The sequence below is a fragment of the Coregonus lavaretus genome, assembly GCF_964263955.1.
Source record: "Coregonus lavaretus genome assembly, chromosome: 9".
Taxonomy (NCBI): domain Eukaryota; kingdom Metazoa; phylum Chordata; class Actinopteri; order Salmoniformes; family Salmonidae; genus Coregonus; species Coregonus lavaretus.
In genome coordinates, this window is record NC_139996.1 from 39,030,628 (window position 1) to 39,101,578 (window position 70,951).

The 70,951-nt window shown below is 40.8% G+C and overlaps 3 protein-coding genes and 1 pseudogene across 4 annotated transcripts in view; 1 reads left to right on the forward strand and 3 right to left on the reverse strand.

Moving 5' to 3' along the window:
- Window positions 1-735: 735 nt before the first annotated feature.
- LOC311135347 (sperm-specific sodium:proton exchanger-like) lies at window positions 736-27,574 on the reverse strand (the record flags this gene model as incomplete). The annotated part of the gene is made up of 26 exons (XM_084169294.1): window positions 736-785; window positions 1,015-1,144; window positions 1,382-1,570; window positions 1,813-1,950; window positions 2,364-2,516; window positions 8,308-8,406; window positions 8,531-8,656; window positions 8,796-8,944; window positions 13,748-13,799; window positions 14,012-14,161; window positions 14,854-15,048; window positions 15,171-15,366; window positions 15,491-15,610; window positions 21,987-22,084; window positions 22,544-22,684; window positions 22,879-23,060; window positions 23,357-23,438; window positions 23,562-23,733; window positions 25,492-25,632; window positions 25,719-25,818; window positions 26,002-26,163; window positions 26,260-26,376; window positions 26,462-26,627; window positions 26,786-26,914; window positions 27,137-27,237; window positions 27,472-27,574. 26 exons carry the CDS (start codon window positions 27,572-27,574, stop codon window positions 736-738), a joined length of 3,441 nt encoding a protein of 1,146 aa, XP_084025420.1.
- Window positions 27,575-36,507: 8,933 nt separating this feature from the next.
- LOC311134524 (galanin peptides-like) lies at window positions 36,508-39,307 on the forward strand (the record flags this gene model as incomplete). Its single annotated transcript, XM_084168226.1, has 6 exons — window positions 36,508-36,588; window positions 37,000-37,054; window positions 37,650-37,721; window positions 38,620-38,706; window positions 38,868-38,939; window positions 39,246-39,307. The coding sequence occupies 6 exons, from the start codon at window positions 36,508-36,510 to the stop codon at window positions 39,305-39,307; spliced, it is 429 nt and encodes a 142-aa protein (XP_084024352.1).
- A 1,987-nt stretch (window positions 39,308-41,294) lies between these two features.
- Window positions 41,295-43,081, reverse strand: LOC311134603 (C-signal-like; annotated as a pseudogene). Its single transcript has 6 exons — window positions 42,935-43,081; window positions 42,738-42,789; window positions 42,165-42,350; window positions 41,823-41,978; window positions 41,540-41,649; window positions 41,295-41,408 (listed from the first exon to the last, which is right to left on the reverse strand). The product of its transcript is annotated as a C-signal-like (transcript).
- Window positions 43,082-66,898: 23,817 nt separating this feature from the next.
- Window positions 66,899-70,951, reverse strand: part of LOC311135348 (A disintegrin and metalloproteinase with thrombospondin motifs 20-like) — a 119,256-nt gene continuing 115,203 nt past the window's right edge. The window contains exons 36-38 of the mRNA XM_084169295.1: window positions 70,608-70,699; window positions 70,094-70,198; window positions 66,899-69,900 (exon numbers count right to left, since the gene is read on the reverse strand). Coding sequence (XP_084025421.1) covers window positions 69,811-69,900; window positions 70,094-70,198; window positions 70,608-70,699 — 287 coding nt within the window. The 3' untranslated portion in view covers window positions 66,899-69,810. The remainder of the gene's footprint in view (window positions 69,901-70,093; window positions 70,199-70,607; window positions 70,700-70,951) is intronic.

A 70,951-nucleotide genomic window follows, 5' to 3' on the forward strand; every position in this document is an offset into this window, starting at 1 on the left:
TGTGCCAGCAATGGAAAGGGGATAAACTATTTATATAAGCACTATTCTACCCTATTTTCTCAGATATTTCATTTCACGTATTGTATTAATCTCAAGATAATTACTCCTAACATGACATAGATTCAGGGCACTGTTTGATTAATCTCTTGTTTTACTGTAAGTACTCTTTGTGACTGGTGTCTCAACTTATTGCTTCCAACGTTATTCAATGGTAAATTCAAGAGTTTGACAACTGTCTTTAGGGAATCATTCCAAACAAACCTGGGGGCCTTTGCTGTTCAATTAATGTAGGTATTCAAATGCTCATGTGCTTTGGTAGTGCAGTGTTTATTTTCCTAAAGTAGATTTTGGATTAGTCAAACGGCAGTTAGCATAGCTACTGCACAATAGTTGTGCCTTGAACAACTTGGATGACAAGTAGGTTTGAGCTTAAAACAGTAACACACACATGCTATATGCATTTTTTTTTTAAATAAATCAGTACTGTAAATGTTTAAAACATATTTGCTTATATAAGTTTGACAGATTCAGGTTGCCTGGTCGGTTGTGTCGGCCTGTCTGGGCAGCAGCTGCACTGTCATATCCCATCATCATGTGGCCTTCTTAAGTGATGAACGACTTCTCTTTTAAGGACCCTCCTCAGACATCACCTTCACAAAGAAAGACGGATGTTTCTCTCTTGGGCCACTTTCACTTCATTAATGTGTTAAACATGATAAGATACAGTTCATTACATTAACTTATGCTTACTGTTCTCAGCAGCCCTGAACTATCATCTCTAGATGCTACCGGGAGAGAAAAAGGAGAGTCTGATGTCAATTCACTTGCAATACTTGTAAAGCTAGAGGTGTTGGTCGTTGTACTTAATTGATATTCTATCTAAAGCCCATTTGAAATAATCCTACTGAAGGGCTTGGTCATAATGTTAGTTTGGCATTCTGCCGATCTTACAAAGACGTGCATCATTCTAGGTTCATAAGAGAGCTGTGAGGATGTCTGTAAGCCCTCATTCACCTCTCCTCTGAGCTGCATGTCTCAGACAGGGAACACTGTCCAGTCTTGAAAGCTCCGAGACGGTCCGCTTCATTTCAGAATGTGCACTTGGCACAATCAACAGTTTGGTTGTGTTTGCTGTACCCAGTACCTATACCGAGTTGAGTTAAAACAAAATATGTTAACACTTTATCTGAATAAAGAGGTAAAAACAATAGAAAGACATTCAATAGAGCAACTTATCTGAGGATGTTGACCATTTTTAACATGACATTGTTGCACTGGCAATGTTTCCAGCAGGTGGCACTATTTCCCAGTCAGTGAATGTCAAGTTGACTAGTGTAGCCACTGTCTGAGAAGGTGACAGCTGACTGAGTTCTATAGTAACCTGGTGAGTTGTCCTGCTGATGAGTGCTGGGGCGTTGTAGGAGCACTGGGACGCAAGGTCATCACAACTCCCATAGATCACCACCACATCCTCCATGGTGCCGTCATACACGTCAAACTTCCTGTTCACCTCCACGTCTACCAGATAGGCCCGGGCCAGATGAGAACAAATCCTGTGGTAACTCCAGCCCTGGGGGTGAGGAGGATTTTGTTCAAATTAATTTGGAACTGTCTAACATACTGTCTGTCGTCCGCTGGTTCTACAGAATGCTAACTCACACTCTCAATCTGTGCTGTGATTATGGCAATTTTCTTTGTTTAACTTTATGGGCATGCTACAGTGGATGTGTAACTTGCAGAGTGTGAAACCTGGGCGTAAGCAGTTTGGCTCTTTACTACATGTTGCACCATAGAGTGCTAAGATGGTAGTACCTGATAGATAATGTGCTCCATGAAGGTGCTGGTGCTGATTTCCACTGCCAGGGAGCGCCAGATCATATACTCTAGAGACGGGAACTCAGGGAAAACATCAAACGCCTCAAACAGGGATTCGATAGCAATGAAGCAGGTCTGGAGAAAAACCATGGACAAACAATCAGGGATATTATATACAGGGAAACAATGGCGGATAAGGTTTTCCTAACAATTGTGTCTCCATGGTTATGTGGAACAGTTGTAGACGAGCCCTTATGGCTGGTTTATCAACCTCACAGTGACGTTTTTGCACTCAATTATCTATCTATGTTGTGAAAGATCATACCCTTGTCTGACCCAGCTATTATCAGACAGTGGAGTGGATATTCAGTTACTTGGGCTTTCTCCAAAAACTGCATCAGATACTGACCACTTTGTCCATTCTATTCTCATTACATTTGTACTGATCTGACCTTTGAGATTGGATAAGGTTCTCAAACACTTGTCTTCACTGACATACTTAGGCCATTTCATGTGAACAAAGTTTAGTAAATGAACAGTAGAGAGACCTGAGTGGCTGTCTCACAGGTGACTGTCATCTTCATAGGCTGCTGGGTGAGACAGTTGAGTTCTCCCATGATGGCCCCACAGCTCCTGTAGTCTGTCAGTCTGGTCTTCTCCTTGGGGCTCTTGCCTCCAAGGTTTGGGCTTCCTCCAGTCATCTGGGATACAGTACAGTATAGAGATTCACATCCATACAGTATAAGGTTATGATCACAGAGCGTCAATCAAGTGTTTTTGGGTTTGTTTGATGATTAGGGGAGCTTACGATACAAGACCAGCATTGGGTATAAATTACCTTATAAATAATAAAAATATCATCGACATAACAGAGATACAGTGGCGTGCGAAAGTTTTCAACCCTTTGGCATTTTTCCTATTTTGTTACCTTACAACCTGGAATTAAAATTGATTTTTTGGGTTGTATCATTTGATTTACATAACATGCCTACCACTTTGAAGATGCAACATATTTTTTTGTGTGAAACAAACAAGATATAACACAAAAAAACAGAACTTGAGCGTGCATAACTATTCACCCCCCCAAAGTCAATACTTTGTAGAGCCACCTTTTGCAGCAATTACAGCTGCAAATCTCTTGGGGTATGTCTCTATAAGCTTGGCACATCTAGCCACTGGGATTTTTGCCCATTCTTCAAGGCAAAACTGCTCCAGCTCCTTCAAGTTGGATGGGTTCCGCTGGTGTACAGCAATTTTTAAGTCATACCACAGATTCTCAATTGGATTGAGGTCTGGGCTTTGACTAGGCCATTCCAAGACATTGAAATGTTTCCCCTTAAACCACTCGAGTGTTGCTTTAGCAGTATGCTTAGGGTTATTGTCCTGCTGGAAGGTGAACCTCCATCCCAGTCTCAAATCTCTGGAAGACTGAAACAGGTTTCCCTCAAGAATTTCCCTGTATTTAGCGCCATCCATCACTCCTTCAATTCTGACCAGTTTCCCAGTCCCATGCCCACAGCATGATGCTGCCACCACCATGCTTCACTGTGGGGATGTTGTTCTCGGTGTGATGAGAGGTGTTGGGTTTGCGCCAGACATAGCGTTTTCCTTGATGGCCAAAAAGCTCAATTTTAGTCTCATCTGACCAGAGTACCTTCTTCCATATGTTTGGGGAGTCTCCCACATGCCTATTGGCGAACACCAAACGTGTTTGCTTATTTTTTCTTTAAGCAATGGCTTTTTTCTGGCCACTCTTCCGTAAAGTCCAGGGGCCTCATGTATCAATCTTGCGTACGCACGAAAACACGGCGTACGCCAGCTTTCACGTTCACGGTCAGATGTACTAACAGTGAAATTAACGTAAGAATGTGCGTTCTTCCACGTAAACTTCAGGCCTGGCGTACGTACATTTTTGTGATGTTTGTCCGTTGGCGACTCATAGAGGCAATAAAGTGAAGTGGCAAACATTACACTACGAACTGTTCTATCGCACCTGCCAGATATTGCTTATAATTTGTAATTGATAAATGATTTGCCATATTATTGTCACACGAGTCTTATTAGAATATTCTATTAATTATGCAATTAAGTAAGACCATATATAAAGGATGTGAAAATTGATACAACCCGTCTAGCAATGGCAGCTTTGGCTTTATTAGAAGACATTTTCAATGGACAAATCCGGAGAGAACGAGTTTTTAGGGACCACGGTGATTTTCTGGCCCACGACGATGACTGGCTCATCAGCCGTTTCAGATTTCCAAGGGCTATACTCTTGGAGCTCTGCGCTGAGTTGGGTCCGAATTTGGAAAGAGAGACAGTGAGGAGCCACGCATTACCCGTTCCTTTACAGGTGCTTACTACACTTGGTTTCCTAGCAACCGGTTCTTTCCAAAGAGAACTGGCAGACCGCTCAGGAATAAGCCAGTCGTGTTTGAGCCGTGCAATGCCACCTGTATGGGACGGCATCATCCGCTTGTCTACCAGGTATATAACGTTCCCATACGATGCAGGTGACCAGCCAAACATCAAAGCGCAATTTGCAGCGATAGCCGGTTTTCCTAATGTAATCGGAGCGATCGACTGCACACATATTGCTATAAAGGCGCCATCTGAAGACGAATTTGCATATGTGAATCGGAAACATTTCCATTCAATAAATGTGCAGATTATATGTGATGCACAAATGCGCCTAACAAATATTGTGGCAAGGTGGCCTGGGTCAACCCATGATTCATATATCCTTACAAACAGCATGGTTGGGATGAGACTCCAAGCTGGCAGGGTGCGCGATGGGTGGCTACTTGGTAAGTTATGCATTTAAATGTATGGTTCTATCTAAAAGTAAAATGTTTGTGTCTGTAATTATTATTACTGCCCATCAGGAGACAGTGGTTATCCACTAAAGACGTGGCTGTTAACCCCCCTCACCAACCCACAAACTGACCGAGAGCGCAGATACAATGATGCCCATTCCCGCACTCGGTCAGTTGTGGAGCGGGCGATTGGGCAGCTGAAATGTCGGTGGCGCTGCCTTGACAGGACCGGGGGGATGCTGTTATACCGCCCTGACAAGGTTTGCCGCATCATACTGGCCTGTGGAGTGCTGCACAATGTCGCGCACAGGCATGGCATACCCCTTGGTGAGGTGGGGGCACCGCCAGATGACCCTGACCCAGGACCAGTATATGTGCAGCACAATCAACAAGCCATTCAGGCCCGTCAACGTGTAATTGCGACAATATAAATGGTACTCAGACACAAAGTTCATTTTTTGACCAATTCTTTTAATGAATGGCTTATTTCTGTGAGTGCGTCAGTGACATTTTTAAGGTGACTGTTCATTTCTTCAATGGCCCTAACAATTTGTTGTTGTGACTCCAGAACAGCATGCGTCAAGACACGGCCAGATGGACGGGCTTCAGCACTGGGGGGAACATTAGAGACACGGGAGACGCTGGACTGAATGGGCTCTGGCTGCTCAGGTGGTGCGGACTCTGAGTGCGTGCCAGTGGACGTTCCTGCGGTTCCTAAGTCCAATTAAACACAGGCACATCTTAACAGTAATTTGAGTCTGTTCCTTATTAATGGGTACACGCATTTGCAATAAAAGCAGTGGATACGTGAAATCTCTGGTGTACCTTTTGCTATATTGCATGCATTTTAAAATTAAACGGTGGCTGGCTATGTATATCAAAGTTAAGGAAATAAATCTGAGTCACCTTGCTGGCAGTCCTGTAGTATATCCGAGTCTCCTACATCAGCGGATACGATTCCAGAGATTAACGTGTCTCCTACAATAGAGGCAACTCTCTGATCAAAGGGTGCAAGTTCATCGGTCCCTGTACCACCGCCTGTTCTGCCCACACTTTGTCGGTGCGCAGCAGTTCTCCGCTTAACTTCCACCTTTATGTCTGACCATTTCTTCTTCAGTTCATTTACGGTGCGACTCTCAGATCCCACCGCGTTGACGGCATCAGACAAACTCGCCCACTCTTTTTTCTTTCTTTTGTTATTAATTCCAGAGGACAGATTTCCAAATAAAATATTTTTTCTTGTTTCTACCTCTGATAGTAGCACCTCTAATTCGTTTTCAGTGAAATTTCGTTTCTTGCTTGCTTTAGCCATGTTCTTGCAGGTTTCTTTTGCCAAATTGGACTAATTACCATATTTAAATTGATTTAATTGAGGGAGGAGACAGGGTGTGGTGTGGTGCTCGTGCATGTGCGCTCAATTTCGCGTTGATTGGGATGTACAAAGAGAATGTATGTGGAATGCTGCGTACGCAGAGATTCATACATCAGATTTTTTTGGTGCGTACGCACATTTATGGCTTTGTCCGTACGCAATGTTTTAGTATGAATTCAACGCAAGTCTTTGTACATGAGGCCCCAGCTCTGTGGAGTGTACGGCTTAAAGTGGTCCTATGGACAGATACACCACTCTCTGCTGTGGAGTTTTGCAGCTCCTTCAGGGTTATCTTTGGTCTCTTTGTTGCCTCTCTGATTAATGCCCTCCTTGCCTGGTCCGTGAGTTTTGGTGGGCGGCCCTCTCTTGGTAGGTTTGTTGTGGTGCCATATTCTTTCCATTTTTTATTAATGGCGCTCCGTGGGATGTTCAAAGTTTCTGATATTTTTAAATAACCCAACCCTGATCTGTACTTCTCCACAACTTTGTCCCTGACCTGTTTGGAGAGCTCCTTGGTCTTCATGGTGCCGCTTGCTTGGTGATGCCCCTTGCTTAGTGGTGTTGCAGACTCTGGGGCCTTTCAGAACAGGTGTATATATACTGAGATCATGTGACACTTAAATTGCACCCAGGTGGACTTTATTGAACTAATTATGTGACTTCTGAAGGTAATTGGTTGCACCAGATCTTATTTAGGGGCTTCATAGCAAAGGGGGTGAATACATATGCACGCACCACTTTTCCGTTATTTATTTTCTTGAATTTTGAAATCCAAATAAAAATCAATTTAAATTACAGGTTGTAATGCAACAAAATAGGAAAAACGCCAAGGGGGATGAATATTTTTGCAAGGCACTGTATTTCAAGGTACAGCTTCCATTTCAACAACCGGAAACCCTTCCATGTAAAGTATAATGTAAAAACGTAAGTTGGGGATGTGTACATTTAATTACGCCTCTTGAAGAGGATGTATCAACCAGCGTCATCAATGTAACCCAGGGAATAAGGATGGGAGCTCTGAGAAGAGGATACTGCAGTTGAAGTGTGACAGCTGGTCTACATCATAGGTAACAAAAAATGTGCTTTTATGCCCATCTTGCTGCTCCATGACTCACAAAGAGTCATAGCGCTTATTACACACTCAGTCTTCATACAATGTGAAAATGACCTGTGACGTTGTAAAGTTTAAACCATTCTAGGATAAGGGGATGAAACTAAAAACCGCAGCAAAAGGCAATTTCTACAGCGTGATTGAGACTGCATTCACGGTCACCGCTGCATGTCGTCTCAATCAGAAATGTTGTTTAAATTTCTATCGCGGAATCTGTAGCGCTTCAGTGTTACAGATTGAATAGAGCCCTAAGTAACAAAGGGTTGTTTGTGCTTTGACAATTTTATGACCTTGATATTTACACAATTAAAAAAATTATAAAATACTGTACTACAATACAGCCCTCCTTCTACTCCTTAGAGATTGTTGTTGCACTTAACATTTCTATTTGAGACTTCCTTTTCTAGATTATTTTCTACTATCCTTAATAAAGCTTCAACAACAAATTGTCCCTGAGGGTCCTTTGGCTTACTGTATCTTCCAAATGAGAAATTCTATATAAAGAAAATGTAGGAAACGTGTTCATCAATGTTTCTGAACATTGTTTAATATCATGTCCTGAAACCAATGCCTTATACTGCTTTAAAAGCATGAACGTGACAATGATTCTTTAATGATGTAATAAAAAGTCCAGTTTTGTATTCAGAGGCAAAGGAACAAGAATTGGTATAGAAAATGAGCTGATATTGAAGTGTAAGATCACAAGCTAAGTAAAGGTGTCTGTACAAAGAGAAGGCTATTATCCCCTGCCTTTCAAAATGACCCATAATTGCAGTGTCACACTGTAATGTGTTGAAATAGCTTACATTGTGTTCCATTTTAAGGTGACCAAAATGACAAGTGATTATGTGTAATTTCCACATATTAATAGCATTGACTGTATACTTGATGCTGTGTTCTACAATATGATGGAGAGAGGTAATTAGCTCACGGAGAAGACTGGGAAAGAAACTACTGGTGAGTAGTAGGCTATTTAATATCAGCCAGTCATTATTTTGTTTGCTATGAAAATAATGTGTCATGCCAATGACATTCATTCCCAACTATCACGTTCAGCAGCTATGTTTCAAGTTTGTGGTTTTTGTGTCTGATCATATTACAAATTTAAAACCGCTTGATACAAAAATGGGAATGCATTTTCAGAACATTAACCATTGATTAATATTCCTTTTACTATTACCGCATATCAGTACCTTAACCATGCCAGAGACAATCAAGTGTATTCCTTGAGGGTCCTCATTTTCTTGTATGATGGTGTCTCCAAAGTCAAAGAAAAGAAGCTTGGCCACTGTCTGAAATAACACAATAAATAGATTGTTTATATTATTTTTTTTACATGAAAGAAACATTGGTATAATACAGAAAATAAAAAAGCTTGTCATTCTAAGGCAAGGATATGGGAGATGTGTGCTCTACCTTGATGAACTGAATCTGGGTGCTGTCTTTGTTTAGCCATGGCAGATTCTGCAGAAGCTCCTCTGCTGTTGCTGCTGGGATTGTTGGTGGAAATTTGATCAATTTCTTCATTTTTATTTCAATCATCTGCCAAAGGGAAAAATGTAACATTCATTAATTTAATGTGTCAATAATAAAACTACCTTTCTGAATAGTCAGAGGTAACAAAGTATATATATTTATTGGAGGTATTGTAAATGGCAGAAGAGGAGCAAACTGAAAGCACCTTCTCCAGCTTTGATGCCTCTATGTCATCTAAGAGCCCCCCGGACACGAGTGTATGGATAGCGTCTCTCTCACTGTTCAGCACGGCTCGTATGGCCTGTCTGGTCTTCACCGAGATGGCAATCTCAGGATGGTCTCTCTGCAGCAAGCCTGAGAAAAGATCCCACAGAGTCATGTCCTCAGTCACTCTCCTGTCAGTTGTAAACTTAGCACATTGTGTGTAAGCTTGCCATCAAATAACAAAAAGAACCTGAGATGCACTGAGGGCTACATAATTCTATTTCACAAATAAAAAATCAAGCTCTTTTACATATACTTGTAGTGTGTAATCCTGCTTTGTGTCTGTGAAGACTCCCTAAGGTCACCACAGATCTGGTCTTTCTAAATGCTAATGAAAGTTTTCAGAAATACGCATCAATCTCTTCCAGCAGGAGAGCATGCTGGGAATCTGAGAAAATGGCTCCATGAGGCCTTATTACCACAGTATCCTACTGAGCCCTTGTGTTCTCCCAGAACACATTTAGGTCCCCTACTTTGAGGAGTCACCTATGTCCTTTTTCTGTCTTTGATGGGGTACAATGGACTGGTAGTTACATCCCATACCTTTTCTCCAAAGCCCTGCTAGCTTCCAGATACCACGGGCCCAATCATTAGTATTTCATGATGTGTTCCATTTCCTTTGATGGTTGTATCTAAGAAGATAGTTGCTCTAAAAGTACACAGACTTGATCCCCCAGCCTGCTCCCTCTTTCTCTCTCTCAAGTAAGTTTGGTCAGAACTTAGGTCCGTACCAGGTACAACCCTAAATCCGTAAACATGGGCACCCTCATAGATATCATCCTGACTAATTTACCCTCTAAATACACCCCCGCTGTCTTCAACCAGGATCTCAGCAATCACTGCCTCATTGCCTGCGTCCGTAATGGGGTCCGCGGTCAAACGACCACCCCTCATCACTGTCAAACGCTCCCTAAAACACTTCAGCGAGCAGGCCTTTCTAATTGACCTGGCCCGGGTATCCTGGATGGATATGGACCTCATTCCGTCAGTAGAGGATGCCTGGTTGTTCTTTAAAAGTGCTTTCCTCTCAATCTTAAATAAGCATGCCCCATTCAAAAAATGCAGAACTAAGAACAGATATAGCCCCTGGTTCACCCCAGACTTGACGGCCCTTGACCAGCACAAAAACATCCTGTGGCGTACTGCATTAGCATCGAACAGCCCCCGCAATATGCAACTTTTCAGGGAAGTCAGGAACCAATATACACAATCAGTTAGGAAAGCAAAGGCTAGCTTTTTCAAACAGAAATGTGCATCCTGTAGCACTAACTCCAAAAAGTTTTGGGACACTGTAAAGTCCATGGAGAATAAGAGCACCTCCTCCCAGCTGCCCACTGCACTGAGGCTAGGAAACACTGTCACTACAGATAAATCTACGATAATCGAGAATTTCAATAAGCATTTTGCTACGGCTGGCCATGCTTTCCACCTGGCTACCCCTACCCCGGCCACTAGCTCTGCACCCTCCGCTGCAACTTGCCCATGCCCCCCCCCGCTTCTCCTTCACCCAAATTCAGATGGCTGATGTTCTGAAAGAGCTGCAAAACCTGGACTCCTACAAATCAGCTGGGCTAGACAATCTGGACCCTTTCTTTCTAAAATTAGCCGCCGAAATTGTAGCAACCCCTATTACTAGCCTGTTCAACCTCTCTTTCGTATCATCTGAGATCCCCAGAGATTAGAAAGCTGCTGCGGTCATCCCCCTCTTCAAAGGGGGTGACACTCTAGATCCAAACTGTTACAGACCTATATCTATCCTGCCCTGCCTTTCGAAAGTATTTGAAAGCCACGTTCACAAACAGATCACCGACCATTTCGAATCATACCGTACCTTCTCCGCTATGCAATCTGGTTTCCGAGCTGGTCATGGGTGCACCTCAGCCACGCTCAAGGTCCTAAACTATATTTTAACCGCAATCGATGAAAGACAGTACTGTGCAGCCGTCTTCATCGACCTGGCCAAGGCTTTCGACTCCGTCAATCACCACATTCTTATTGGCAGACTAAATAGCCTTGGTTTCTCAAATGACTGCCTCGCCTGGTTCACCAACTACTTCTCAGATAGAGTTCAATGTGTCAAATCGGAGGGCCTGTTGTCTGGACCTCTGGCAGTCTCTATGGGGGTGCCACAGGGTTCAATTCTCGGGCCGACTCTATTCTCTGTGTATATCAATGATGTCGCTCTTGCTGCTGGTGACTCTCAGATCCACCTCTATGCAGACGACACCATTTTGTATACATCTGGCCCTTCATTGGACACTGTGTTAACAAACCTCCAAACGAGCTTCAATGCCATACAACACTCCTTCCGTAGCCTCCAACTGCTCTTAAACGCTAGTAAAACTAAATGCATGCTCTTCAATCGAACGCTGCTTGCACCCGCCCAACTAGAATCACTACTCTCGGCAGGTCTGACTTAGAGTATGTGGACAACTACAAATACCTAGGTGTCTGGTTAGACCGTAAACTCTCCTTCCAGACTCACATTAAGCATCTCCAATCCAAAGTTAAATCTAGAATCGGCTTCCTATTTCGCAACAAAGCCTCCTTCACTCATGCTGCCAAACATGCCCTCGTAAAACTGACTATCCTACCGATCCTTGACTTCGGCGATGTCATTTACAAAATAGCCTCCAACACTCTACTCAGCAAATTGGATGTAGTCTATCACAGTGCCATCCGTTTTGTCACCAAAGCCCCATATACTACCCACCATTGTGACCTGTACGCTCTCGTTGGCTGGCCCTCACTACATATTTGTCGCCAAACCCACTGGCTCCAGGTCATCTATAAATCAGTGCTAGGCAAATCCCTGCCTTATCTTAGCTCATTGGTCACCATAGCAACACCCACCCGTAGTATGCGCTCCAGCAAGTATATCTCACTGGTCATCCCCAAAGCCAACACCTCCTTTGGCCGCCATTCCTTCCAGTTCTCTGCTGCTAATGACTGGAACGAACTGCAAAAATCTCTGAAGCTGGAGACTCTTATCTCCCTCACTAACTTTAAGCATCAGTTGTCAGAGCAGCTTACCGATCACTGCACCTGTACACAGCCCATCTGTAAATAGCCCACCCAACTACCTCATCCCCATATTGTTATTTATTTTGCTCATTTGCACCCCAGTATCTCTATTTGCACATCATCTTCTGCACATCTATCACTCCAGTGTTAATACTAAATTTTTATTATTTTGCACTATGGCCTATTTATTGCCTTACCTCCATAACTTACTAAATTTGCACACACTGTATATAGATTTTCTATTGTGTTATTGACTGTATGTTTTGTTTATCCCATGTGTAACTCTGTGTTGTTGTTTTTATCGCACTGCTTTGCTTTATCTTGGCTAGGTCGCAGTTGTAAATGAGAACTTGTTCTCAACTGGCCTACCTGGTTAAATAAAGGTGAACAAATAAAATCATAAAAATAATAAAACAAGCATGACTAGAACAACTTAAACTATACAGAAGTTAAAATGATGGTACATCTTTAAAGCATGATTGGCTAGCAGTGCATTTTCCTCCATTAACCAAGGTACACACTTAGAATATCACACATTATACCACAGATAGAACAATGAGACAGATATTTCACCGGATGTATAAATGTGAAGCATTCTGCTTAGCGTTTCCACTCACTACCAAATATGGTAGTGAGAGGAAGCCCACTGGCCGGCAGTGGGAGAAGATGGGTGAAGATGGAACGAGATGGATTTTGGCTGACATTCTGCACATTTTCTCATCGATGAAACATTTAATCTCAATACAGTTTTCATTTCCCAAAACTAAAACCTGGACTAAGTTTTGTAGACTTTCCCCTTTGCAAAGGTTTTAAAAAATCGCGTTGTTTAGAAGGAAAGCATATGCGAATTGATTTATTGCACACCCGCACTTCACAGAGGAGTTCCTAAACGGACATACGCAAATGTATGCTAGAACGCGCCAATAGGATCTCGCTAGCTCTTGCTTGGCTCTGCCCACCTCCTTGTTTGTTCTGCCCCACTATGACTAATTTGTTCCCATTGGAAACGATAGGCTGTGGTCTATCTTGGTTTAGTTATAAAAATATTTGATTATACCACGGTACTGTTGAATACTGTTTTCTGATTGGCTTGAAAGGCATTCTAGAGCGTGCATTATTTCCTATAACGCAAGGTATATTTGCACTGTAGAATTCAATGGCTATAGTTCATTCATGTTTGAGCTGCTTTTGAAAACAAAAGTCGAATTGAAAACATTATTGGCATTGTTGAATTAGATTTTCATTATAGCAAGCTAGGACTGATGGTTTGGTTAGCTAAACTAGCAAGTCTGTTTGGTTGGTTACCACCTCAACTACTTTAGCTATCTAGTAAACTTGCTAGCTACTTCAGTGGATGTTGTACACATTTATACCTGCAAATGAACACAATTATATCGGCAAATGTGTTAAATTATAGCCATGGTATAAAGGGGATAACAAACTCAGAGCTCTATGTGTTCTCTGGAAAATAATGTAACTCGGTGGAAGGTCAGTTCCACTCTGCTAGTGCATCGTGGAACACGTCTTCCATGTTGTTCATTAGCCCCTCGTTGATTATCCCTTACTTATACCGGCCCCTCCAGAGCATCAACATCAGTCCATTGAAGGATTCTGTCATTGTTTCATTGAATTATTTTTTCATCTATATCAATTTAGTGGAGATTCAATGTAGGATAGTTGACATGTAAATAGGACTGAAGGATTGTTGCTGTGAAAGATGTTGGTTAGTTAAAGCCAACTATACTATATTTGTAATCCCACAGTGATCCTAGTTAAAGTGATGGCCTTTATTTAGCATGACTGATATACTGTAGATACAGACAGTGTACATGCAGTAACATTGCTTGTCTGTCTCCCCTACTCTCTTACCAATCTCCCTGACAGCCTGCTGGCAGTTTCTCTCCAGTATACTTCTCAATTTCTGCAACACAAGATGAAGTGTGATGTACAAGATCCCAACACATTATAGGGCTATGGAGTAATTATTCGTTGGCTAGATACATCTCTGTGTTGCAAAAAAAAAGGTAGGTACCCAAGATTTCTTTACTATGAGAGGTCTAAACATGATATCATGTTGTGAAAAGATCAACAGCTGTTGTTGTATACTATACTGTAAATGTAATTTCAAAACACCTTAGATATGCTTTTGTCATCAGAGATATGGTCAATGATCTTGCTTATGTGCTCCTCTCCGATGACATAGCCTTTCCCGATGTCATACCCAAAGCTGAGCTGCTTATGGATCTGACGGTTTATGATTTCTATGAGCTTGGGAATGATGATCTGAAACACATACATTCAACAATAGATTATTTAGATTCACAGCATTTCTGAAAGTAACTGGATAACCCTAGAAAAATGAACTGTAAAGCTATTTCGAATCTACACTGAGTGTACAAAACATTAGGAACACCTGCTCTTTCCATGACATAAATTGACCAGGTGAATCCAGTGAAAGCTATGATCCCTTATTGATGTAACCTGTTAAATACACTTCAATCAGTGTAGATGAAGGGGAGGAGACAGGTTAAAGAAGGATTTCTAAGCCTTGAGACATTTGAGACATGGGTGTGTATGTGTGCCTTTCAGTGGGTGAATGGGAAAGACAGAATATTTAAGTGCCTTTGAACGGGGGTAGTAGGTGCCAGGCGCACCGATTTGAGTGTGTCAAGAACTGCAACGCTGCTGGGTTTTTCATGCTCAATAGTTTCCTGTGTGTATCAAGAATGGTCCACCACCCAAAGGCCATCCAGCAAACTTGAGACAACTGTGGGACGCATTGGAGTCAACATGGGCCAGCATCCCTGTGGAACGCTTTCGACACCTTGTAGAGTCCATGCCCTGCCAAATTGAGGCTGTTCTGAGGGCAAAAGGGGGTGCAACTCAATACTAGGAAGGTGTTACTAATATGTTTTTTTACACTCAGTGTATATCACTGGTCATAGATTTGATGGTCCCATCAAGCCATAGCATACCTTCACCAAACGAAGTGCCCTGGTAAGGCGGATCATTTTAGACACCTTCACAATTTTTATCATGTGAATATTGACAACATATGCTGTGGTTTCAAAATAATGGTCCAGGAATATGTCAACACAAGCCAAGATGATAATGAAGAGGTCGAACTGGTTCCAGTGATTGAAGATATAGGCCTTCCTCATGGCCAAAGCCTGTAGAACAAGAGGAAATGTGTCACAGAGGGTCTTCAAATCAAATGTCTGACATCATGTGAATGTATTGTATATTAGATGTTCTTTAGTTGACATGTATTTAGTGTAGGCCTTTTTCCTGCCTTCAGTATAGCCTCCACAAGATAGCCGCTGAAGAAGATGTAGTTGATAACACTGAGTTCTATGTTATGTTTGTCACTGATCGCTGGGATGAACTCCAGGATGATGGGGAAGATGTTGAGGACAATCAATGCATAGATGAAATACTCAAAGGGGAGGCTGAAGACAACCTGGTAGCACCACTTGAGCATCGCATTCCTGAAATACAACATACCGTTGTGTAAATTATGTGTCATTAGAGCAGTTATACAATACTGTTATTTCACTGAGTAACCTGGTGGTCTAAATTCATTTACAGTAAATCTCAGCTGTGCTTCATTACCTTGATGGTTTAAGTTTATCAAGCTTGACATCGTACAGCCAGTCCTCTAGTCTCCTCCGAAGAGACACAAAAACACCTTTCAGCTCCCAGTATTTCTTGACATCCAGAACACTCATGAACCTAAACAAAGACAGAAACATATGCATTGCTCTCCCAATTTTTGCAATCCTTTCTTCGCCCATATTTAAACAGTCCTCAATATATACAATGCATTCGGAAAGTATTCAGACCCCTTGACTTCTTTCACATTTTGTGAATTCTAAAATTGATTAAATTGTTTTTTTCCCTCATCACTCTACACACAAAACCCCATAATGACAAAGCAAAAACAGGTTTTTAGAAATGTTTGTAAATGTATAAAAAAAAAAAAAAATGAAATATTACATTTACATAAGTATTTAGACCTTTTACTCAGTACTTTGTTGATGCACCTTTGGCAGCAATTACAGCCTTGAGTCTTCTTGGGTATGACGCTACAAGCTTGGCACACCTGTATTCGGGGAGTTTCTCCCATTCTTCTCTGCAGATCCTCTCAAGCTCTGTCAGGTTGGATGGGGAGCGTATCTGCACAGCTATTTTCAGGTCTCTCCAGAGATGTTTGATCGGGTTCAAGTCCGGGCTCTGTCCCGAAGCCACTCCTGCGTTGTCTTGGCTGTATGCTTAGCTTCATTGCCCTGTTGGAAGGTGAGCCTTCGCCTCAGTCTGAGGTCCATAGCACTCTGGAGCAGGTTTTCATCAAGGATCTCTCTGTACTTTGCTCCGTTAATCTTTCCCTTGATACTGACTAGTCTCCCAGTCCCTGCCGCTGAAAAACATCCCCACAGCATGATGCTGCCACCACCATCCTTCACCGTAGGGATGATGCCAGGTTTCCTCCAGACGTGACGCTTGGCATTCAGACCAAAGAGTTCAATCTTGGTTTCATCATACCAATCTTGGTTTCATCATATGTTTCTCATGGTCTGAGAGTCCTTTAGCTGCCTTTCGGCAAACTCGAAGCGGGCTGTCATGTGCCTTTTACTGAGGAGTGGCTTCCGTCTGGTGGAGTGCTGCAGAGATGGTTGTCCTTCTGGAAGGTTCTCCCATCTCCACAGAGGAACTTTGTCACCTCCCTGACCAAGGCCCTGTCTCAGATTGGGTTTTGCTTTCTAAATTAATGTAAAAATTAACCATACATCATAGCTACAAGTGCATTCGGAAAGTATTCAGACCCGTTCACTTTTTCCACATTTTGTTACGTTACAGCCTTATTCTAAAATTGATCAAATAAAAATTTTTCCTCATCAATCTACACACAATACCCCATAATGACAAAGTGAAAACAGGTTTTTAGAAATGTTTGCAAATTGATTAAAAATAAAAAACAGAAATACCTCATTTTAATAAGTTTTCAAACCCTTTGCTATGAGACTCGAAATTGAGATGTTTCTACAACTTGATTGGAGTCCACCTGTGATAAATTCTACAACTTGATTGGAGTCCACCTGTGGTAAATTCAATTGATTGGACATAATTTGGAAAGGCACACACCTTAGATAAGGTTCCACAGTTGACAGTGCATGTCAGAGCAAAAACCAAGCCATGAGGTAGAAGGAATTGTCCGTAGAGATCCGAGACAGGATTGTGTCGAGGCACAGATCTGGGGAAGGGTACCAAAACATTTCTGCAGCATTAAAGGTCCCCAAGAACACAGTGGCCTCCATCATTCTTAAATTGAAGATGTTTGGAACCACCAAGACTCTTCCTAGAGCTGGCCCCCGGGCCAAACTGAGCAATCGGGGGAGAAGGGCCTTGGTCAGGAAGGTGACCAAGAACCCGATGGACACTCTGACAGAGCTCCAGTATTCCTCTGTGGAGATGGGAGAACCTTCCAGAAGGACAACCATCTCTGCAGCACTCCACCAATCAGGCCTTTATGGTAGAGTGGCCAGACGGAAGCCACTCCTCAGTAAATGGCACATGACAGCCCGCTTGGAGTTTGCCAAAAGACACCTAAAGGACTCTCAGACCATGAGAAACAAGATTCTCTGGTCTGATGAAACCAAGATTGAATTCTTCGGCCTGAATGTCAAGCGTCACATCTGGATGAAACCAGGCACCATCCCTACTGTAAAGCATGGAGGAGGCAGCATCATGCTGTGGGGATGTTTTTCAGCGGCAGGGACTGGGAGACTAGTCAGGATCGAGGTAAAGATGAATGGAGCAAAGTACAGAGAGATCCTTGATGAAAACTTTCTCCAGAGCGCTCAGGACCTCAGACTGGGGTGAAGATTCACCTTCCAACAGGACAATGACCCTAAGCACACAGCCAAGTCAACGCAGGAGTGGCTTCGGGACAAGTCTCTGAATGTCCTTGAGTGGCCAGCCAGAGCCCTTACTTGAACCCGATCGAACATCTCTGGAAAGACCTGAAAATAGCTGTGCAGCGACGCTCCCCATCCAACCTGACAGAGCTTGAGAGGATCTGCAGAGAAGAATGGGAGAAACTCCCCAAATACAGGTGTGCCAAGCTTGTAGCGTCATACCCAAGAAGACTTGAGGCTGTAATCTCTGCCAAAGGTGCTTCAACAAAGTACTGAGTAAAGGGTCTGAATACTTATGTAAATGTGATATTTCCGTTTTTATTGTGTGTAGTTTGATGAGAGAGAGAAAAACAATTTAATCCATTTTAGAATAAGGCTGTAACGTAACAAAATGTGAAAGAAGTCAAGGGTCTGAATACTTTCCGAATACACTGTATACTCAAACTTAATGGTTATATATATTTGCTTTGTTTAAGTAAATATATATATACAGTTTAAGTTTACATACACCTTAGCCAAATACATTTAAATTTTCACAATTCCTGACATTTAATCCTAGTAAAAATCCCTGTCTTAGGTCAGTTAGGATCACCACTTTATTTTAAGAATGTGAAATGTCAGAATAATAGTAGAGAAAATTATTTATTTCAGTTTTTTTTTTTTTTCATCACATTCCCAGTGGGTCAGAAGTTTACATACACTCAATTAGTATTTGGTAGCATTGCCTTTAAATTGTTTAACTTGGGTCAAACGTTTCGGGTAGCCTTCCACAAGCTTCCCACAATAAGTTGGGTGAATGTTGGCCCATTCCTCCTGACAGAGCTGGTGTAACTGAGTCTTGCTTGTAGGCCTCCTTGCTTGCACACGCTTTTTCAGTTCTGCCCACAAATGTCTATAGGATTGAGGTCAGGGCTTTGTGATGGCCACTCCAATACCTTGACTTTGTTGTCCTCAAGCCATTTTGCCACAACTTTGGAAGTATGCTTGGGGTCATTGTCCATTTGGAAGACCTATTTGCGACCAAGCTTTAACTTCCTGACTGATGTCTTGAGATGTTGCTTCAATATATCCACATAATTTTCCTTCCTCATGATGCCATCTATTTTGTGAAGTGCACCAGTCCATCCTGCAGCAAAGCATCCCCACAGCATGATGCTGCCACCCCCGTGCTTCACGTTTGGGATGGTGTTCTTCGGCTTGCAAGCATCCCCCTTTTTCCTCCAAACATAATGATGGTCATTATGGCCCAACAGTTCTATTTTTGTTTCATCAGACCAGAGTACATTTCTCAAAAAAGTGCAATCTTTGTCCCCATGTGCTGTTGCAAACTGTAGTCTGGCTTTTTTATGGCGGTTTTGGAGCAGTGGTTTCTTCCTTGCTGAGCGGCCTTTCAGGTTATGTCGATATAGGACTCGTTTTACTGTGGATATAGATACTTTTGTACCTGTTTCCTCCAGCATCTTCACAAGGTCCTTTGCTGTTGTTCTGGGATTGATTTGCACTTTTCGCACCAAAGTACGTTCATCTCTAGGAGACAGAACGCGTCTCCTTCCTGAGCGGTATGACGGCTGCGTGGTCCCATGGTGTTTATAGAGGCACTGAGTTTGAAGGTAGGACTTGGAGAAATGTCCTCTGGTCTGATGAAACAAAAATAGAACTGTTTGGCCATAATGACCACCGTTATGATTGGAGGGAAAAGGGGGCAGCTTGCAAGCCGAAGAACACCATCCCAACCGTGAAGCACGGGGGTGGCAGCATCATGCTGTGGGGGTGCTAGGATTAAATGTCAGGAATTGTGAAAAACTGAGTTTAAATGTATTTGGCTAAGGTGTATATAAACTTCCGACTTCAACTTTGTTTGTGTGTGTATATATATATATATATATATATATATACAGTACCAGTCAAACGTTTGGACACGTACTCATTTCAGGTTTTTCTTTATTTTTACTATTTTCTACATTGTAGAATAAGAGTGAAGACATTAAAACTAAGAAATAACACATATGGAATCATGTAGTAACCAAAAAAGTGTTAAACAAATCAAAATATATTTTATGTTTGAGATTCTTCAAAGTAGCCTCCTTATGCATTGATGACAGCTTTGTACACTCTTGGCATTCTCTCAACCAGCTTCATGAGGTAGTCACCTGGAATGCATTTCAATTAATAGGTGTGCCTTGTTAAAAGTAAATTTGTGAAATTTCTTTCCTTCTTAACACTTTTGAGCCAATCAGTTGTGTTGTGACAAGGTAGGGTTGGTATACAGAAGATAGCCCTATTTGCAAAAACCATCAAGCGGTTTGATGAAACTGGCTCTCATGAGGACCGCCACAGGAAAGGAAGACCCAGAGTTACCTCTGCTGCAGAGGATAAGTTCATTAGAGTTACCAGCCTCAGAAATCGGCATTTAACTGCACCTCAGATTGCAGCTCAAATAAATAACACATCTCAACATCAACTGTTCAGAGGAGACTGTGTGAATCAGGCCTTTATGGTCGAATTGCTGCAAAGAAACCACTACTAAAGGACACCAATAAGAAGAAGAGACTTGGTTGGAACAAGAAACACGAGCAATGGACATTAGACCGGTGGAAATCTGTGCTTTGGTCTGATGAGTCCAAATTTGAGATTTTTGGTTCCAACCGCAGTGTCTTTGTGAGACGCAGAGTAGGTGAACGGATGATCTCCGCCTGTGTGGTTCCCACCGTCTAGCATGGAGGAGGAGGTATGATGGTGTGGGGGTGCTTTGCTGGTGACACTGTCTGTGATTTATTTTGAATTCAAAGCACACTTAACCAGCATGGCTACCACAGCATGCTGCAGCGATACGCCATCCCATCTGGTTTGCGCTTATTGGGACTATCATTTGTTTTTCAACAGGACAATGACCCAAAACACACCTCCAGGCTGCTTAAGGGCTATTTGACCAAGGAGAGTGATGCAGTGCTGCATCAGATGACCTGGCCTCCACAATCACCCAACCTCAACCCAATTGAGATGGTTTGGGATGAGTTGGACCGCAGAGTGAAGGAAAAGCAACCAACAAGTGCTCAGCATATGTGGGAACTCCTTCAAGACTGTTGGAAAAGCATTCCTCATGAAGCTGGTTGAGAGAATGCCAAGAGTGTGCAAAACTGTCATCAAGGCAAAGGGTGGCTACTTTGAAGAAACTAAAATATTAAATATATTATGATTTGTTTACGTTACCTATATTTTTCTTAATGGTAGCTTTAGTGCAGTCAAAGAGTATCTATTATATTGGCAAGATAGTCCAGTGACCACTCTAACAATAGAAATTCATGTCCTCAAAGATGGAAGGCAGGCGAGAGGAGGCGAGATCAGGTGGGAGCATTCTAGCCAATGAAAAGGCAGATACGCGTGTGAACAACAGGCACAACTAAGTCATTTTTCTCAAAGTTGCAGGAATGCCACGTGCATCCACTTATAGCAGTACATTATTTGTAACAGCATAAATATTACGAAACTTCTATTTGATCAAATAAGCCTCATGTTATTCGACACTCTCTCATAGACCTCCATACAAAAAAATCCCCACTTGGTCTGCTTATCTAAAGCGAACAGATTTAGGCCGTTTTTAGTTTCTTCTTTTTGTTTTAATTCTAAAAACCTGTTTTTGCTTTCTCGTTATGGGGTATTGCGTGTAGATTGATGAGGGGAAAAAACGATTTAATCCATTTTAGAATAAGGATGTAACGTAATACAATTTGGAAAAGTCAAGGGGTCTGAATACTTTCCGAATTACTTGGCCTATTAACATTGCCATAGGCCTATGGACCTCTAGGACTATGACATGAAAAATAATAGAATCATGACCCAGAGATGTCAAATATTTAAGGGGTGCTTAATCTAAGTACATAATAAGGTGCAATTACTGAGGTTAGATTCTTCCAAGTGGTGCCTGACACTTACACAATGACTATTAAAAAAATGGAAGATGCTCGTCAACCATAGCCTCCATTAATTCTAGCCAAATGTCCTTGTTGTAAGCAGTATAGCTAGATCAGCTCATTCAAAAAAAGAATATTATGTAACAGATCAGTATTACTCACAGGTAATCATGTAATCAGCTGCTGTCTTAGCTCAACGTATACGATTATAAACACACAAACCCGGACTGAACCAAGTGGTCCTATATCTTTTTGAGTGAGGGCAATGAGAGCAGCACTTACTTTCCCTTGTGGTCTGTCATGTTCTCAGCTGTATTGATCAGGGTCCTGGCTGCCTCTCGGTTCAGCATTCCAGCGCTGTACTGCTTCCAGTAGCTTGTCTGGTAGGAAACCAACATCAGTTTCCAGTTCAGACACCATTCATACTGGACTCTTAATGATTCATCTGTCAACTTCATGCTAAACCCATTACATTCACCAAAGTCAATAGTTCCTTCCCTGTGGGCTAAAAAGTTCATCATAATCTTATGGGTCATCCTAACCAAATTGTAGAAGTGTATCGACAAGGCTACAACTAAGTGAGGAAAAGCAGAGGTACAGGTTGTGATTAAAGAAACAAAAACAACTTCTAACTTAATATCCTATCGAACACATTGATTGTATACATTTGAAAAGAACAGAACGTTCGACGTCATGCTCTTTTTATGTGAGCAATGCTTTCCTTCCACGTGTTGTACATTGAACAGGCTGAACGAGCAATTAGGCCCATCTCTTTACATAAGGTCAGGGTGACTATGATGAACATTGTGGTCAGTAGGATCCAGTGGGGTGAACCAGACCTTCTGAGCCTTCAGGATGCGCATGCGAGCCTCCTCCATCATGTCCTCCAGCTCCTGTGGTGATGGTGCATAGGGAATGTCCCTGTCACAGTCTGGGCACTTAGTCATCCTGGCTGTGGGGGAGAACTCTTCAATGCTAACCTGGAAGAAAGGGCACAGGCAAAGACATATATTTTCACTCATATGTGAAAGTAGGAGTAAAATATTGATATAATGATATGGGTGTTTATACTGTAACACAGTGCCAAATGACTACAGATTATATGTATGATATCTTGTTTCAAATCGGATACTTCTTCATGTCAAAGAGAGAGACATTAGTTAGCACAGAATACCTTTTCATTGGGTGTTTTATAGGGGTCCTCTATGAGGACTCTCTGCTCTGCCATTTCCCAGTTAGCATCTGCTAAAAACCTGTCAATCTTCAACAAGCTGAAAGTGTTCTGCGAGCTCTCCCGCACCCGCTGCACCGCACTATACATGGCCATGCGCCTGGGCACAGACACATCATATAGGCCTGGGAACACAAGATACATTGTCAGAGAGAGACAACCTCTTTCTGTCTAAGTGCTCCTAAGTGCAGTTTGGTTGGCTTCGCACACATAGAGAGCAATAGTAATGGCATCTTTTTGTAGGCACTAACTCCGCCATGGTTCGTTGGACAAAGCCTATGAAGAAAATTAATGGTGTTTTTACAGGGTTTTTGGCCGAAACAGAGGTAACTTGTTTCCGGATTTTAGGACTACAAGCTGGCGAGCTCTATTGTGAACAACCTGTCAAAGACGAGATACTACTTGACACAGTACACCTCACCTAATAGTCTAAGGAACCAGGTCATTGATGTTGCATTGATAAGAAGTGTTAGGACCACCATTCCAGAAGACAGGACCAAAATCTGTAACAGAGATGATCTTCAACTGTCAAGATTGCAATTACATTAACCGATGCCATAAGACACTGCTATCATCATGGTAGCCTGCTAAAGCGGTAGAAAGTAGCAAATACAAAAAATCCCCACCTTTTCTCTCACTTGCTCTTCGTCCAAATCATCTGACTGAAAAGCCATGAGTGTAAGACTTAGACAAAAGGCCCCTTTGGTCCCTCCCCAGACACAGACTGCTGCCCACCGCCAGCTGAAGCCATAGCCAGTGCGTACCAGGAAGGGTGACAGTGCAATAACAGTCACAAGTCTGTAATAGAGAAAGAAGAGTCCCAAACTGATACCTCCTCATATTTCCTTGCCAATGATCACAAGAACAATACTGATACAGTGGGGAAAAAAGTATTTAGTCAGCCACCAATTGTGCAAGTTCTCCCACTTAAAAAAGATGAGAGAGGCCTGTCATTTTCATCATAGGTACACTTCAACTATGACAGACAAAATGAGAAAAAAAAATCCTGAAAATCACATTGTAGGATTTTTAATGAATTTATTTGCAAATTATGGTGGAAAATAAGTATTTGGTCAATAACAAAAGTTTCTCAATACTTTGTTATATACCCTTTGTTGGCAATGACACAGGTCAAACGTTTTCTGTAAGTCTTCACAAGGTTTTCACACACTGTTGCTGGTATTTTGGCCCATTCCACCATGCAGATCTCCTCTAGAGCAGTGATGTTTTGGGGCTGTCGCTGGGCAACACGGACTTTCAACTCCCTCCAAAGATTTTCTCTGGGGTTGAGATCTGGAGACTGGCTAGGCCACTCCAGGACCTTGAAATGCTTCTTACGAAGCCACTCCTTCGTTGCCCGGGCGGTGTGTTTGGGATCATTGTCATGCTGAAAGACCCAGCCACGTTTCATCTTCAATGCCCTTGCTGATGGAAGGAGGTTTTCACTCAAAATCTCACAATACATGGCCCCATTCATTCTTTCCTTTACACGGATCAGTCGTCCTGGTCCCTTTGCAGAAAAACAGCCCCAAAGCATGATGTTTCCACCCCCATGCTTCACAGTAGGTATGGTGTTCTTTGGATGCAACTCAGCATTCTTTGTCCTCCAAACATGACGAGTTGAGTTTTTACCAAAAAGTTATATTTTGGTTTCATCTGACCATATGACATTCTCCCAATCCTCTTCTGGATCATCAAAATGCACTCTAGCAAACTTCAGACGGGCCTGGAAATGTACTGGCTTAAGCAGGGGGACACGTCTGGCACTGCAGGATTTGAGTCCCTGGCGGCTTAGTGTGTTACTGATGGTAGGCTTTGTTACTTTGGTCCCAGCTCTCTGCAGGTCATTCACTAGGTCCCCCCGTGTGGTTCTGGGATTTTTGCTCACCGTTCTTGTGATCATTTTGACCCCACAGGGTGAGATCTTGCGTGGAGCCCCAGATCGAGGGAGATTATCAGTGGTCTTGTATGTCTTCCATTTCCTAATAATTGCTCCCACAGTTGATTTCTTCAAACCAAGCTGCTTACCTATTGCAGATTCAGTCTTCCCAGGCTGGTGCAGGTCTACAATTTTGTTTCTGGTGTCCTTTGACAGCTATTTGGTCTTGGCCATAGTGGAGTTTGGAGTGTGACTGTTTGAGGTTGTGGACAGGTGTCTTTTATACTGATAACAAGTTCAAACAGGTGCCATTAATACAGGTAACGAGTGGAGGACAGAGGATCCTCTTAAAGAAGAAGTTACAGGTCTGTGAGAGCCAGAAATCTTGCTTGTTTGTAGGTGACCAAATACTTATTTTCCACCATAATTTGCAAATAAATTCATTAAAAATCCTACAATGTGATTTTCTGGAGAAAAAAAATCTCAATTTGTCTGTCATAGTTGACGTGTACCTATGATGAAAATTACAGGCCTCTCTCATCTTTTTAAGTGGGAGAACTTGCACAATTGGTGGCTGACTAAATACTTTTTTCCCCCACTGTACATAACATTAGTACATGGTAGAAAAACTGGTTAAATGCCTGATGTAAACTCATTAAAACAGTGATGTTCTTTACCTTATGATGTACATAGCAAAGTAGAGCACTACAATGTTGAAGAAATCGTTGACGCCCACATGTTGAAATGCTCTAGCTACCACAATACCAACAATGAAGAAAATTAAGGTGTTGGCCAAATAAGTCAGCATCTCCCAGAACCTATGGAAAAGTAGGAATGTTGTCTTTAGAAACCATTTTAAGTTCAGAAAACACTACAGAAAATGGATTTTATTATCTAGACTCACCGTAAAAGAAACACTTCAATTTCTGGGCTGAAGTTGACTGTGTCCAAGAGAAGCCCCATAATGAGGACAGCTATGACCCCAGACATTCCTAGCCATTCAGCTAAATGACATGAAAATGTTACATAAACATTAATTAAACAAATTATATTTATTTAAGATACAATAACCATACATTTCTTGCTATTTAGCCATCTGCTAAATGGCATATTATTATTTATTATATTATTTATTGAACAAACCAAATTACGTCATTTCTAAAAGGACATGACAAAAACTCCCTTACCGAAGTAAAATGTGATGTACGTCATTGCCAGGCTGATGGTTATTTCAATCAGTCCATCATTGAAGATGTATGACAGCCAAAACATAATGATCTTAGACATGATAAACCCTAAAAGAGGGCTCCCGAAGATTTTCAATATCAGCTTGATGGTGAAAGTTGTTGCTGTGGGATGAAAACATTCACATGATTTCAGAATATTCCTTCTTTCTACCCCAAAAATGGATCCAACTGTAATTTGACAGATACCGTACATTGTACCTTCAAAATGACTAAGATCAGTGGCAAGGTCTTTGAATGCATCAAATGTAATGATAGAGGCGCCATCACTGAACAATGACTCTCCCTCTATCAGAAGTATGAGGGGTTTCGCTGTTCCTGTAGAGAGGGACATAGTGAGTTCCTACCAGTACAGCTGATATCATTCAATTGCATTATTTTGCAGAAAGATGTGTATTCTTACCGAGACTGCGTAACAAAGCTGTTGATATGAAAGGGTCAATGGTGCTTACAATGGCTCCAAACATCATGCCAACATACCAGTCCCAGTTGTAAGCGTACACTTTCACAACTAGTAACGCAATCATAGAAGAACTGAGCAAAAATCCAGGTATTGCCAGCAGTAGTACCTGTTTTAACACAAAGTTGAAATAATATTTGTATGTTATTTCTTTAGTAATTTCTAGTGACTTATTTTAGGTGTTTCTTTTAACCACCATAAGGCTATTCACAAAATGAATTGTATTGCAACCTGTTCATAATAACAAAAGTGCAGGGAAGACCTCACCTGTATTAAAGATTTCCAAAAGATGTGGGATTCGATTTCGAAGGCACTACTGAATATCAACACTGGCATAAACGTGTGAATCAACAGTTTGGGGCTGATGTGTGCAATCTCCTTTGTGTAATAACTGACCTGGACAACAATAACAATCAATATCAGCAAAGGTATTATAATTCTGATAATCATATGGCCTATGTTTAACATCAGAATGTGGTGATGTAGCCAGTCCATAGAGGAAGGACCATATAGGGGCCTTATAGCGGAACATAGAAAATAATAAAACACAACTTTTCTCAACAGTATATTTTAGACTTTTAGATATTAGATAATTGGATACATCTGTTATGTCCATACCTCTGGATACTGGAAACTGAGTGTTCCTAGTAACATCCCACAAAGGGCTAATAGTACAGTATATGGCAGCTTCAGAGTCTGCAAGAGAGTTCTGACAACAGCTATAGAAACGAGAGAAAAAAACATCTTAATGTTTGTGAGGCAAGGGATTTCTGAGAATCTGGGCTACATAGTCACACAGGGGTAATTGTAGGGGGAGTGTATAATTGTACGGCACTGATATGGTTTGCAATTATATATTGCATTTAGTTTTGGGTTGTGCACTAGTAGTGACTAGTGTAGCCGGTCAAATTATACACTACAAGCTATCTAGCTAGCTAGTTAGCTAACTTTACCTCCAAAGAGACATGCTCCAAACACAGTGAGTATGATCCCTGGTTGACTCTGGTCACTTAAAAGAATCCAGGACATGAGGTTGGTGTCATTATCAGATGTCATATTGCTGATTTCTGAATGGGTGTGTAGGAAAGCCATTTTTGCATGCAGATAGGCTGGGAGGGAGGGACAGGAAAAAGGTTATTACACCCATCGGTGACAACGGGTGGGCATTGTCAGCGGGCTCGGATGGGTTGCAAATCACACTAGCTAACGTTAAAGATACACAGCCAGGTCAAACTGTTCGAAAGACATCAGGCTTCGGATATCTGGTGAATAGACAAAATAGGTCTGGCTAGCAGTGTTGGGGAAGCAACTCTGAAAATAGGCCTATAGTTTACCAAGCTACCAGGTACTTCACAATGAAAGAAGTTAAGCTACCGTCAAGAAAAATATACCTTACTTAACTGAAGTTACTTTGAAAAAGTAGTTGAATACATCCAAATTACTTCCTGAAAAATTATCATATCTACAGCATAAATCTGAAATGCAAGAACATATAATTTTGGGGTTGTGTAATTTAGCCTATTAAACACTTCCCTCATATTTATTTATTTATTTTTAACAAAAAAAAGTAGCATGTAGTACAGTAGTTAGTTCAACTACCCACAGTGTTGGGGAGTAGTGAACTACATGTAGCTAATTCAACTAGCTAGTAATTTAACTACATTTTGCAGCGGCTTGGTGGTAGTTCAACTAGCTAAATTCAAATATTGGTAGCTAACTTACTTTCTTGCCATGTAGCGGTGTAGCTAGTTAGCTAACTAGAACTGGAACTACGTAGCTACCCACTGGGAACAGACGTCAATTCAACGTCTATTCCACGTTGGTTCAACGTAATATCATTTAAATGATGTGGAAAAAACAATGATTCAACCAGTGTGTGCCAAGTGGGTAAACACTACTTTTTTTGCAAAAATAAAATAAAATATGGGTGAAGTAGGCGGAAAGTATTCAGACCCCTTGACTTTTTCCAAATTTTGTTAGGTTACAGCCTTATTCTAAAATTTAGTAACTTGTTTTTTTCCACTCATCAATCTCCTCATCAATTTACACACAATATCCCATAATGACAAAGCAAAAACAGGTTTTTAGACATTTTTGCTGAAATATCACATTTACATAAGTATTCAGAGCCTTTACTCAGTACTTTGTTGACGCACCTTTGGCAGCGATTACAGCCTCAAGTCTTCTTGGGTATGACGCTACAAGCTTGGCACACCTGTATTTGGGGAGTTTCTCCCATTCTTCTCTGCAGATCCTCTCAAGCTCTGTCAGGTTGGATGGGGAGCGTTGCTGCACAGCTATTTTCAGGTCTCTCCAGAAATGTTAGATTGGGTTCAAGTCCAGGCTCTGGCAGGGCCACTCAAGGACATTCAGAGACTTGTCCCCAAGCCACTCCTGCGTTGTCTTGGCTGTGTGCGTAGAGTCGGTTTTCATCAAGGATCTCTCTGTACTTTGCTCCGTTCATCTTTGCCTCGATCCTGACTAGTCTCCCAGTCCCTGCCGCTGAAAAACATCCCCACAGCATGATACTGCCACCACCATGCTTCACCTTAGGGATGGTGCCAAGTTTCCTCCAGATGTGAAAATCTTGTTTCTCATGGTCTGAGAGTCTTTAGGTGCCTTTTGGCAAACTACAAGCAGGCTGTCATGTGCCTTTTACTGAGGAGTGGCTTCTGATTGGTGGAGTGCTGCAGAGATGGTTGTCCTTCTGGAAGGTTCTCCCATCTCCACAGAGGAACTCTAGAGCTCTGTCAGAGTGACCATTGGGTTCTTGGTCACCTCCCTGACCAAGGCCCTTCTCCCCCGATTGCTCAGTTTGGCCGGGCGGCTAGCTCTAGGAAGAGTCTTGGTGGTTCCAAACTTCTTCCATTTAAGAATGATGGAGGCCACTGTGTTCTTCGGGACCTTTTAATGCTGCATAAATGTTTTGGGACCCTTCCCCAGATCTGTGCCTCAACACAATCCTGTCTCGGAGCTCTATGGACAATTCCTTCGACCTCATGGCTTGGTTTTTGCTCTGACTTGCACTGTCAACTGTGGGACCTTATTTAGACAGGTGTGTGCCTTTCCAAATCATGTCAAATTAATTGAATTTACCACAGGTGGACTCCAAGTTGTAGAAACATCTCAAGGATGATCAATAGAAACAGGATGCACCTGAGCTCAATTTTGAGTCTCATAGCAAAGGGTCTGAATACTTATGTAAATAAAGTAATTCTGTTTTTTTATTTTAATAAATTTGCTAAAATGTCTAAAAACCTGTTTTCGCTTTGTCATTATGGGGTATTGTGTGTAGATTGCTGAGGATTTGTATTTATTTAATCAATTTTAGAATAAGGCTGTAATGTAACAAAATGTGGAAAAAGTCAAGGGGTCTGAATACTTTCCAAAGGCACTGTAGCCATAGGCAGATACGGATATATAATCAAACTTAATGGTTATATATATTTGCATTGTTTAAGTAAATATATACACTACCAGTCAAAAGTTTGGACACACCTACTCATTCAACGGTTTTTCTTTATTTTCACAATTTTTTACAATGTAGAATAATAGTGAAGACATCAAAACTATGAAATAACACACATGGAATCATGTAGTAACCAAAAAAGTGTTAAACAAATCAAAATATATTTGAGATTTGAGATTCTTCAAATAGCCACCCTTTGCCTTGATGACAGCGTTGCACACTCTTGGCATTCTCTCAACCAGCTTCATGAGGTAGTCACCTGGAATGCATTTCAATTAACAGGTGTGCCTTCTTAAAAGTTAATTTGTGGAATTTATTTCCTTCTTAATGCATTTGAGCCAATCAGTTGTGTTGTGACAAGGTAGGGGGGCATACTGAAGATAGCCCTATTTGGTAAAAGACCAAGTCCATATTATGGCAAGAACAGCTCAAATAAGCAAAGAGAAACGACAGTCCATCATTACTTTAAGACATGAAGGTCAGGCAATACGGAACATTTCAAGAACTTTGAAAGTTTCTTCAAGTGCAGTCGCAAAAAACATAAAGTGCTATGAAACTGGCTCTCACGAGGACTGTCACAGGAATGGAAGACCCAGAGTTACCTCTGCTGCAGAGGATAAGTTCATTAGAGTTACCAGCCTCAGAAACTGCAGCCCAAATAAATGCATCACAGAGTTCAAGTAACAGACACATCTCAAAATCAACTGTTCAGAGGGGACTGTGTGAATCAGGCCATGGTCGAATTGCTGCAAAGAAACCACTACTAAAGGACACCAATAAGAAGAAGAGACCTGCATGGGCCAAGAAACACAAGCAATGGACATTAGACCGGTGGAAATCTGTCCTTTGGTCTGGAGTCCAAATTTGAGATTTTTGGTTCAAACTGCCGTGTCTTTGTGAGACGCGATGTGGGTGAACGGATGATCTCCGCATGTTTAGTTCCCACCGTAAAGCATGGAGGAGGAGGTGTTATGGTGTGGGGGTGCTTTGTTGGTGACACTGTCTGTGATTTATTTAGAATTCAAGGCACACTTAACCAGCATGGCTACCACAGCATTCTGCAGGGATACGCCATCCCATCTGGTTTGGGCTTAGTGGGACTATCATTTGTTTTTCAACAGGACAATGACCCAACACACCTCCAGGCTGTGTAAGGGCTATTTTACCAAGAAGGAGAGTGATGGAGTGCTGCATCAGATGACCTTGCCTCCAAAATCCCCCGACCTCAACCCAATTGAGATGGTTTGGGATGAGTCGGACGGCAGAGTGAAGGAAAAGCAGCCATCAAGTGCTCAGCATATGTTGGAAGACTGTTGGAAAAGCATTCCAGGTGAAGCTGGTTGAGAGAATGGCAAGAGTGTGCAAAGCTGTCATCAAGGCAAAGGTTGGATATTTGAAGAATCTCAAATATAAAATATATTTTGATTTGTTTAACACTTTTTTGGTTACTACATTATTCCATATCTGCTATTTCATAGTTTTGATGTCTTCACTATTATTCTACAATGTAAAAATTTGTAAAAATTAAGAAAAACCCTTGAATGAGTAGGTGCGTCCAAACTTTTGACTGGTACTGTGTGTGTATATATATATATATATATATATATATATATATATATATATATATATATATATATATATATATATATATATATACTTTTATTTTATGCACTTTGAGATTATTGTATAATGAAAATCGCTTTACAAATGTAAATATTATTATTATATGTCCTTTCTTTTTCAGCATCAGACCTGCCTAATTCTCACTTGAAACTGTTTTTGTGTTTAATAAACTAAATTACACATTCTGTTAACATCTGACTCCAGAGTGATCTGTACTTGCAATTTCTAACGTTAGTCTAGCTAGCTAACATTTCAGATTTAGAGATGATAATTTATCAAAAAGTAGTTTGGAAGTAACTAACATTAGTAAGTTAGTGAACTAGCTGGCTACTTTTTCAAAGTAACTTTAGTTAGCTCGCTAGCTAAGTAAACTAACGTTACCTATATTTACCTTAATGGTAGCTTTAGTGCAGTCAAAGATTATCTATTATCAAGATAGTCGAGTGACCGCTCTAACAATGGAAATTAATGTCCTCAAAGATGGAAGACAGGCAAGAGGAGACGAGATCAGGTGGGACCATTCTAGCCAATGAAAGGGCAGACGCGTGTGAACAACAGGCACAACTAAGTCATTTTTCTCAAAGTTGCCGGAATGCCACGTGCATCCACTTATAGCAGTACATTATTTGTAACAGCATAAACATTATGAAACTTCTATTCGATCAAATAAGCCTTGTGTTATTCGACACTCTCTCATTGACCTCTATACAAAAAAATCCCCACTTGGTCTGCTTATCTCGTGCGAACAGATTTTGGCCGGAGTAAACACTCTCGCTTCGCTTCTTCCTCTCGGGTGCAGCTTAACTTCTTCCAGTGTAAAGTATTTGGTAGCTTGTAACATTACTTTAAACTAGCTAGCAAGCTATATTTTAAGAGTACCCACTGGGCACAAACTGGTTGACTCAAAGTTGTTTCAACGTAATTTCTCAACGTATTGTGACGTGGAATCTACGTGGAAAATACATTGGATTTTAAAAAGTAATCAACTGTTGTTTTGAGGGCAAAATTTCATCCACAGGATTATGTCATCATGGTTACCAAATGTCAACATAGACAAACCTTGTATAAAATATGTTGAATTTCTACCTTTAAAACAACGTCAGATCTTCAACGTTATATCCACAACAGGCTGGGCAGCACCTCCTACTGGAAAATGTATCTATCTACAGCTACCCTTTGGTCTCCCATCCTGGGTTTTAACCAAGCCCAGCTAACCAATGTGCTATCATGAGATTGTTGAGATATCTCCACTTAAAAACTAAAAAGATTCACTGTTGCTGTCGAAGTCATTCCAAATGGTAGGTTTAACAGAGCAAATGAAATATGACCATGCTTTATCAATCATATATCATTAATGATGCTATTTATATAGAATTTGCAAAGTCATCAACAGCTATTGTTTCAATTCAACACAGAATTCAACAAAAAATAGACAATACAATAGGGCTAGGGTTTCAAGCTCTGGTTGATTTCAAATGTAATAATATTTAGTGATACTGAATTGTGTTTGGTTGGCAAGGCAACCAAATATAAACATGTATCTTCAGCTTGGATAGTTCCATCTGTGCCACTGACTTAGTCTGGCTTTAATTCCAGGTTGTCTACAAATTAATAATTGATGTTGGATTCACGTTCAAGTTTGATTTGATTTAGTCCTATTCTTTAAATTGAATTTTGATTGAGATTGAGACGTGAATCCAACATATCAATTATTAATTTGTAGACAAACTGGAATTAAAGCAAGCCAAGTCTGTGGCACAGATGGAACTATCCAAGCAGTAGATAAAGTACATGTCCTTTAAATGTTGATATTTGGTTGTGTCAAAAAGCGCATTAATAGACATTTGGGTAACAACTAAACCAAAATCAGACATTGTTTTCCCATTGGAATTTGGTTGTGCTTTTAGATGGTTGAAAGCAGTGATAACACATTGGAATTGGAAATTCAACTAACTTTTGGCTGTCTTTTTGAGTGGGTGAATATAGGTTGTAATCTCATTGATCAATGTCTCAACCAAATTTTACCCAATTATCCACGTTGAAATGACGTGGTGTTCCCACTGCCCAGTGGGTAGCTTCCTCAATACTGACTCCCACCATGCTACTAAAAAATTTAGCTAGCTACGTTAATGACTTAAATTACTAACTTTAGCTAGCTATTAGCTAACGTTAGCTAGTTGAACTACATGTAACGTTGGTTAGCTACCTTTAGATCACTAGCTACTACAGGACACTGCTGGCTAGCTTGCGTGGCAACGAAGCCAGAAACTAGCCAACCACTGCAGCTACTAGCAGCAGTTCGCTAGCTACAGTGGCTAGGAAAACACTTTTACTAGCTAGCCGAGATCGAGCCCCTTTCCCACTGCACTGATCAACGGCTTCTGTGGGCAAGCTAAGCTATGTTAGCGAGCTAAAAACACTACTCAAATAAACTTACCTCATGGATTTATTTAGGCATTTGAGACAAAGTTTTTCTCTCCACGTTAATCCAAATTTCTGAAAAACTAGTGTAAAAGTTTCAATTGAACGTTGCTAGGCTAGAACGATGTTTCGATCGTTACGCTCACATGACGTCATCATACAACGATTGACAACCTTTGCCTTTGGTTGAACAGCCAGTGCGCTACGCTACAGTGCGCTTCAGGCAACAGCTGTCTCGGACAAGCGAGACTAGCACACTGTTTACATCGCGAAAACAAATTCAGCCACTGCTATAATCTGTAATGAGCAGTCTTTCACAAATTCGGAATTTGTGTAATTAATTTTGCGCTTGCAAGATAACTGCAAAGATGTGCGATCATTGCAGACGCAGAGGGCATGGGGTCTCAAAGAAAATAAGGGTTAGTGCAAATGTATGCAGACTCACGTGACGTCACTGATGCAGATAATGTATTTTGGGCATACTTTACTTTATACATTTAGCTAGGTACTTTGCTTAACTTCATCTATGATATTTCATATTGTAGAAGGTGAGAAGAAAACTGCCAGGCTTCGATGGTCAACTTGCAGAGGTTGAAATGTTGCCCATGGGATTGTCTGCTAAACGAATGCATTGTGAACTACGGCGAGAGACCTCTGATTCGGAGCAACAAAGTCCATTACCCGGATCAGAAGTTGCACCTTTCCCTAAAGCACAACCATGCAGAGTCCAGTTAAACAGTGACGGCAGATATGGATGTGTAGCAATTACCAAGGATGGGGTTACAGCAATGTTCCTTCCGGACAAGAGCCCTACCTGTGCAAGTGCCCTACCTGGCGTCAAAGAGCTAAGGCCATGTTGTGATAGGGCTTTGCAATTAAAGACAAGACAAGGAAAGAAAATAGAAAGCAGGTAGGCCTGGACTTTAGCTGGAATAGTGGTTGTATCCAAATAGATCTGTCCTGTATGGTTGGTACAGGATGGTGTGTAGACTGTATAATAAAAGGTATTGAGTCAGGACAGTGTTAATAAAAACTGTATTTTCTCTTCAGCAACCTCTCCCTGCAGAAAACATCAACCAATGGATTGTGTGGTGGTATGATCAATATTCATGTCATCAATGTGAAAGGAGACAGCCATAGATCTTCAGCATTGAGTTCTTTGGATGGAGTTCCTTTCTCATGTCATAATGGACCAGAACATTGCCCAAGGTGTGATGCTTGTTACAATGGAGGATTTCCCACACAGACCAATGACAAATGGAGAGAAGAACTTTCAGATCTGCCAGTGCACTTTGCAGACTCAGACCGAACATCTAAAAAAGGCCAAACCATTTTACAAAGAGCCCAAAGGTTCCTGCCTTTGTTACACGCTGTTTGTATCTCATTTTGCTCTCTGTTGGTTGCTGCTGACCTGTACTGTCATTGGAATGGAAGGTCATGGTGCCCTGAGAGTGGCTTTTCTAGTCTATTATTTAGTCCAGCTTGTGACTACCATCCTCCAGTATGACTGGTTACTGTCAATGATAGGATGACATTTTCATATAATTCAGGCTAATTACTTCTGATCTGTTAATTAAATAAAGAACTTCATTTAAATCCCTCTTATTGATCTCATGTACATGTAACCTATCACCATTTCTGAAAACTGTTATTTTAACACCTTCAAACTAATATCTTATGGCAACTATATATGGATAAAGGCTAAAGAAAAGTTCCAATGTATTGTCACAAAATAGATATTGCCCTTTGATTCAGGCTTTCCTGCTTTCATAATTTAAATGGACTAGTCCACAAACCCATGGAAATAGTCTACCTTTCTCCTTGTCTTTTACATTTTTCCATTATCTCTCATTAAGGAAACAAAGGCTATGTTTATATGTAATGGTTTTGTATTTTGACATTTTAACCACTCAGAGAGGCTCTAAAATAAAGATTTTAGATTCACTGATTTTATAGCAGTTTTCGTTTAGACATACATGATAAACGTTTTTTCTACAAATTATATCACGTAAGATTCTATTAGTGAGAAAATTGATCCGACTTTCAGAACTATTGTCCAACTCAATGTGTCAGGTTGCAAAAAGTACATGACGATGTTATTGTAATTTCATCGTGACATGACCACTAGCCTACAGGAGGGGGTAGGTGGTTGTGACGTTAGACTTTGAGGAACAGGTAGACCCCCCTACGCTTTTTTTTTTTTTTTTGCTTGGGGATTATAAAAGGCTACCAAAATCATCCTAACCCAAACGAGAATCACTACATGGACATTGAAGATCTCTCCGCATCTATAAGCATAACTATTTTGAATAAAGCCTTATAAACGTTTACATTATATTTGATTTCTTCCACCGTTGAACAAAACTTTAAAGGTAAGCGGATTTTAGACTTCTTTATAAATGTTTGTTTTGCGACTTTCAACTTCTAAACTTTTGAGATTATCTACAGCTAAAATGTTTTTTATATCTTGCCTTAGATGCAGAAGTCTATTGGAGTAGTTTGCATATCACTAATTTTCTGCGCAGCTCTGTCAGAAACAATTGGATTAGTGATTGCGGTAGGTCAACATTTTATTGTATTTGGCAAAATGTTGTCTAAAATGCTGTGATTTTCTCGTTGTTTTAACTAGAAGTAGGCATAGGCTATTGCAAATAACATTACAATTATATGAACATTTTAACCTATTACATAGACATAACATCATACCAAGGCATTGAGAGAATCGAGTTATTTCAATATAGTAAGGTTGAGCAATTGGCATTCAGAAAATGTAATAATTTATTAACAAATGAAATACGGTAGTGTAAGCTGTGTGTGTGTTTGTTGAGTTAACTGATGAGTGTACAGTGTGTATAATGAATCTGATTTAAGCAAATGTGTGTGTGTGTGTGTGTGTGTGTGTGTGTGTGTGTGTGTGTGTGTGTGTGTGTGTGTGTGTGTGTGTGTGTGTGTGTGTGTGTGATCACAGGCTAAAGAGAAGCGAGGGTGGACACTGAACAGTGCTGGCTACCTTTTGGGTCCCCGTAAGTGACTTCTAACTTATTAACAATATATACATGTACAGCCTCTCAATCACAACAGTCAACTCCATTCTCATAGTTTTAACCTCCTACACACCTGTGCTATGTCAATTATCATGCTCTCCTCATATTTGTTTCCCCATTGTATACTTTTTCACATTTCACCTGGCTGTGTGATGTGGCATGATGGTTTCCAACACACTTGTTCTGTATAATTATTGGACTTTTAAGTCATTATCCCTGACTATATTCACTATATTATAATATTTTGGAAGTTATCTGCTTTACACAGGATAACCTACTTATTCCTAAGGTTAATGGATTCTTGTCAACAAAGAATGAGGATATATCCTAAACTAGTTTAATTTTCAAACACAAATACAATATGCAGCACCTCTGTCATATGCAACATTGTACTTTTAACGGAGGATTTATTTAAATATCACATTTAATTCAATCTGTCTGCTGATTGTCAATGATGGTAAGTGGTTAACTGCACAAGGTTAATTTAAACATCTCAATACTCAGGATGCACTACTTTATAGACACAGGTCAGTGTTGTAAGTTTAGGTAAAATGCCATCATCCCTGTGTTTCAGGTCGTATTGATCACCTAATACAGATAAAGGATAATCCCAGCGTAAGGGGGAGAGAAGAACTGCTAAGTCAATGTAAGATAGCTCCTGCAGGACATTGGAGTCAGCAGAGGAATTGCTCTGTGACGCATCGCTCTGCGTGCTTATTTATTGTTTGCAGATTAAACATATTTCATGTCTCATAATGTATTAAACGACCAAGCAGAGAGGTGTTTTATCACGGCCATGGTCCCTTTATGTTGGTTTATTTTTCTACCTGTTTATTAATTATTAAATTGTCATACAGGAGCTTTAATCTCAGAAAGGCACTGTGAGAACAAATACAATGATGATAATGTTATTTTAGTATTTAATTATACTTGATGTGTGATGACTGACTGAGGCTATGGGTTAAGGTCAAAATTCAAGGATTACAATTCAGATAATTAGTGCACTTATATGATTGTTCAGTGCATTTTCCCTAGCCCTCTTGACTTAAACCTCTATTAAAGTGTTTGAAGGGGAGTGGTATTGCAACCATTTTCTGGTCTGCTCCATGCCCCTTTGGCTATAAATAAAAAACATAAGCAATGTGCTCTCTGAGATGGACAGTGAATGAAATGACTCTCCAAACTTTAATTTAGCCTACCTTTCTTGGTTTTTATGTCTTTTTTTCTTAGCATGTGGTTGGACCGTTCCTTAATATTTTTTTCATTTTTAGGTTCTGTTTCCATTCACAAATGTGTATGTCTTTCCTTCACTTATTCCATTGGTGAATATAAGTTGTAAAGCAATTCCGTGACTCAAGCCCTGCAGGTTGCTTTTCAGACTCATGACAGATAAAAGGAAAAATGCACCCTCATAAATTACAAGGGTGCGTTGAGGCTTTAGGCAGGGTTGCGGTGTTTGTGCGTGGTGTGCAATGAAAGGGATTTCATCGAGGGAATGGGTGAAAGTCGGCTGTGCAAAACTATGATTTTGTATTGTTGTTCAGATGGCATCGACGGTCACCGGACGCTCATTGACAAGCATGGCCTTGCTGGTAAGAGAGACATGCCCCGGGACTATGACTTAAAATCAGGTGAGAAGCTCTAACAGCCATGTAAAATCCGGGGCTTGTAGCCTACAGTTTATTGACCCTATGAGAGGGCAAATACAACGTTTAGAGTACTGATGTACCGTACAGTAATACTGCTTTACTCAGTAGTCTTCTACACCTCATGACAAGCTCTAATTTTGCAGGTTCCTTGAGAATAACAGATGAGGATGTATTACACAATGTCATTGACTTCTTATCATACATGCAACTTAAAGGTGAGTTGATGATGTCTGTTATGAATGTTTAATTACAACAATTAATTACAGCAAAATGTTTGACTGCATAGGAGTTTTATTCATATCATAAACAGTTAGGTTGACGTGTTCCAGAGTAAAATGATCATATTTTTCATATGGTCTGATTATATTTGTATTTAATATTTACAGATTACATTTGTAGTCAAGATTGCTGGCTGTATAGAGTTCAAACATATTTGGAACAGAACAACTTACTAGCATAGTCCTAATCAGTTATAACCATCTGACTGTGCTCACTCAAATGTTTTGTCATCAACCTTGCAGAAATCGGAGCTCTGGATACCCTGCCATCCTCGCTCACATCCGAAGAGATGAGTCAGCCCTAGTTCAACTTCAACATTCATTGATCTATTCTCTACGCTTCAACAGCCTGCAAACTACAGTATCTGTGCCCATCCTATTACACTGGATACTGGTGTCATTATTCACAACAATCTACTACACAGAGTAATCATGTTCTTATTATAATTTGAAAGAAATGTACTGAATAAAACGTTTTGAATGGCAAGACTTTGTTGTTCCTTTGTTGAAGTCGGAAGTTTACATACACTTTAGCCAAATACATTTAAACTCAAGTTTTTCACAATTCCTGACATTTAATCCTAGTAAAAATTCCCTCTCTTAGGTCAGTTAGGATCACCACTTTATTTTAAGAATGTGTAATGTCAGAATAATAGTAGAGAGAATGATTTTTTTTTTTTATTTATTCAAGCTTCCCACAATAAGTTGGGTGAATTTTGGCCCATTCCTCCTGACAGAACTGGTGTAACTGAGTCAGGCTTGTAGGCTTCCTTGCTCGCACACGCTTTTTCAGTTCTGCCCACACATTTTCTATAGGACTGAGGTCAGGGCTTTGTGATGACCACTCCAATACCTTGACTTTGTTGTCCTTAAGTCATTTTGCCACAACTTTGGAAGTATGCTTGGGGTCATTGTCCATTTGGGAGACCCATTTGCGACCAAGCTTTAACTTCCTGACTGATGTCTTGAGATGTTGCTTCAATATATCCACATAATTTTCCTTCCTCATGATGCCATCTATTTTGTGAGGTGCACCAGTCCCTCCTGCAGCAAAGCACCCCCACAGCATGATGCTGCCACCCCTGTGCTTCACGGTTGGGATGGTGTTCTTATGCTTGCAAGCGACCCCCTTTTTCCTCCAAACATAACGATGGTCATTATGGCCATTCAGTTCATCAGACCAGAGGACATTTCTCCAAAAAGTACAATCTTTGTCCCCATGTGCAGTTGCAAACCGTAGTCTGGCTTTTTTATGGCGGTTTTGAAGCAGTGGCTTCATCCTTGCTGAGTGGCCTTTCAGGTTATGTCGATATAGGACTCGTTTTACTGTGGATATTGATACTTTTGTACTGGTTTCCTTCAGCAGCTTCACAAGGTCCTTTGCTGTTGTTCTGGGATTGATTTGCACTTTTCGCACCAAAGTACGTTCATGTCTAGGAGACAGAACGCGTCTCCTTCCTGAGCGGTATGACGGCTGCGTGGTCCCATGGTGTTTATACTTGCATACTATTGTTTGTACAGATGAACGTGGTACCTTCATGCGTTTGGAAATTGCTCCCAAGGATGAACCAGACTTATGGAGGTCTACAATCTTTCTTCTGAGGTCTTGGCTGATTTCTTTTGATTTTCCCATGATGTCAAGCAAAGAGGCACTGAGTTTGAAGGTAGGCCTTGAAATACATCCACAGGTACACCTCCAATTGACTCAAATTATGTCAATTAGCCTATCAGAAGCTTCTAAAGCCATGACATCATTTTCTGGAATTTTCCAAGCTGTTTAAAGGCACAGTCAACTTAGTGTATGTAAACTTCTGACCCACTGGAATTGTGATACAGTGAATTATAAGTGAAATAATCTGTCTGTAAACAATTGTTGGAAAAATTACTTGTGTCATGCACAAAGTAGATGTCCTAACTGACTTGCCAAAACTATAGTTTGTTAACAAGACATTTTTGGAGTGGTTGAAAAACGAGTTTTAATGACTCCAACCTAAGTGTATGTAAACTTCCGACTTCATCTATATTGATTATACAGTATATATTTGTTCTATGCAAACAGAGAGATGACCTTAGAAAGAGCAATAACAAACCAAACCACTCAGATTAAACAAAATCTTCTCTCTCACGCCAACTAAATACAAAGAAATCAGAGATTGCAGAGCAACCTAATAGCATGATGTTGCAATTGTGCATTGTATTCTGTGATCTCTGCTCAGTGTTTTGCCCCAGTGAATTGTCGGCAGCACAACTGCACATAGCACATTCCACAAGTTACTGTTTCCAAGTTGAGCTTCACCATGGTAGCTTGTTTCCAGAGTAGTCGAAGAATCCTCCATGATGCTTTTCTGTCAGATCAGCGATAACAGACAGCAAAGATGATACGCTCTCCTCCAACCTCAAATCCGCCTGATCCATTAAAGACAGGAAATGCAGCATATCAACCGTCAATTTATTGAGATACACATCAATGTATTCTAATGTATTCGTATTAAGGACCCAATCATAAAACACCTCAACCAAGAGTATGGGACACTCACATGTGCACCACCCATGCAGTGCGCACCCAGCCAGGGTGAAGGGCCATGCACAGAATTCCTTCAGATCCCAGGTCAGTGGCCAGACACCTTGTCACCATCTTCAAGGCAGCCTGCATATGTAAACAAAACAAGATGGACAGGACATGTAATGACTGTGTACACATACAAACAGTCAGATTAATTATCTTCACACCCAAACATCCTATGCCCAATATTGCAACCAGAGATGGTCTGTAATGTTTATATGGGCTCTGTTGAAAGGACAATTACTGTTGCTGTTCACCTTTGAGGTCCTGTAGGCATAGTTTTTGAAGGTTGCTCCGGCTCCCCAATTTGGCCTTAATGGAGCCCAGTATGGAAGAGATGTTTATCACAGCTGCCCTATTGATCCCCATTACAGTGATCGTGCAGCAGCTGCCTGGAGCAATGGCAGAAATGCCTACAAGAGCCAACTACATAAACAACTCAGTCAAAAACATGACAATGTGATCTAGATAGTTGCAATGTAGGTTTCTTAGATGAAGTAGGGAACCGGTCATAAAACTTGGGTATGTGAAGATCCTCTGTACTACAACAAAGAGGTTTCTCATTCATACTCTTCTAGAAGTGCAACAAATAAATTTACCTTGGTGACAAAAAGAGGGGAAACTATTACTCTCGAAAGTCTTCATCATGTCGTCAGGTGTCACTGTCTTCAGATCAGTGGATAAATTGATGGCTGTGTTGTTTATTAGGCAGTTGAGCCCATCACCTCCCAGTATGGATGACACCTCGTGAAATGCTGAGTCTATACTTGACTGGCTGACAACATCTGTTAACAGAGATAGTATGATCATTTAAAAAGAAACAGGAAACAAACACAATTTTTGTTGTTGCTTGTTTTGCTTTTAGAGGATATGGTTTAATCAGCTAATGGTTATTTCAGTTTGGCATCTCTTCATGTTCTGTTGAGTACTTCAAACGTATAAATGAGCATGTAATCAAAGTTACTTGAATGTGTTAATTAAAAGAAGCCCTAAGAGGAACCCCAAGCCAAAAACCCAATACAGTGCCTCTTGCGCCATCTGCTGGAATACCAAGCAAGGCACATGATACACATAGGATCATATCCCCAACAGAACAATGAATCCATCCGCATCACACTGCACCCTCTTTTATGTGTCCGTGTTATAGTAATTATGTAGGCTATGCTACTCACCAAGCCATACAATATAAACACCTTTGCAAGATTTGGCAATATTTTGAAGATCCTGAAATGAAGAACAACTTATATCATGCATCCCTAGGTTTACAGTCAAGACATATTCTCACACGTGTATTCCCATTAGGTGGAAATTCATAAAACAAGTTGAACATGATGTTCTCCTACCTGTACTGCGGCTGTTTTGACTGCACCTGTACTGCGGCTGTTTTGCGCGCAGTCACTATTATTGTAGTCGGTCGCTCCGCGCTTTTCGCCAGGTCTTTCACCATTTGCAGACCGAGGCCTCTGTTCGCCCGAGTAATTAGTACAATATGACATTTTCTGAAATTTAGATTCATACTAGTTAGAATATGTCTGCTAGTTTACTTTGTTTGATGATTAGGAAGTATGATCGGCCTGTCCAGACAGAACTTTAGCAGCGATACAATCTGAAGGCGTGGTTATAAAACAACACGACTGGACCAATGAAGGGAGCTGCGCTTGATTTAGTGTGTGTCAACTGTTTTTTATTGTCTTGCAATTTTTATAGAAACAAATATGTCAGTTTGACCTGCCTGTTGTCTTCTAAATGTGTTATTTTTATTTATTTTATTTTTCAGCAACTTTGTAAGAATATATAATATTATTTTATACACAGAATACTATGGAGAGTGGGTTCAATTTAATTGTGGTATGAATCATGCACACTGATATGAAAATACAAATGCATTGATCATTTTCACATGAATATTTAGCATTTAAGCATTTTAGAACTAACAATGGTCACCCTCCATAGGATGCTAACAAAATATTCAATAGTAACAAATATGTATTCTAATTAGATGTGTAAAAACAAACAGGATGTGTGTCTTTGTCAAACCCCACAGAATTAGTAAACTATACAAGCCAATCAAAAAATGATTTCCCTCTCAAATCAGTCCCATCCCTATTCACTACTAATTTAAATAAAATAATTACTAGTCCCAAAGTGTAAATCCAAAACACCATCCTGTGCACCAGCCAAGCCAAATCGAACGCATCCATTTGAAAGAATGGATGTGGCTCGCGCCACCCTCAACCCCCTAATCTAAATATTTTCTATTACCAGTCACTTCGCCTCAGAGGAAAGGTCCTTCCACAACTGACTGTCAGGTAAAGTTATTGGTGGAGGTAGCTAGCTAGTACTAGTACTAATTAGCTTTGAAACACCAGGATATTGTTATTTGTTGTGAACTATCCAGCTAATAGCTATTGGAACAAGATCAACAAGAACAAGAATCACTTTCAATATTTCTATAAATAGAACTAGCTAGCTAGCTAGCTAACGTTAGCTAACTAGCTACAGTAATTAGCTCAACTAACGTTATCTATTCTAGCTAAGCTAACGCCTAAAATCATAACGAAGCAAAGCTGTATGTCAGATGTATTATTGAATGGTGAACTGACTGATTCTGTAGCTACTAGTACATCTGGGCCGGTTTCCCAAAAGCATCTTATAATAATAATATTATGCCATTTAGCAGACGCTTTTATCCAAAGTGACTTACAGTCATGCGTGCATACATTTTTTTTTGTGTATGGGTGGTCCCGGGGATCGAACCCACTACCTTGGCGTTACAATCGCCGTGCTCTACCAGCTGAGCTACAGAGGACCACCTTAAGGCTAAGTTCATCGTTAGAACCATGATCAATGATCCTAACCATGAAGTCAGCCTAAGATGCTTTTGGGAAAGCGGGCCCTGTTCCCTCTGGGCCAGTGTTGTACTAGCTACCCAGGCTAACACCACTGTCACTGATTTGTGTTTTTGTCAGGGAGGAGCCTTGTTTAGAATGAGTTGCCTCAAAGAGCAAACCCACAGAAGTCTGGACAATGATGGATCCGAAACCTCAGCTGTCTATTCCTCTGAGAACTATGGTTGCCACCTAAGAACATTGGACGTCAACATTGATTCAGGAGATCACACAGACTTCAGTGTGTCAGGAGTGATGCCCCATGGTTCAGGTGGAGAGTGGTCAGGGTCCAGCAGGATGGAGCACCACTGTACCAACTACAGATTCTACCCACCACCACATGATGCTGAGCCCTCACTCCCTCAATACCCATTTGCTACTCATGGAGATGATGTGCTCCCCCAGTCTAGCCCGTTCCATTTAATGAACCCCAGTTTAGCTAATAACAGCCATCTCAGTTCACTTGGTGGCCAGTGGTCATCTGAGGGCCCAGTCCACTGCAATATGATGTCAGTAAGTGCTAATTCAAACCAACAACAAACCTTAGAAATTAGAATTACATTACAATCCTCAATCTATGGGTGAGTTTGTATTGCAACACCTGGCGCCCCGAGTGGGTGGAGATTTTTAAAATGACCAATAGAATGGTCTAAAAGGTGCAAACCCCGCCCACCCGGGGCATCCCGGCGATGCAGAATGAACTTACCCAATACGCTCTGATATTTTATTGAATATTTTCATATCACTATCAATTATTTAGGTGGTACAGTATATTGCTCTAATTCAAGTTTGTGTTATGTTACGGATTCATATTATTTTGTTTTGTCCAGGGTGAAATCTATGATGCTGTGGCAAGCATTTGCCCAGACAGCAAGGATGACCACGGACGAGAGTCCTATCGCAAACAGGAGACAATGGTAGAGCTAATGCCTCAGAATCAAATGGACATCAGTCAGTCTGTAAGATGATTTCAAACTTACTGTCTGATGTGTACAAGTGTACATGTAACCTACATACTGCACATGCTTGCAATGACACAGCTAAATGGTAATGCATAATTACATATAATGCAGGACCCCATACAACCTTTACCAGAAAGCATTTCTTTCATTAATTGTGCACTGCAGGAATAGACACATTCTTGGATTCATGTGATCAATGAAAAAGTGTTGACTGTGTGAAAAACATGGGCTAAATGTCAGCATAACAATTCAAATATCAGTCTCACATAGCAAAGATAATTATATGATTTTATCTAGCCATGGAAACCTGATTGAATGGTTATGCTTGAATAGGGCTCTCTGAGTCAAAAGATAGAGCAGTATTCTAAACATGATTGCAATGACCTTACAGGAGTCAAATGGTGCGTTAGTTTGTGTTAATAAGCGATAATTCTTACAAGAGGATATGTGAAGGTCCTTTCATAACAACCGTAACTGAAGACCATTACTGTGTGGATTCTCAGTGAAATGCATCTTTAGCTGTGAAATGCCAGGCATCTGATTATATAATCTCTGTGTTTCCGGTCTCTAGGCCAATGGGCCGCTCACTGTGTATCTGCAGCACCTAGACCACCAGCCTGGGGAGAACGCCACTGTGAGTCTCTAATTGTTTAGCTGAGAGTTATATATAAAACTCACTGGGCACAGACTTCAATTCAACGTCTATTCCACGTTGGTTTAATGTAATTTCATTGAAATGACGTGGAAACAATGTTGATTCAACCAGTGTGTGCCCAGTGGGAAGTTTCCATCATTATTACACAACATGTATTACCTTTAGGCACTACTGTACACATTCAATTGCACAATGAAGGCCTACTCCACAGATGGACATAGTTCTGTGAGTGTGTTGAAGTAAACTCTAACTCCATATAGAGTACCACAGTATGAGTCATAATACCCATAAAACCTAGCGGTCAAACAGGGAAATGGTTCAAATAGTTTTTTCACCATTCATTTTTCCCATAGGGGATTTTAGAAACACTTAAAATAAGGGCTGTGATTCGTGTAGGCTTACTCTGGCGTGAAGTTTTGATAACCGTGTAAATCTCTCTAGGACAAGGTGACTTTTATCAATATATTTGCCTGTATTTAACCCCCCAAAATTAAATGCTAATTAACTCATAGCTCATACAGAACTACAAATGCCATGATCTGGATGAGACTGCCGAATCGAGGCAGAGGTAAGAATATCTGGATGAACTCTCTATTGTTAACGGAATTTAGTCATGAATAAATTGGCAACATTTACTTAAATTGACAATTCTGTTAACTGTCTTGGGAAAGTTTTAAAATAACACTACCTGTTAGCTAAGGTGTCAGCTAAAGATGACGTACAGGAGCTTGCAGGGATTTGTAGTCTTGCATGATGTCTACTTTTATGCTAATGAGCATTTTCGAATCTGAGAGTAGAGCCGAATATATTGATTTACATGGTTATCAAAATGTCACTCCAGGGTAAGCCTACACAAAACACAGCCCTTATTTTAAGTGTTTCAAAATCCCCTATGGGAAAAAGGAATGGTGGGAAAACGATTATTTGACTGCAAGGTTTTATGGGTATTATGACACGTCCACTGTGGGGCTCTATCTAGGTTGTGTGCAACATGAGTGGCCGAGGGCAGATGGTGGTAATGAACCACTGTAGCCCAGGTCAGATACTCCACTCCCTGCCTCCTGGCCACCCAGACTGCAGTCCAGAGACCCACTACTACACCACATCCTCTAAGGGAAATTCAGAGCAGACCTACTCAATGGGAAAAGGTTAGAGGCAGGCAGATCACATCTTAGTGCTGTGTTGTTGATGTGTAGGCTACCATGAAGAATCTTGATCATCCCGCACAACATAGGCCTACTGTTGTTGAGCTGTTCTGGTTATTTGAATACGGAATAAGTAAGCCGATATTGATGTATCAACTATTTCATCCCAGAATGCTTATTATGTATTTTTAGAGAAATGAATGTACATTCATGACTGCAAAAGACAAATGACAAGCCTGTGATTCATAGCAGGCATTATGATGTGTTGTGTAGTATCGCCAGTAATCTCATTCTTCATGTACAACAGCCTCTCAGTCCTACCTGCCATCTATGAGCCTGCCTCCCATTGGGCCCAACCACAGCCTCCTTTCCTCCAACCTGCTGGTCTCCCCTGGTCCTCCTGGCTCTGAATACAGCTACAACCACATGCCTGGACCCTACTTCTCACAGGTCAGTAGCATGTCAGTCTCAGCCTCAAGTCTCATGACCTGCATAAGATTAACTGTGTCTCTAACAATCTAGAAAATGTAGGTCAGAATGTTTGCTATTACTACTGATAAATAACACCAAATCAACCATCGAACTTGAAAAGCTAAAAAGAAAAATGAACTTCATAACAATTGACCATTGAGTTGAAAGGTGACATTATGTATATGGTTGTCCTACCAGTACCACCAGTATCCTGAGTATCCTGACTCCCTGGGTCTGGTCCCTGATGGGCAGTCCATGGCAAGCAGTGTCTTACGGTAGGAACTTTAGGGATGTGACAAATGGAAACTGTTTCTTAACGTTTAAACTGCAATTTTTTATCGGTTTTCCATTAAAACGAGAAGAAAAATGCAAAAGAATCCACGTGAATCCACTGAAATACTACTTTAGTAAAAGTCTAAAAGTATCTGGTTTTAAATGTACTTAAGTACAGTGGTGGAAAAAGTACTCAAATGTCATACTTGAGTAAAAATAAATGCTATACATCCAATTCCCTATATTAAGCAAACCAGACGGCTCGATTTTCACGTTTTTTATTTATTTACGGACAGATGGACACACTTCAACATTCAGACATAATTTACAAATGCAGTATTTATGTATAGTGAGTCCGCCAGATCAGAGGAAGTAGGGATGGCAACCCGTTATATTGATAGGTGCGTGAATTGGACCAAAATTCTGGCCTGCCTGAGCATTCAAAATGTAACAAGTACTTTTTGGTGTCAGGGTATGGGAGTAAAAAGTACATAATATTTTATTTAGGAATGTAGTGGAGTAAAAGTAAAGTCAAAAATATAAATAGTAAATAAAGTACAGATACCCCAAAAAACGACTTAAGTAATACTTTAAAGTATTTTTACTTAAAGTTGCAATATGTTACTTTTTGAGCGACCCGACCAAATTCACATAGAAATGTGAGTTATAGATCTCTCATTCGCATTGAAAGCAAGTCTAAGAAGCGGTAGATCTGTTCTATGTGTGTTATTTCTATGCTTCCCGTTCTTAAGTTTAGTTTTTGCGTCTTTTACTTTTGTTTTTGTACACCAGCTTCAAACAGCTGAAAATACAATATTTTTGGTTATGGAAAATATATTTCACAGCGGTTTAGATGTTACAATGATTCTCTACACTATACTTGCTTTTTTGTCACATAAACTGAAATTAGGCAAACTATTAGAATTTTTGCAACCAGGAAATGGCGGAGTGATTTCTGCATAGTGCATCTTTAAGTACTTTACACCACTGGTGGCCACTTGCTGTTGTGTTTGATAGTGATCATTCAAGTCTGCAAGTGTTTTGAGAAGGGTGTAACTGCAGCTTGCAATTCGGGGCGTTCCTGCATGTGGGCATTTCTGCATCTGCAGGAACCCCTCTTTATACTTCTATTTGTACATTTTAAAGCTATGAATCCAGTACATAGGCAGGAGGCAGGGACGCTCCAGTACAGTAAATGGCAGTAATGCACCATAACGTTGAATGCCAACCGCTGATAAACCCCAGTGAAGAAAGATACACACCGGTAGAGTGTCCCTCGCTCCTGTTCTGTTAACGATGCCGAGGACACTGTGTGCTAGCTTAGCCAGCTAGTCCTAAGGAGGACTCCGGTACACAGCAGGTGGGAGGCAGGAGCGACACCGTGTGCCAGCTAGCTAACTATGACACTGCAGATATTGTCATCAGATCATATGGTCAGCAGGTCATGGTAGTAACTGTGCATCTTCTCTTTCACCCTGATCAAGTCTCAGTGGATCTCTATGGGACTCCAAATCCAAGAAGCCTTGCAACTGCACTAAATCTCAGTGTCTCAAACTGTGAGTTGTATCACAACCAGTCATTTATATTTTGAATAAGTTAGATATACAGTAGTTTCTTTCATACTCTGTTATCTGTTATGTAGACTCGTGTGATCTCACGTGTGAACGTTTGTAGAATGACCAAACAATGACTCAGAAATCATTGGGTGTTTCCTAAGGCCTTCACTCCTCATGTTATTTGCTATTGTATGTCATCATGACATTGTGGTCTAATCACTGTGTATGCTATCTTTGCAGTTACTGTGACTGCTTCGCTAACGGCGACGTCTGCAGCAACTGCAACTGCATCAACTGCTGCAACAACAATGAGCACGAGTCAGAGAGATACAAGGCCATCAAGGTACAGTGTAACACTTGTCTCATTTGAGTTTTTCCTGGTCAGGTCACATGGTTAGGAACAACTCCTGGCCCTACTGATTACAAGTTGTCCATTCTGTGGCAGTCATGACATTTTGTCAGCTGGTTATTGTCATGCAAAAGACTGCTGGTCTCACCGTAATTGACCGATAATATAAGTCTGCCATTATTTGTATGATTTTATAGTAAGAATAATAAAATGGAACTTAGCTGAATAAAATAGTAAGGATATTTTTCCGATTCCGGAGCGAGTGCGCATATGAAGTGGCTATGTTGAACGTAAAAGTGATAATTTGAAATGGGTCCTATACGCTAGATTTAGAGTTATTTGTCAACTTTAGTTGTGAATGATACAAACCTTAGAGTGTCTTAGAAATAAAAACATAAATGGGCTGCATGATGCGACTATAGGCTATTGAACATTTGAGAAAGTAGCAAAAAAAGCTTGTTCCTTGCTTCAGGCTGCACATGCTGTTCTCTCATCAAGTAATCATATTTTCACTATTCTCAATTTAATCTCGTCTTTACTAATATGTCAAATTAGTTTCGATTTAGAATTGCCCATTATGTGAGAAAAGGGAAGAAACCCGCATGCTGCTCTTGCTAGCATGCTGCTCTTGCTAGTATCACTGTTCTTTATTAAAACCTTCGTCAGGCCTTAAGGCCGATGCGTAGAGCTTAATAAAGAACAGTGATAGTAGCAAGAACAACGTGCGTGTTTCTTATTTTTTTTAAATCTCATGTTATTCAATTGTTACCATGCACCTGCAACAAAGATAGCTCAAATGTGCGAGTGCCTTTTGAATTTAGAATGACCCATTTTCAAATGGGCAGGAACGGGGCAGGGGAAAAAAGACGTCATCCATATGCACTCGAATAGCGAATGAAGCACACCTGCTGGTTCGTTTTTCAATCATGCTGGTAGGCTTCTCCAGTTATTTCACTCCATGCATCAACCGCTGTTTGAGGAGCATGCAGCCTCTCACTGTGCGACAGGTGATATTCCACCATGGGCTCTCCAATTATGTTCCTGCAGCTACCCAGTGCTTAATTTGGGAAACCAAGTGAAATCTGTTCGGGAACATAGTTTTCACAACTAAACATATTTCATTAAACTGTTGCGAGCCCCTCTCTGCCCGCTGGAGAGAGGAATGAAGGAGAGAGAGGAGATGGAAATGCACAGTGGTGAGATATTCTGTAGCTAAAGGTAATGTGTCAGCCTTTTAATTATGAAAATATAAAAAATGCCCTATTCAAAATCAAATACAAATTCACTATTACTGTAGGCTTAGCCGCCCTGCACAATCAATGAACCAACAGCATTGCTTAGGCATGATGAAAATGTATGCACTCACTAACTGTAAGTTGCTCTGGATAAGAGCGTCTGCTAAATGACTTAAATGAAAATGTATGAAAGACATCTTAAATCAGTTTTAAAAAAATGTTTTTCTGTCATGCGTAATATGCAGTAGGGTACGTATTGTATGACAGCACAATCATTATTTTAAATCAGGATTTCCGGGATTGGGCTCATAGGCCTATGCGTATGCATAAGCTCTAATAGTATGGAGGTTTTGAATTAATCATCACCTTAGAAAGCGCTATCCATTTCGTTGTGTTAGGCTTTAAAACAACATCCACAATGACCATGTTTTCCACTCAGTTTCAACCTGTTGTTGAACTTCTTTCTTCATATTGATCAGTTACATTGAGGTGTTTTAAAAGCACGATACTGTTTTGATGATGTGTTTGATGTGATTTTTTATGCATTTGCATTGATGTCAGAGTTGTTAGAGGGACAATAGAGCCCTCAGTACCAGGCCATTAGGACCTGATGGTCGTTAGTGAGTTAGGTATTACCAACGCATGTCCAGAGTGCGTAAGAGGAGATGACTTGAGTCATGTGGAATTTTGATTGCCGATGTGGCGGTAATATGGTCACCGCAACAGCGCTAATCATGTCTTGAAACAACTGATGAAGTAGTTGAGGGGACCCCCATAGTATCTGCCTGCTGTCATTCCTGACAGGCACTACACTGCTTGAATGAACTCATCAGGGTTTGTATTGAACCATTTAAGGACTCGCCCAAGGTTAGCGGGTCAGACTATTAGGGGAGTTTGATGGCTCAGTGAGTCACTGGAGTTAAGGCCTGCAGACAGAAAGACACAACAGCTTCAGTGGACCAGGGTTCTGCTACACTCTTCGAAAAATGGGTTCCAAAAAGGATCTTCGGCTGTCCCCATAGAACACGTGTCAAACTCATTCCACAGAGGGCTGAGTGTTTGTGGGTTTTCGCTCCACCCTTGTACTTGATTGATGAATTAAGGTCACTAAGTAGTAAGGAACTCCCCTCACCTGGTTGTCTAGGTCTTAATTGGAAAACCTGCAGACACTCGGCCCTCCGTGGAATGAGTTTGACACCCCTGCCACAGAATAACCCTTTTTGGTTCAAGGTAGAATCCTTTTTGGTTCCAGGTAGAACCATTTTGGGTTCCATGTAGAACCCTCTGTGGTAAGGGATTTATATGGAACACTTTAGGGTTCTACCTGTAACCAAACGGGTTCTACCTGGAACCAAAAAGGGTTCTTCAAAGGGTTCTCCGATGGGGACAGTCGAAGAACCCATTTAGGTTTTAGATAGCACCTTTTTTTGTGTGTATGCTGTAGTGTTAGTCTGTATCTTTCATCTTGTAAGGGAAAAATATTGTCAATGTCAACTGAGTGTAGGGAGTCGGTGATATATAATGTTTACATATGCACGTATGTAGCTAAATGTTATAATTGTGTTGGTAGACTGTGGTTTCTATGTTATTTTAAGATTGATAAAAATATTATTTTCCTGAAGATTTGTCTGGACAGAAATCCTGAGGCATTCAGACCCAAGATCGGCAACGGGAAACTGGGAGAGATCAAAGGACGCCACAACAAGGGCTGCAACTGCAAACGCTCAGGCTGTCTGAAGAACTACTGCGAGTGCTATGAGGCATGTATGGATAAAACATTACTCTGTTTGACTTAAGAGGAACCTGTAGCCTTCACATACACTGAGTATACAAAACATGACATAGACTTGACCAGGTGAATCCAGGTGAAAGCTATGCTCCCTTAATAATGTCACTTGTTAAATCCACTTCAGTCAGTGTAGAAGGGGAGGAGACAAGTTAAATAATGATTTTTAAGCCTTGAGAAAATTGAGACATGGATTGTGCATGTGTGCCATTCAGAGGGTTAATGGGCAAGACAAATGTAAGTGCCTTTGAACAGGATATGGTAGTAGGTGCCAGGCGCACCGGTTTGTGTCAAGAACTGCTACGCTGCTGGGTTTTTCACGCTCAACAGTTTCCCGTGTGTATCAAGAATGGTCCACCACCCAAAGGACATCCGGCCAACTTGATACAACTGTGGGAAGCATTGGGCCAGCATCCCTGGGGAATACTTTTGACACCTTGTAGAGTCCATCCCCAGACGAATTGAAGCTGTTCTGAGGACAAAAGGGGGTGCAACTCAATATTAGGAAGGTGTTCCTAATGTTTTGTACACTCAGTGTAGAATACTAGTCTATAACAGTAGTGTTGAACAGTAGTGGATCTATTGTCCCATACAGGCCAAGATAATGTGCTCGTCCACCTGTAAGTGTGTGGGCTGCAGAAACTACGAGGACAGTCCAGAGAGGAAGACCATGATGTGGGACAGCCCTGACACCACCTTCTACAAGAAGGCCAAATGTGACAAGGACAAGTGAGGACATCTAAATTCATTCCATGTCAAATGGATATTGTAAAAAATAAATGGTTACGAAAGCACCATAATCAACCAGTCCCTGCTTTCTCTCCAACTCCCCCACCCCCCCAGGTTTAGTCAATTAAATAATGAATAGCTTTTAAAAAATCATAATAAATTAAACCTAAACATGATGGATTAATAAGTAATTGACTAGCAAGTAGGCCATGAATGAATATCAAAGCATATGTAGTGTAAGATGATTTTGATTTCACTTGACAAACAAATCATTTAGTCTCTTCAGGCCTTGCTGATTGCATTATGTTGTTGTTGTAAGGAGAGGAGAATGGTCTCCTCTCTCCTTCTTTTGGTCACTGTTGGTCTTTTGGCTGATAGGTGTCCTCTGTCGTGCATCACGCTCGACGTCGTGGAAGCCACATGCGGCTGTCTTCTGGCGCAAGCAGAGGAGGCTGAGAAGGAAGGCTACATGCTGTGTCAAGCTGAGAAAATGATTTTGGAGGAGTTCGGCCAGTGTTTGACGCAGATTGTTCGGTCAATATTTAAATCTACTAGCTCGTAGATAGAAACTCATGTAGGACAAGGTGATTTACATTTTGGATATGGTCTGTTCTAGACATGGTCACATTTAAGCTGCCATTTTGTAACATGTTTGGTAGCATGTTTATCTATATGAAGATGTTGTGAATTGTGTATGTATATGTATTTATTTGTTACATTATTTATGCATGTATTTATGCGTTAATTTATTTAACTTATTTAGTTTAAGTCTCAGAACGGAGGACAATTCCATCAGCTCTGGGTCATATGTCATTTGTTTGAAAGATGAATCAAAATTGAGTTCCATTTCGTTCATCCTTTTCTTTAGATTTTTTAAGATGCAGAAATAACTTTTCATTTTATGTAAATGTACCTGTTAAGTCTCTGTTACAATACAACATCCAAATGTCCTGATGAGTACATATACTGATGAGCATTCTGTGGAAATAAAATATTCTATACTGACAATGTGATTTGCCTTATTGTTTCTAAATGTCTGCAAATAAACAATATGCAGAAACTTTTAAAAACAGATTTAAAGATCCACACCATTAGGCTACACCAGGATGCTCTAATTGTATTGACTTTCATTATGTCAATTGAGGTCTTGACGTAAGCTTTTTGTTTTTGAGCTAACATCAACAGCCTTCCTCGGAGAGCCCAGAGTACCTGCAACAGCTGTCTCACACAGGGGTGCTATTGAATCTGAGACCCTGTTGCTATCCCTAACAATAAAAGGGGACAAGAACATAGGGCCTATCACAGATGGTTTGGCTTGGCTGAAGCAGCTTCTGGTTGTAGACATGGTAAGTATTGGATATTATAATTTTGAGTATTTTCAACAACAAAAAACATAGGCTATAGGGAGAAGTAATGGGATGTTTTTTGTTTATTTGTAGAGGTCAAGAGCAACGATTCAATGGACTTGCACAATCATTGTGATTTTGTTGATTGTGGAATCACAAGCTCAAAAGGTAAAGTATTCATCTTGTGCTTTTCTGAACAGTTTTTAAAGAAAATGTATTGATACTCTTGTACTGCTAGTGAATGCAGCAACTACAGCCATGTGATATAAATTAGTTTATCTCTACATTGTTCTACAGATTAAACTTAATCCCAACCGCTGGGGCCCTCAGTCAATGATGTATCTCAAAGGAAAATGTAAGTTTAGCTTCTGGCTCTCTGCTTCCATGTCGTGTGGGCATGTCTTCTCACATATTGCTTACCAAAAGAGACCAATAATGGATATTGTATTTCATGACTTTCAGATGGCACAAGAGATGTACCAGACTATGATGACAGTGTTTACAAATCAGGGTTGAATGGCTGGTACACACTTATTAAAGGTTTGTCTTAATTTTATAATAAGCCAACTGTGAAATGTTAATACAATGTCATAGCCTATTGTATATATTGAACATCATTGACATACTTCAGTAATGTGAGATTGACCACTCATTGTCATATTCAAATTTTGACCATAGGTCAATGGTTGAGGTCACTGAATTTCAGAAAACCCAGAAGACTTCGAACATCTGTTCCACTACTTGGAGTATTGAAGATTGATGGATATTTTGAGGTTGAAGTAGTTTAGTTATGGGACAATTTTACCTAAAAGAATTGTCTTGTAAAGATGATGAAGGCTTAAATATTTTTCCATTTACTTCACAACATTTTTTTAAAACCAATTTTCACTACTGACATTGTTGATATGTTGATTATATGATAAAATGGTAGTCATTTGTGCAGTGTAAATTTGTACATGTTCTCTAAAAACGTATTGTTGGAGAATTTCAACCGAAAATGACTGAATATTGTAATAAATTATTAAAATGGCTAAGATAATGACCCTCACGTGTCTGTTGATGTTGCTCTGAGTGCTCATAACAGACAGTCACGTAGTAGGCTTCTGTATGTCTAACACAGACATGGGCTAAACTGACCATGAACTGCACTAAATTGTTAACAAACGTTCTACACTTGTCATCTGATGAAATGAGACTAGCTTCAGGCTGTTCTACACACAGTGCTGAATGTTATTATTAGAGCCAGTCCAGTCCTTTCATATCTAGGAACACCAAAGGTGTAAGGGCTGTGGATCAGAATGGAGCCAGGCAGGGAATACTAATATGTTTTAGCATAGATCCTTCAGTTATTATTTGGCATTTCCTGCCTTAAGATTCATGTTTATACACAGAACAGCAGTTGAACTTCTCCATACAATTTGTGTTTATTAACCCAGAGCCCGGTGATACACTATATATACAAAGGTATGTGGACACCCCTTCAAATTAGTGGATTCGGCTATTTCAGCCACACTCGTTGCTGACAGGTGTATAAAATCGAGCACACAGCCATGCAATCTCCATAGACAAACAATGGCAGTAGAATCGCCTTACTGAAGAGCTCAGTGACTTTCAACGAGGCACCGTCATAGGATGCCACCTTTCAAACAAGTCAGTTTGTCAAATTTCTGCCCTGCAAGAGCTGCCCCGGTCAACTGTAAGTGCTGTTATTGTGAAGTGGAAACGTCTAGGAGCAACAACGGCTCAGCCAAGAAGTGGTAGCGCGTAGCGCGTAGCGCGTAAAAATAATCTGTCCTCGGTTGCAACACTCACTACCGAGTTCCAAACTGCCTCTGGAAGCAACATCAGCACAAGAACTGTTCGTCGGGAGCTTCATGAAATGGGTTTCCATGGCGAGCAGCCGTACACAAGCCTAAGATCACCATGCGCAATGCCAAGCGTTGGCTGGAGTGGTGTGAAGCTCGCCGCCATTGGACTCTGGAGCAGTGAAACGCGTTCTCTGGAGTGATGAATCACGCTTCACCATCTGGCAGTCCGACGGACTAATCTGGGTTTGGCGGATGCCAGGAGAACGCTACCTGTCCGAATGCATAGTGCCAACTGTAAAGTTTGGTGGAGGAGGAATAATGGTCTGGGGCTGTTTTTCATGGTTCGGGCTAGGCCCCTTAGTTCAAGTGAAGGGAAATCTTATGTGCTTCCAACTTTGTGGCAACAGTTTGGCGAAGGCCCTTTCCTGTTTCAGCATGACAATGTCCCCCGTGCACAAAGCGAGGTATGTACAGAAATGGTTTGTCGAGATCGGTGTGGAAGAACTTGACTGGCCTGCATAGAGCCCTGACCTCAACCCCATTGGAACGCTGACTGCGAGCCAGGCCTAATCGCCCAACATCAGTGCCGACCTCACTAATGCTCTTGCTCTCCGCAGCAATGTTCCAACATCTAGTGAAAACCCTTCCCAGGAAAGTGGAGGCTGTTATAGCAGGAAAGGGGGGACCAACTTCATATTAATGCCCATGATTTTGGAATGAGATGTTCGACAATACTTTTGACCATGTAGTGTATGTGGCCACTACCAGGGATATTTTGTATGAATTATAAAGTGTGATAGATTATAGGCAGTCATGGTGATTCTATCAGTTATATTTTTTGTGGAGTGGTCAAAGTAAATGTGACAACAAGCACAGCAGCATCATCTGCTGGATATGAAGGTTATACAGAATAATCCTTGCTAAGTGCAGAAGAAGATGATATTATGGTCAAATATACCCATACTGTACACAAAGCCTCACAATAAGGCAGGGCAGACAGCTCTGAAAATGGTACCCATTCATTTCTATAGGTTGCCATACCCACAAAGGCACACAACCTACCAATAGCTTTACATGATTCCTCTCATGGGATGTGGACATGAAGCTTGGGTTAGGGTGAGGGGTACAGGCTAAAGTTAGGGTTGAACCAGGATGTGGACATGAAGCTTGGGTTAGGATAAGCGTTAGGGTTGGGGTTAGGCTTAACTTTTTACTGCAGTGGGCTAAATCAGGGTCACACAGAGTGTTACTTGGTAGTCAAACAAATCTACTTTGAAACAAAACTATACACCTCACACACGGTTATGGGCTTACGAAAAAGAAGACACCTTTACCATGTCAGATATAGAGTTGAAATGTATTTAATTTTGAGTTTGCGTTCCAATATTATATTTAACCCTAACCATAGCCTAAACCTAGCTTAATGTCCACTTATCAGTTCAACCTTAACCTTAAAGAAGAATTCTGCTTTTTTACAACGAAATCAAAAAATAAACAATGTAAATGTCATGTTATAGAACAGGGGTATTCAATCACGGGTCCATGGAGTGGTCTGCAGAGGTACTGGAGGAGGTCCGCGAAAATATATATACAGTGCCTTCGGAAAGTATTCAGACCCTTGACTTTTTCCACATATTGTTACGTTACAGCCTTATTCTAAAATGGATTAAATAAATACAAATCCTCATCAATCTACACACAGTACCCCATAATGACAAAGCGAAAGCAGTTTATTATAATTTTTTTGCAAATGTATAAAAAATTAAAAACGGAAATACCTTATTTACATAAGTATTCAGACCCTTTGTTATGAGACTCGAAATTGAGCTCAGGTGCATCCTGTTTCCATTGATCATCCTTGAGATGGTTCTACAACTTGATTGGAGTCCACCTGTGGTAAATTCAATTGATTGGACATGATTTGGAAAGGCACACACCTGTCTATATAAGGTCCCACAGCTGACAGTGCATGTCAGAGCAGAATCTAAGCCATGAGGTCGAAGGAATTGTCCGTAGAGCTCCGAGACAGGATAGTGTCGAGGCACAGATCTGTGGAAGGGTACCAAAAAATGTCTGCAGCATTGAAGGTCCCCAGGAACACAGTGGCCTCCATCATTCTTAAATGGAAGACATTTGGAACCACCAAGACTCTTCCTAGAGCTGGCCGCCGGCCATACTGAGCAATCGGAGGAGAAGGGCCTTAGACAGGGAGGTGACCAAGAACCAGATGGTCACTCTGACAGAGCTCCAGAGTTCCTCTGTGGAGATGGGAGAACCTTCAAGGAGGACAACCGTCTCTGCAGCACTCCACCAATCAGGCCTTTATGGTAGAGTGACCAGACAGAAGCCACTCCTCAGTAAAAGGCACAACAGCCCGCTAAGAGTTTGCCAAAAGGCACCAAAAGGACTCTCAGACCATGAGAAACAAGATTCTCTGGACTGATGAAACCAAGATTGAACTCTTTGGCCTGAATGCCAAGTGTCACGTCTGGAGGAAACCTGGCACCATCCCTACGGTGAAGGATGGTGGTGGCAGCATCATGCTGTGAGGATGTTTTTCAGTGGCAGGTACTAGTCAGGATCGAGGGAAAGATGAACGTAGCAGAGTACAGAGATGAAAACCTGCTCCAGAGCGCTCAGGACCTCAGACTTGGGCGAAGGTTCACCTTCCAACAGGACAACAACCCTAAGCACACAGCCAAGACAACGCCGAAGTGGCTTCGGGACAAGTCTCTGAATGTCCTTGAGTGGCCCAGCCAGAGCCCGGACTTGAACCCGATCGGGTCTCTGGAGAGACCTGAAAATAGCTGTGCAGCGACGCTCTGCATCCAACCTGACAGAGCTTGAGAGGATCTGTAGAGAAGAATGGGAGAAACTCCCCAAATACAGGTGTGCCAAGCTTGTAGCGTCATACCCAAGAAGACTCAAGGCTGTAATCGCTGCCAAAGCTACTTCAACAAAGTATTGAGTAAAGGGTCTGTATACTTATGTAAATGTAATATTTCCGTTTTTATTTTAAATAAATGTGCAAAAAATGTCTACTAACCTGTTTTTCCTTTGGCATTATGGGGTATTGTGTGTAGATTGATAAGGAAATAAAACAATTTAATCAATTTTAGAATAAGGCTGTAACATAACAAAATGTGGAAAAAGTCAAGGGGTCTGAATACTTTCCGAATGCACTGTATACACTGAGTATACAAAACATTAAGAACACCTGCTGTTTCCATGACATAGACTGACCAGATGAATCCAGGTGAAAGCTATGATCCCTTATTAATGTCACTAATTAATTCAAATTAATTACTAATTAATTCCTAATGTTTGGTAAACTAAGTGTGTATAAAAAATATGTTTTTATGAATATTGCTAGCAACAACAGAATAAACACATTTGGAATTACATAACTACAGAAGAAAATAGGAAAATATCTTATTTCTAATGATGTCAACTTTATTTCTCAACTCCTAATATTGAGCAAATTACACTAATTGGAGCAAATTACATTGGAGTATCTGATGTAACTGAAGGTTAGGAGACTGAGGTTAAGGTTAGGAAAAGAGTTAGAGTTTGCAAAAATGCTCTCCTAACCTGTTACATTTCATATCAAAGTGGTGTGAAAATAGTGTGTCCCTATCTGTTGTAGGCTTTAAAAAGCACCTGCGAATAGGCTACCAGTGCGTCAAGTGCCGCTGGCAAGCATCTTTTTTTTACCCCCTTTTTCTCCCCATTGTCTCATCGCTGCAACTCCCCAACGTGCTCGGGAAAGGTGAAGGTCGAATCATGCGTCCTCCGAAACATGACCCGCCATACCGCGCTTCTTAACACCCGCCCGCTTAACCCGGAAGCCAGCTGCACCAATGTGTCGGATGAAACACTGTTCAACTGACGACCGAAGTCAGCCTGCAGGTACCCGGCCCGCTGGGCCAATTGTGCGCCGTCCTATGGCACTCTCAGTCACGGCCGGTTGTGACACAGCCTGGGATCGAACCCTGGTCTGTAGTGACGCCTCAAGCATCGCAATGCAGTGCCTTAGACCGACTGGTAAGCTTTCTTGACACATTTCTTACCAACACATGGCTAACCTTTGTTTAACCAGCTAATCAGCTGCTTAGCGAAAAATGTGTTTGGAGTAACCTTTCTAGCTAATAGGCTATGTTAGAGTTTACACTTCCTCTTCCAATTGAGGTGTGGGGAGGTCAAAATAATGAAAATCTATCTACCAAATCTATTCATTTTAAAATGTTGATTACTTCTCCTTGCCATTATCATTCACCTGATGATAAGACAAGATAGCACATTTTTTGCTAACATATGATGAGGGTCCCAGGTCTCTGGTTTGCCTGGGAGGGGGTCCTTAGGAAAGAAAAAGTTGAAGACCCCTGTTATAGAAAGATCCAGACACTTTTTTGCGATTTCAATTGTTTTTGAGAAATTTACCCCAAAACAAGTTGAAATCACAAAATAAATATCTGGACCTGCAAAAATAGAGATTTGGTTGTAAAAAAGCAAACTTCTCCTTTAACCCTAACCTTAGCTTCATATCCATGCAGTGCAGTCAAAAATGTGATACTTTAAAAAAATGCTATTTCTACACTATGAGGTGGGAATAATGATGATAATGCCCTTTTTGTGTATGAGCTGTTTGAAAAAGAATACCTGGAATTTCAGCCTGTTCAGATGGGATGGAGATCATGACATCACAATCTGATGTGATTATTCTGACCAATGACCAGTCATCTTTTATTTGCATATGTATTTGCTTACTTTGAAGGGGGTAAGCCGGGTGTGCTCTAGAGTCTATATTGATGTAGTTCTGTCCTTGAGCTGTTCTTGTCTATTGATGTTCTGTATTATGTCATGTTTCATGTGTTGTGTGGACCCCAGGAAGAGTAGCTGCTGATTTCGCAACAGCTAATGGGGATCCTAATAAAATACAAAATACTATCCAATCCGCCAATCAAGGCTGTTTATGTAAATATATAAACATGTGTATCAACACACCCACACGATCAGACTGAGCAGTTCAATGGAAAAAGGAGGCTCAGGGAAATAAATTATACAAAATATATATTGAGTTATTTTCATGAAATAAACACACACAGTGATTTATTAGACATGCAGTGATGATTTAAAAATGTAATTAAAAAAACTGCATGGGGGCTTTAACCCCAGCCGCCTCAACCCTAACCCTAATATTTTGTTCAACTCCCCTAACCCTATCCTTTATCATCATTTTCTCCTACTTTTTTTATACTACTTTGAACCTGTAAGGTGCTGTAGCTCAGATCCGCCTGACTCTCCCATTGACCCAAGGTGCAGGAGCTTGGCTCTGCCTGACTCTCCCATTGACCCAAGGTGCAGGAGCCTGGCTCCGCCTGACTCTCCCATTGATCCAAGTTGCAGGAGCCTGGCTCCGGGAAGCTCCGGCTCAATTTCACAACTGCTGTAGACCTACACCTATATCTAACTCTTTAACCTATGTTTTATGGACTTGTTAACAACATGTTGCTGTGTGTACAAATAAATGAAGTGCACAGTCCAATGGCAATGACACGGCTTGTGTAGTCTCACTGTACCACCAGCAGAGGGCAGTGTTTACCCAAATCAGATTAGACGTTTTTTATACAGACCTCTTGTTATAACCTTGACTGTCACTACATGTACATTGTAATATTAAACCAATGTACTTTATTATGTATTGGGAGAGAGAAAGATATTTCCATTGTATACAGTAAAATACTCAGTGGAAAAGTTTTCAGATTGCTCCATGTTAGAAGCAATGATGTCCTGTATATAAAACCTGGATTGCTTATGCTAAGCATTGGCCAATGAGAGGCTTTGAAGCCACCACCTGTCGGCCATATTGGCACTCCTCAGAAGACCAGTCCTCCATAGGAATTAATGGAATCCTACAGTATTTCAATTAAACGTTTCAAGGACAAAATGACATGTATTTAAGTATTTTTTTTGTGGTGGGGACAGTAACACTAGAACTTTCTAAAAAGGAAAATGTTTATATACAGTACCAGTCAAAGGTTTGGACACACCTACTCATTCCAGGGTTTTTCTTTATTTTTACTATTTTCTACATTGTAGAATAATAGTGAAGACATCAAAACTATGAAATAACACATATGGAATCATGTAGTAACCAAAAACGTGTTAAACAAATCATAATATATTTAATATATATTGTAGCTCAGCTGGTAGAGCACGGCGCTTGTAACGCCGAGGTAGTGGGTTCGATCCCCGGGACCACCCATACACAAAAAAAAAAAAATGTATGCACGCATGACTGTAAGTCGCTTTGGATAAAAGCGTCTGCTAAATGGCATATTATTATTATTATTATAATATTTGAGATTCTTCAAAGTAGCCACCCTTTGCCTTGATGACAGCTTTGTACACTCTTGGCATTCTCTCAACCAGCTTCATGAGGTAGTCACCTGGAATGCATTTCAATTAACACGTGTGCCTTGTTTAAAGTTAATTTGTGGAATTTCTTTCCTTCTTAATGCGTTTGAGCCAATCAGTTGTGTTGTGACAAGGTAGGGGTGGTATACAGAAGATAGCCCTATTTGGTAAAAGACCAAGTCCATATTATGTCAAGAACAGCTCAAATAAGCAAAGAGAAACGACAGTCCATCATTACTTTAAGACATGAATGTCAGTCAATCTGGAAAATGTCAAGAACTTTGAAAGTTTCTTCAAGTGCAGTTGCAAAAACCATCAAGCGCTATGATGAAACTGTCTTTCATGAGGACCGCCACAGGAAAGGAAGACCCAGAGTTTCCTCTGCTGCAGAGGATAAGTTCAATAGAGTTACCAGCCTCAGAATTTGCATCCCAAATAAATGCTTCACAGAGTTCAAGTAACAGACACATCTCAACATCAACTGTTCAGAGGAGACTGCATGAATCAGGATTTCATGGTCGAATTGCTGCAAAGAAACCACTACTAAAGGACACCAATAAGCCTGGCGCACGGTTCAGTTGTCATACTTTTCCATGATTAGTGAAGATTAGCGTATAGATTAATAGGACTATTGTTCAATCTTATTGTACACTTTTTTCCACCTTCCAACATTTCATGGATTGCACTTGAATATGACAACTTTCAGGATGAATCTAACCACTGTATTTTTGATTCAAATAAAATAAAATAAAATGTTATTTGCCACATGCGCCGAATATAACAGGTGTAGACATTACAGTGAAATGCTTACTTACAAGACCTTAACCAACAATGCAGTTTTTAAAGAATAAAAAAAAAGAAGTGTTAAGTAAAAAAAATAAAAGTAAACAACTAAAGAGCAGCAGTAAAATAACAGTAGGGAGGCTATATACAGGGGGTACCGGTGCAGAGTCAATGTGCGGGGGCACCGGCTAGTGCCCCCGCACATTGATATATTTTGTGTATAAAGGCTCTCCAAACCTTATTTTTTATTTTTTATGATTCACTCATACTTTCCTAATCCAAAAATGTACCTAAATAATCTACAAGTATTTTTAAATCTACCAGTTGGTGCTGAAAATATGCATATATCTAGATGGCTTTCTTTCATTGATCCCTATATTCTGAACCCGCTCACTCAATGTATTCTAGTCTGTCGACAAAATTAGAATTAAAGGTAGGCCTACACTGTATTTTAAGGGATGGCTTAAGATAAATGTAATTCTCAGGGGGGGCAATTTTTCTGATGATTTAGGTGACCTACACACATTTAAAAAAAGATATGTCCAGCAACAACATGAAGACAGGGGCAGCATATAAGTCAATACCAGAAGCATTTATTGACTGATCTCAAAAGTGTTGGCTTACCAGGGTTGGTGGAGCCCTCAGTTTCATCTTTGCCTCGCAAAGCTAACTCAAACACTCCGCAAAACTTCACACACTGGATTAGCCGGCTGAGGATGTGGCGGTTCTTGCTAATGTCGTAGTAAATATATTTGTTATAGTGAATATGGAATATGATATGTTGAGTAAAATGTTGTGCTAAGATATATTTAGGTCAGGAGCTGGTTATAAGTTCTGTTCCTATCCAATAACAATGGACAAAAGGGTCCTATCTTGTCAGCCTTGTCAGTTTCAGTTCTCCAGTAAACTTGTGATTATCAACACTAACCTCATCATTGTGGCGGCGGACAGCTAGCCTGTATCCCTCATCCAGTTGAGTGGGAATGTTCACTCTCCCCAAAGCAGACAATCTCAAACAGCTATCCATGTGGGTCTTTGACAGCTCATGTTTCTTAATCTTTCCTGAAAGATGGTGCATGTCCGTTACACACCAGTCGCTGTCCAAGCGGTGCTGTCTGCCGTGCCGCCTTCAGGGTGAAAGAGTAAGCAGGGGGTAGCAGAAGACTGCATTAGCTACATCGCAGCCTGCTAGCCAGGTTTTTCGTTCATACCAATTTTTGGAAAATCCTCGGGTGTAGGACTTCCCCCCTTTAGTAGAAACCTGTTGAATTATTAAATTTGGTCTGGGAGGTCCTAATTGTTTCGTTGCCAATTTATCTTCATTTGTTCGCCGACAAAAAGGAACTTCTTTCAAAGACACAATCGAGTTGCACTGAAGCCTAGCCATTTTGATAGAAGTAGTGAATTGATTGACGCTACTACCCGCTCTTTTCTTAGTTACGTTCATGGTTATATGTTACGTATGACGAAAGCGCGTAAGTGCAAGCCCTCAGAAACCCATAGAGATTGTATTGAAAGCTCTGATATTTGAAAAAAATAGATTTTACATGGGAGTCTATGACAGACTTCTGGGCGATTTTCAACCTGACTGAAATCGCCCCAAAAGGGGGGGGGGCCATTTGAAGCACGACTTTAGCCTGATTGGACATTTAGTGGCACTGTGGCAGATCAGACGTCTAGATTACAACACTGATAACTACTGTTGCCGTGATATAATTGATTAGAAAAAAAATCCCTTCCTTTTCCCGTTTGGCAGTGCGTCGCCCATATCGCCCTATTGAACACACCGCCCCTGCTGAAAACCCTATTAATTGAAAATTCCATAAGAAAATCTGGGAGGGTTTTCAGCGGTTGAATTAAATGTATTCAGCACGCACAAGGGAACCACGTCTGCAAAGCCCGTAATGCACCTGCATGAGGTGTCTGAATACCAACTACTGAGAAGTACATAGGAAAGGAGTACATTTATTAAGTCGAATCAGGCCCATAGTGTATACTGTATATAAATCATTGGTTAGAAGCGATGGGGTAATGGATTGCAGAATGGAGCAACTAGCCGGGCCGCTTCCTTTAAGTATTATGTTTTTCATGGTTAACATCAATCATTAGTTTATTTTATGAGGATCCTCGGTGCTGGTCTATGTTTCTCAACCCATTCATTAGGGATGTCTGGTTTCTCTGAGCATAGAGTAGAGGAGCCCAGCACATCTAATCTGACTTCTCTCTCTTTAGCCAGAAGACTCAATGTGGACTTCAGCACAGCTTGGCTTCCCTGGAAAACCGCTTTCGGGGAGTTCTTGTTGTGATACAAACCTCCTTCTTCCAAATCATTAGATTAACATTTTGGGGAACCAAGTTCGTTTTTTGCTGGCACAGAATCAAAGTAGTTCTTTAGGGATTACGGTATCTAGTTTTATTTCATGTACAAAGCTGAGCCTGCCTCATACATAAACAGCTCTTCTCACTAAAGTACCTGTGCCTTCATTACCAAGTCATTTTCAGTGACATCATTATTTGGAATTTTGCTTTTTAAGTCAAGTTTTCAAAGAGAATTGGAAAAAATGACCTCACTTTTTGATTTGACATATGAATTTGGTGACTCATTGGTAAATTGTCAGCCCAAGCTGTAGGGTTCAACACTGAGTGTGCCTGGTGCAGTGAGAAACTACAGCCAAAGTATTTGAGTGAAATTGAACTCAAGTCATGTTTTGGAAATAAAACCTGCACCAGTAAGTGAATCCACATGGACCCACAAGCCAGCTAACACAGCCAGCTAACTAGCTCTGACCCTCTGCCATTCACGTTTAACCAAAGGCCACCTCTGTTGAAAAGTGCACCAGCATTGATGTGTCAATCATTTACACTGTATGAAGCAAGACAAAAGCATTGTAATATGGAAGCATTCAAACACACGCCAATCATTTGAAAAGCATTCAAATATTTTATTATTTCTTATTTTACAGTATTAGTAAAGTAGCAAGACCTACGATGTTGATACAATTACAATTAGTGACCATAGCACCAGGATCATTCCTTTTTATACAATCTACATACACACTGTAGGTACATATGATTATTAAAATCATCTTTGGATAATACATAGCAAACAAGCATCTTGTTCAATTCAGTACCAATTCCCATTATATTCAAAACACAGTTTACACTTCAAGTATGGATATTAAAAAATAAACATATATCATAAGTTACAAATCTTAACTGTTATTTAAAAAAAGAAACAAACAGGATTACTTTTCTACAAAATGCATGGCACATAGTGCATCAAGTATTTTTTTTACATTTCTGATACAGACCTCATCATAGTATAATTGCCTATCAAACAAGAATGATAGCCAAAGGTTTTCTAGCTGCTCATTGACTTTTGTAAGGGGTTTTCTACCTACCATTCCTTAAATCAAAAGTAGCTGCATTGTCTAACAAAAGTTATAATCTGCATCTATGAAACTTTGGTTAAAGCTTAACATCGGAGTACCAGCATGGCAGGGTTGCCAAATCTGCCCAGTTATAGTGGTAAAAATGAGTTCCATTTACCTAAATGATGATAGGGCTCCTTCAGCAGGTTTCCTCATTTAGTTCAGCATATCTGGCAACCCTCCAGGCTGGTCTTCAGCTACATTAATAAAAGGACCATGACATGTTCTGCAAAGCATTTTGGGCATTATTCTGTAGTAGTACACTTACACTAGGCATGAAGGCTGAACCTCTTCATTCAAGGTTCTGCCACAGCTAATGTCAGTTCGAATGCCAGCAGTGTGTTTCTTCTCAAGATAAGAGGTAATGTCAGTGCTATAAAAGCACCATTCAAAGAGCCTCTTTCAGGTTAGTGGTTATACACCCTACAAACTGTACCTTTTCAGCAACAAACAGTAAACCAAACAATAGCTTCCCGGCTGCTAGTAGTCATTGTAGTATAAAAACATTGAATGTATCTATATATCATCACAGTATAAATATGGTAAAACAAATATTTTACAATATAATGAAATACATGAGCATGGATGCTTGTGAGAGGTAGGGTCACATGCACCTATAGCACCTAGAAGAGACATGATCTGGAAAACAATGTCACAACTGAACTAAGCCAAACTAGCTACTGACTGGAGATGAGAGCTTGACCTTAACTTTCCATCTCTTAAATGATGTAGACTACAGTTACCACCATATTCATTAATTTAAATATATAAACCAACTGTTTTCCAGGGACAAACAACCAATTTCTCCCAGACCACACTACCAATGATTTAGTGTATATTGGTTGTCTCTCTATGACCTGCTAGAGAAATCATTCTTATCACGTTGTCAGTCAGTAGTCAGTAACATTGGGCTCTGAACAGTGAGGACTACTCTGGGATGCAGTGATCAGAAGGCTCAGGACTCCTCACTGTGACCTTTGACCTTTGAGATAAGGCAAGTCTGGGTGACCATTAGTAGAAGAATGCACAACAACAGTAGTACACAAACCCTAGCTAACTAATTGGTGAACTAATATTTCCCGAAAAACCCATGTCTGGACATATCATCTGATCTGTAGCTTTCTCCTTCCTATAATTTTGGATGAATACTAATCACAACAAAAACATACGTTTTGCAGGAATTAATAATAACCCACGTCTCATGACACTATTAGCAAATACAATTCAAATATTTAGTAAGATGTTCAATTTTAAGAACAAAAAGTTTCCTCGCTGACTGTATAAAATATAAATACTTGTACCAGTTCTATAATGACTATTTCATGTTTCTTTTCAGAGTGCCATAAGAAAATGTTACCTTTATGAGATGAGGAAGATCTCACTTCTACTCATGAGAGGATTATTCCCTAAGCTCTGTACTATGCAGTGGCTACCTCAGTGTTGCAACTTCCCACCAGAAATATGATTGTGGCCCTTTGAGACTGTACAATGCTGGAATATGTGAGAGTGTTTGGCAAATTCTGCTTTTCATATTCCAATGCACATTGGTAACCATTACAATTACAATTACAAACACTAGTGAGGACGGACATAATAAGGTTGGCTCGTCTTCTTTTGAGGGACCCTGCATAGCTAGCGGCGCGTACACATAGCTAGCGGCGCGTACACATAGCTAGCGGCGCGTACACATAGCTAGCGGCGCGTACACATAGCTAGCGGCGCGTACACATAGCTAGCGGCTCGTACACTGAGTATACAAAACATTAAGGACACCTGCTCTTTCCGTGACATAGACTGACCAGGTGAATCCAGGTGAAAGCTATGATCCCTTATTGATGTCACTTGTTAAATCCACTTCAATCGGTGAAGATGAAGGTCCTTGAGGCAATTGAGCTATGGATTGTGTATGTGTGCCATTCAGATGGTGAATGGGCAAGACAAAAGATTGAAGTGCCTTTGAACGGGGTATGGTAGTAGGTGCCAGGCGCACTGGTTTGTGTCAAGAACTGCAACGCTGCTGGGTTTTTCACGCTCAACAGTTTCCCATGTGTATCAACAATGGTCCACCACCCAAAGGACATCCAGCCAACTTGACACAACTGTAGGAAGCATTGAAGTCGACATGGGCCAGCATCCCTGTGGAACGCTTTTGACACCTTGTAGAGTCCATGCCCCGACGAATTGAGGCTGTTCTGAGGGCAAAAGGGGGGAGACAACTCAATATTAGGAAGGTGTTCCTAATGTTTGGTATACTCAGTGTAGATTCTTTGAGCTGTCCCTATGTTATAGCTGCCGGGTGGGGAGGAAGTGTGATGAAGGGAGGAGCCACATTCACAAATGAAGTGCATTGGATCCCCGGAAGCTCTGGTCTGGTGTCTGTTTCACTGCCTGGTCTGACGTTGCTCTGACCCTTACTGGACCTGAACCAGCAGGCCGTTATGAGGCTGGGGAATGCACTTCCCACAGAAGCCACCACAGCGACCGTAGATTCTTGCCCCGTCCTACAGCCAGAGAGGGAGAAATGAGAATGGAATGGGACAGGACAAAAATGAACTTTCCATAGAGAATGAGGATTTTATTAATGCCTCTAGAAATTCCTCTTGAATGAATCAGATTAGAAATACAACAAGTGACAATTCAGACAATAGGAGGGTTTACAGTGCAGTCATTCAGAACACCCAGAGTCCTCCTTACGTCTGATCTGTGGACTTTGACAGAGACATAGTTGCCCTGTGACGTCCACTTGGTTTCCTCAGCCACCTTCAGACCAGTCCCTATGAGGTTGATGCTAAACTGACCCTGTGGAAGCGCACCAGAGTGATTACAATAGACCTCAGACCAACTTCCCTTAAACAAACAAACTGTTTTAAGTGGACCTGATCAGGATTCAAATACATTAAATTAGGCTATATCTCATTTCCATTCCAGGGGCTGACAACTAAAGCACCACGGTACAGTGGGCAGACACACTGAGCTCCACTGGACGGTTAAATGGGATTACTCCCCTGGTGGAAACTGGGAACACGTACAATTTCACACTTCTCTCCAGTTAACAGACTGCACTGGTCAGGTCAGTAAAACCCAGTCAGACAGAACTGTATTTCAATACTCGCCCAGCAAAGGTTGGCTCAAGGCCCCCATCAAGACATACACGCATACAGATTATAGTCTGTCATTTATAGACTCACAAATGGTCTGTGTTTCATACCTGAGGACACTTGGCAGCGCTGTAGCAGTCTCCCGCCGTGGCAAATGGGACAGGACGACCAAGCAGGGTCTGAGAGAACTGCAGGTCTGTGGCTGATACACAACGCAGAGCATATGAAGGTTACAGTCAATACACAGACACATGAGTTGCTGTAAGAGACAAGGGGCTATAAGCAACTACCTTGGCCTAAGGGTTAACAACATGACATTTAAGATAATCTTAGTTCCTCTGGTGTTTTTACTGCTTTGTCACGCATGATGACCATGACCCGTTCGTGCTCTCTCTCTCTCTCTCTCTCTCTCCTCTCTCTCTCTCTCTCTCTCTCTCTCTCTCTCTCTCTCTCT